The 60537-nt window shown below is 41.9% G+C and overlaps 1 pseudogene; it reads right to left on the bottom strand.

Moving 5' to 3' along the window:
* Positions 1 to 9610: 9610 nt before the first annotated feature.
* Positions 9611 to 11815, bottom strand: LOC150040957 (serine/threonine-protein kinase D3 pseudogene; annotated as a pseudogene).
* Between the last annotated feature and the right edge of the window lie 48722 nt (positions 11816 to 60537).

Raw genomic sequence — 60537 nt, 5'->3', positions numbered from 1 at the left:
AGTTAAGAGCTGGGTGTCTGGAAATTCTCGGCATAGCTTTCCCTGATTTGCTGCAAAGGCATGTGACTAAGCATAGACATGAAGATGAGAAGGGCAGGGCTTCAGGCATAGGAAATTTGTTTTGTGCCTCAGATAAGACTCAAACATGTGAGCATCTGTAGAATATCATGGGGCCACATCTTCACTTGCTGTTCCATGTATGACACCAAGACTGTGTTTATATTCTTTAGCAATAGGAAGCATGAAAACTTGACTCAATTATTGCGTAGATGATAGAAAATGAATTGATGACAGCATAATTGATGTGCAGTAGTATGGTCTTAAAAGTAATCATGAACCATTAAGTCTGTTTTGCCTCAAGTTGTTTATGGCTCGAGCTGATTTGATCTTTTTCAGTGGGACTTTTCTTTCATTGGGTAAGGCTATAGGCAGGAAACTGTTAAGCATCTCACTGTTGATCTATCCCTCTTTTATAAACACTGTCCCCTGAAGGCTAGCAAGCCTGTGCTTGGAGAGGTCATTGTGTTCTGAAATGTACATACTTGCTGTATGTGAACTGCCTATTAATTCCTGGAGATGAAAGTGAAAATCTGCCACCTGAAGTTCTTGAGTAATATCAACTCATTAGAATTTATCAAATGCTTATGATTGAATAAGACCCATTTGCATGCAGCTATTTTAGTCTAGTTTATAGCACTGAAATTGTGATTCTTAAACCTGACTGTTAGTTTCTGAGACTTTGGGAAGAAAATAAATATATGAATGTTAATCCAAATATGTAAATTAGAAACACTTTTCTAGATTCCCTGGGCTTTTATGAAAAATAAAGAATTTTTAGGGATTCACTTAGGCTATAGAATTACCAAAATAATAATGATAATATTACTATGAATAATAGTTAACATTTATTGGGCACGTACTGTGTGCCAGGCACTATTCTATTTTTTTAAGAATTTTTATAACAGCTTTATTGAGGTATACTTTACCATGAAAGTCACCATTATTCAATTGTACTAGTGGTTTAAAGTAGAGTCACAAAGTCACACTGTTGTCATCACTAATTTGAGAACATGTCCACCACTGCAAAGAAACCTGGTACCCATTAGCAGTCAAGCTCTTTGTCTGCTTTCTGTCTCTGTTCATCTGACCAAGAGGCTGCTTTTCCATGCTTGGAGTGTCACTGCATTCCTTTACAGAAGATGCTATAATTCTCATTTTATAAAGTAGAAAATTAGCTAGGCACCAGTGGCTCACGCTTGTAATCCTAGCTACTCAGGAGGCTGAAATCTGAGGATCGCGATTTGAAGCCAGCCCAGGTTGAAGAGTCTGTGAGACCCTTATCTGCAATTAACCACCAGAAAACCAGAAGTGGTATTGTTGCTCAAAGTGGTAGAAAGCCAGCCTTGTGCAAAAGTGCTCAAGGACGGTCCCCTGGCTCCAATTTCAAGCTCCATGACTGACCAAGAAAAAAATGGGGGGGGGGATTGAAATACAGATAGGTTAAACAGGTAGCACTCAGTAATGAATTGCACAGTTGTGCACATGAAAGAAATAGACTGTTTTCTGGGCTGCTTCCTGGTTACTTGCCTCTGCCTCCACATCTGACTGCATGTCCATGATTGGTTCTTTTCTCTGCTAAGTGGCATCTGACAACACAGAAGCAGCTTTACACGGGGAGAATTCTGGGCCCAAACCCTCCAGCCCCATTTGTTCTTTCTTCCATCACCACCATCCACATACATCCCTAGTTCTCAAAGTCTTCAGAGTCAAATTCTGCTAGAGGCATGATTAATGCCTAAAAAATGTTCTTGTATCTTCCAGTGTTCCAAGACAGGGCATTGGGTAACTCACAATAGCAGTTATGTTCCTAAGACCTGAGCACAGTGCTGGCAATAGCATGTTTTTGTATTTGAGCTAAACTAGGCCAGAGCAAGGAATGACAATGAAGGCAGCCTCACTGGTATCTGTGTCCTGCTAGGCGGTGGCCCCATGCTTTTGGCATGGTTGTCCTGTGTGTAGCCTTTGTACTCCATCAGCAATGCTGCCAACCCTGGGTTTTTCCATATGCCATTTTCATCCTTATCTTTGCTACAAATGGAAACTTGTGCAAAGAAGAGACCTAGAAAATGGTTTGTGAATGTCAAGTGTGTAAATAAAAACACTGGAAAAAGAATGTGTATGCCTGTCCTTGTGCTAAAAGTACTATTTGCAGATCTGTGTGTACTCATGAGACAGTTTGGCTGAGAACTGAATAGTGTTGCAGAGAGCACAGTATGAGGGGAAATCCTATTTGGTGAGCAAATACTATATGTCAGGATCTTTTCTAGGACTTTATAAGCAGTCTCTCTCTCAATCAGTCTTTTTGGAACAGAAATGCAATATATAACCAGGAGATTGAAGAGTAGACAAAGGTTTCTTCTTTCCAAAGTAGTGTCTGTCTTGGCAAAAAAAAGCAAGAGGCTTTTGTTGGGGAAACCCATACATATTAAAAAAGGAAATGAACATGCTCAGCTCTCAGACATGTTTCCATGTATAGCAAATGGCAGATGAGAGTACCTCTGAGTGGAGAATTCATATTATAAGCAAAATTTACTTCATGTCACCTAAAAGGAGTAGGTTAGAGTGAACTATTATGGCATTCTTAATCATCTTCTCCCTCCCTCTGGTTGTTTGGTGCTGGAATTTGAACTCAGCCTCAATTTCTAGGCAGGAACTCTACCAGTTCAGCCATGCTCCTAGCCCTTTCTTCTTGAGATATTTTTAGTAGAATCTTGAGTTTTGCTGAGGGCTGACATTTATAGTGATCCTCCTATCTATAACTCACATGTAGCTTATAGATGGATACAACTATGGTCAGTTTGTTGAGATGGGATGGGTCCTGCCAACTTTTTGACTGGATTGGTTTGGAACCACAGTTCTCCCTCTCTCAATCTTCCTGGATAGCTGGAATAAGAATACTGTCATACTGGCCAGATGCGGTGGCTCACACCTGTAATCCTATTCAGGAGGCTGAGATCTGAGGATCAAGGTTCAAAGCCAGCCTGGGCTCAAAAGGACCTGAGACTAGTCTTCAATTAACTTCTAGAAAACAGGAAGTGGGGCTTGACTCAAGCTTAGGGTGATAGCCTTGAGCTGAAGAGCTCAGGGACAATGCCCAGGCCTAGGAGTAGGGCAATAGCCTTGAGCTGTGAAGAGCTCAGAGACAGTGCCCAGGCCAAGTTCAAGCCCTATGACCCCCCCCACAGTCTCATGTTCTTTAATGTCTTGGTTGGCTTTGAACCTCGATCCTCAGATTTTGTCTCCTGAGTAGCCAGGATTACAGGTGTGAGCCACTGTGCCCGGCTGCATTTGGTTTTTAACAAAAAAAAACAAACAAACAAAAAAACAAACCTATTAAAACCACATACCTATAGTCAACTTGTATTTGACAAAAGAGCCAGAGATATACAGTGGAACAAACACAGCCTATTCAATTATTGGTCCTGGCAGAACTGGGCAGCCACATGCAGAAAACTAAAAATTGAACCTAGCCTTTCGCCACGCACAAGCATTAACTCAAAATGGATCAAAGATCTCAATGTCAGTCCGGAAACGGTGAAACTGCTACACGATAGAGTTGGAGAGACACTGGAACTCATAGGCACAGGCAAAAGATTCCTGAACACAATCCCAGGGTTTCAACAGATTGGACAGAGACTTGACAAATGGGACTACCTAAAAATAAAGTTTCTTCACAGATAAAAGCATAGCTACAAAAGTAGAAAGACAACCAACCAACTGAGAAAAGATATTTACCAATAATATATCAGACAAATGCCTAATATTCAGTATCTACAGGGAACTCAAGAAACTAATCCCCCCCAAGCCCAGCAAACCAATCACTAAATAGGTAAAGGAACTAAAGAGAGTCTTATCAAAAGAAGAGGTTAAAATGGTAGAAAAGCATATGAGAAAATGCTCATCATCCATGGTCATAAAGGAAATGCAAATAAAAACAACCTTAAGATACCACCTTACCCCAATTAGAATGGCCAAGATTTTTAACTCAGACAATGACAGATGCTGGTGGGGTTGTGGAGAAAAAGGAACCCTACTGCACAGCTGGTGGGATTGTAAACTAGTTCAGCCACTCTGGAAAGCAGTGTGGAGGTTTCTTAAGGAACTGAAAATAGACCTTCCCTATGATCCCGCCATACCACTTCTGGGCATCTACCCTGAACATCATAACCCAAGATATGATAAGGACACCTGTTCTGCTATGTTCATCTCTGCACTATTCACAATAGCCAGGCGATGGAAACAATCCTATTGCAGATGAATGGACACAAAAAATGTAAATATATGCAATGGAATTCTACATAGCCAACAGACAAGATAAAATAATGGCATTTGCAGGGAAGTGGATGAATCTAGAGCGAATCATGTTGAGTGAGACAAGTCTAGACCAAAGGAACAAAAGGCGCATGGTATCCTTACTATGTGCCTATTAGATCCAAACAGTACAAGAGCAATGACTCAATATTTGGGTACCCAATGTTATTGACATGGTATTGGAGATATAAAAATCTATGATGGGCTATATACTCTATAGACATAATGTTTTATTACATAGATTAATATGTATCTATGACATACAAATCCTCAGCTTAATTTTAATTATATTCTAAAATCGAAGTGCCAATGATTGTATATAGAGATTCCCTTCTTGAATACTGGTTTGTTAAACATGGCCTTTGAAATATGATGTAAAAATCAATGTTAATAAATTCTTTAATAAAAATGAAAAAGGTAGAAAAAAAACCTCTTGTTTCCATTTCCTGGAGTTCATTTCAAGACAGTTTCATTCATAGATAGATTGAACGATCGATCTTTGATGTTTGTGTTGGTGGTTGTGGGACTTGATCTCAGGGCCTGGACACTGTCCCTGAGCCTCTTTGTACTCAAGTCTAGCACTCTGCCACTTGAGCCACAGTGCCACTTCTGGTTTTGGGCCGGTTAGAGTCTCATGGATGGGCCAGGAGTTTGGCCTAGTGGTAGAATGCTTGCCTACCATGCACAAAGTCCTGGGTTTGATTCCTGCCTGGGCTGGCTTCATACTGTGATCCTCAGATCTCAGCCTCCTGAGTAAGTATGATTACAAGTGTGAGCCACTGGCACCTGGCTATGATATATATATTTATATGATCTGATATACATAGGTATTGTGCCTTTGTGTTGAGTATAGTGCATCTTGGTCAGTGTCACCCCTTCCATCATTCTCACCCAAACCTCCCAACCCTACCCATGCCCTCAATTTCCTGGTTCCATTTCACATATGTACATTGAGTATTATGACTAATTACCAACCTTTCTTTGCATTTGTCTGTCTCTATCCCTTTAGTCTTCACTTACCTCAGACAACATTTCAGCTTCGGCATTTCAACATTACACATAGCAACCACCCATGTATATGACATACTTTGGTCAGTTTGATTGGGAATATATGTACAGTGCCAATGCACTTGTCATTTGTCTGGGAGCGTGGTTGCTTCTGGGAAGAGCTGGAAGGGTCCTGGCAATTGCCAGCATATTGGACCACTAAAGTAATAGTCTAGGGTAATGGAAGTGATAGCTCACTGAACATGGTATCCTGGCAGCCTCCATGACAACAATTGTGATCTAGACAGTGGAACCCAGGGCCCTGTACATGCTGAGCATGATCTTTGTCCTCAGCAATTGGTTTCTTGAAACATCCCAGGCTGGCCTCTGACTACCAATCTTCCTGGCTTACTCTCCAGTGCTAGGATTACAGATGTGTGCCACCATGCTTGCCTCTGTTATTGTCATTTTACTTTTCAGAGGAGGAAGTTTGGATTCAATTCCATGGTTCACAGTAAGTACCAGAGCACACAAAGGCCTTTGTTCCTGTAGGATTACTTGAGAAGTCCAGCAGAGTGCTTCTGTTTGTGTCTCATAGCTAGGGAGTGAGCTCACATGAGTGTTTCCAGCTACAGCAAGGGCCTGAGAAATGGGCTCTTGGTGATTGTCATTGCTGCCTTGAGTATTAAAGATGAAGGGGAACTGGATGTTGAGGGCAGAGGGCATTTTCCTCAGTATCTGTTTTTTTTTTTTGTCAATCCTGGGGCTTGAACTAAGGGCCTGGGCACTATTGTAGAGCTTTCTGAAGATTACTGTTCTACAACTTGAGCCACAGCATCCACTTCCAGCCTTTTCTGTGTATGTAGTACTGAGGAATCGAACCCAGGGTTTTATGCATGCTGGGCAATCACTTTACCACTAGGCAACACTCCCAGCCCTCCATTTCTGGCTTTTTGCTAGTTAATTGGTTAATGTACTTTCCTGCCTGGCTAGCTTGAAACTGCAATACTAACATCTCAAACTCCTGAGTAGCTAGGATTATAGGTATGTGCCACTAGCAGCTAGCTGGTGCTCTACAACTTGAGCCACAGCTCCACTGTGGCTTTTGTTGTTGTTGTTATTTGGAGATAAGAGTTCAGTATTTCCCTGGGTTGGTTTTGAGCTGTGACCCTCAGATCTCAGCCTCCTGAGTAGCAAAGATTACAGGTGTGAACAAACAGCTCCTGGCAGAGCTGTTTTAGTTTCTGTTTTCAACACCTCTATCAGCACAAGGTACATCTAATTAGGTTTTTGTCCCTTGTAAATTGAAGGTCTCCTGGTTCTTCATATGCTCAGTAACCCCAGCTAGTTTAAATGATGAAAGTTAATATCATTCTTTTTTTTTGGTGATACAGAAATATATTTTATTACCAAGCTTCTTTGAGAGTATTTACAAAAAGTAGGATGTAACAAAAAATATAAAAAGATACTCAACAGGGTCATTAGAGACTATATTAGGTATCTGTTTCTAGAAACAGTTATCTCTTACACAAACACAACTTGACTTCAAGACAAAAGGTTATGCAGGGTATACAGTATATCTAGAGTAATTAATTGTTCAACTCCAAATTATTTGACAGTGCCTTTACAAAATTTTTTTAGAAAACTTCTTAGGCATATAATAAAAACAAAGTGCAATTAACTTCATGGCTTATAGAATTGATTATATAAGTGTAGCAAATGGATAATCATTTCCAGTTAATCTTCACCTTATGCAGTAAAACCACAGTAGGTTGCCTAGTAACTCAAAAAATTATTCCATCTTGCCCATACTGATATAAAATGACTTATTTTAGAGAAATGTAGGAGACTCAGTCTCTATCAGAGAAAGAAGGGATTCATAATGTCCTCACTGGGTACCTGTGTTCTGAACAGAAAACTAAAATACATAAAACTACAAACACAGAAATGCTGCAACATGTTTGTCATCATTTTCAGTCCTAGATTCTTTAGGCCTCCAAGCCTTGTTTGTATACCTCAAATTTAGTAGACAACAATATTATTTTTTTTGTTTTTTTGTTTTTTTTTTTTTGGTGCCAGTCCTGGGCTTGAGCTCTGGGCCTGAGCACTGTCCTTGGACTTTCTCAAGGCTAGAGCTCTACCACTTGAGCCTCAGCACCACTTCTGGCTTTTTTCGATGTATGTGGTACTGAGGAATCGAACCTGGGTCTTCGTGCATGCTAGGCAAGCACTCTACCACTAGGCCAAACTCCCAGCCGACAACAATATTATTATACTTTTCACATTTCTGAATTACACTAATTCACATCTGATCTTCTGAGTCACTGTGCGAGGAAGATACATGCAAAAATTACGATCTTCATTTTGTAGACTAAGCAATTAGAGACATGTATGTGCCCAGGCTGCCAAAGCTAATCTATTGAACCCAAGACAAATTCCAAATTTCTTGCCTTTAAGAATAGAAAAGGGCCAGGCACGGTGGCTCATTCATATAATCCTAGCTACTCAGGAGGCTGAAATCTGAGGATTGAGGTTCAAAGCCAGCCCAGGCACTAGAGTCCATGACATTCTTATCTCCAATTAACCACTAGAAAACCCGAAGTGGTGCTGTGGCTCCAGGGGTAGGGTGGTAGTATTGAACTGAAGAGCTCAGGGACAACACCCAGGCCCACAGTTCGAGCCCTATGACTCACCGAGGAACAAACAACAACAACAACAACAAAAAACCAAGTTAATAACAAATCAGGTTCATGGTTATAATTGCTGAATGAAAGAACAGAGCCACTAAGACTCCTATGGATGTTCTTAGATGTTAATTTTCCTTCAGACAGTGCCTGTAATCTGAAAATCTGTGAACACAGATGCTTTCCTAGCACGTACGAAGACCCAGGTTTGATTCCTAGGTAGTTTACATACATAGAAAAAGCTGGAAGTAGTGCTGTGGCTCACATGATAGAACGCTAACCTTGAGAAAAGCCCAAGGACAGTGTGCTTAGGCCCTGAGCTCAAGCCCAGGACTGGCAAAAAAAAATTGGATTTCAGAGGCCCATTGAGTGATCTCTACACAAATTTCAAAATCTGAGCTTGGAAATCCGAATTAACATTTTAGATGAGAGACATTCCACCATGTCAATAATTATGTTGAAAACATCTGGCTCCGGGGGGCTGAAAATAAAAGTAAAAATGTCCTTCTTTAATTTCTGTACTGTTAATATAGTCTCCCCCTCCTTTGCAAATTGAGGGCTTTATAACTGCATAAGACAAAATGGTGATTTAAAAACACTCCAGACATTAGCAAACCCCTCCAATTGGATATGGGGAAATGCTACTTCTTTCTACATAAATATAGTGATGGTAGTATTAACTGACTTCATCATACAATGCTCCTTTTAGTACATATTTAATCTTTGACTTCAAATTATTCAACGTTGGATAAAGATGACTCACACAAATTTTAGATCTGCTGAATTTAGAATGCTGTAGCATGATGCTGTCAGTTGGAAACATGAATGTTCCATAGTAAGGAACAGGCACACATAACCACTCAGCATTTATGTCAGACATTTCTCCTTCCTTCCTTCCTTCCTTCCTTCCTTCCTTCCTTCCTTCCTTCCTTTCTTCCTTCCTTTTTTTAACCATCAATTGTCTAATAAGAAAGGCAAAACAGTTCAGTGACATGTATGAAAACCTTTCCATCCTTAATGGATGATTGGTCGTATGTTTAACGTCCTACAGTAAGTCACATATTACAGTTACTGCTTAAATACAAACCTGTTTTAATAACCAGTCTTGTAAGTCTTGTATAATTTGGCTAAGCTATGCAAAAACTGGAAAAACCCCAGGCTTAAAAAAAAAAGACCAAGATCAAGCAGGAAAGTCTGTGAGACTTATTTACCTCCAATAAACTACCAAAAAGCCTGAAATGGAGCTGTGTGTCAACTGGTAGAGCATTACACAGTGCCTAGGCTCTGAAGTTAATCCCTGGGACTGGCAAAAAAACAAGCAAAAAAAGTTGGACCAAGAAAGGGGAAGGTAAAGTACTATTAATGATTGTAAAGTGAAGATATAGGAAAAAATACAAAACCACTTTATTGCTTATGCTATAAAAATTTATAAAAATTTCAATTTTGAGTCCATTATACATGAATTTCCCTCTCTGTACCTACTCATGAACTATAGTATTGGTGTCACCATTCCTGTATATTCTCATGACTTTGCATCCTGAGAATGACAATCCAGAGGATGTCAGTTAACACATAAAAATATCAATACATAAAATGAAATCCTTATTAATGTTAGTTTACTGATAAAAACTAAGGATCTTCCTCCATATCATCTGGATTGGGCGTCATAATGAAATGCTTTGGGTATGCAAGATTATGTGTGTATGCATGTATTTCCCAACGAGCATCATCACTTTCATGTGTAATGTAAAGTTCTCCAATACAAGTTTCAAATTCTCTAAGGTCAAGCCATGTCTGATAATCCTGTAGCCAAGGATGACTAAGAGATTTGTCAACACTAACGTTTTCTCATCTTCACTTGAAGCAGGTTGTTTATCAAGTCAATTGCTTCACTAGAAATTTCTACCAAATCGGTAGGTACATGAATGCTGCATTTTGGATCTGGTCATTTATATCTTCATCCTCATTGAATGGAAACGTGCCACTGAGGCTTACATAGACAATGACACCCACTGACCACATAGCTAGAGATCTGTTGTAAACTTTGCTCCTGAGAACCTCAGGGGCTAAGTAAGCTGGCATTCCCACTACAGATCGCTGGAATGACTTCTCCCCAATGATGCGTGTGAATCCAAAGTCACACAACTTCACCTGAGGAAATGGCTCTGCTGATACAAGCAGCACGTTTTCTGGCTTTAAGTCACAGTGCACAATATTCTTAAAATGTAGATTCCTCAAAGCAACAAGTATCTTTGTGACCATGAATTTAGTAATGCATTCTGGAAGTCGACTTTTCTCACTGGACAGAATCATTTCCAGCATATCTCCATGCAGCTTTTCCATGAGTACAAAGACTCGTTCTGGGATTTCAAACATACATTCCAGGTTTACAATCCCAGGGTGGTGCAAATTCTGTAAAATAGCTACTTCATTATGAAGCTGACTTTCTTGCTTTGTGGAGAATCTCATTTTATTAATTACTTTAATAGCTACATCCCTTCCAGTCTTTCTGTTCTTTCCTCCATAAACAATGCCAAATTGACCTGAGCCAAGCACCTCATCTGCAAAGATCGGGTAAACAGTGCTGATGTCCACATTCTCCTGGAGCTGACAGTTAGATACAGAGATACTGGTAGCCAAATCTTTGTCATCTTTCTCTTACCCAGGAGAAGTGCAAACACTTGCTTGAGGAGTGACAGGCATGAAGGCTTGGCGAATTGCTTTCTCCCAGCTCTGTGCTATATCAAGTCCAACTCCAGTGGTAGCAAGAACAGGATTGTGAGAGCTGTCCCCATTGTTCTCACCAAGAAAGTATACCATAGTATCGGTGATGATTTCAAAACAGTGTGGGTTGCTGCCTTGTGAAATGTTTATGAAATCTCGTGGTAAAGATACTCGGAGAATTTCTGAAAGTGGGATTTCCTTATAATATTTTGACCCAGATTCATTTTGAAATAATGTTAGACACTTGTGGTCTAGTCTCCAGTATGCCTCTTTCTCAGATTGTCCTTGCTGGTATAATGGACCATCCACCCTTCCTTCACCATTGTGCTGCTCTTCCTCTTTGTGTGCTTTATGGATTGCACAACCCTCATTAGTGGAATATTATTGCTTGTTGATGGACTGATTGTTTTAACAGGTTCTTCATCTCGATCCACATCAAGATCAGATGGAACGATGAAGAACATTTTATCTTCTGGAGGAGATGGCTCTTCAGTGTCATCCGAGCCCCGACTACAATCACTATTCAAGTCATTATTATCAATGTCCATCGGTATATCCGTATCTCTTCCTAGACTGGAAGGTTCTCCATTGAATGTAACCTCTCCTAGGCAGTCTCTTGGTACTTTTGATGCACAACGTTTATGGTAGTTGAATTTGCAATCTTTTACACTGCATGCCTTGTCGAAACAGGCCTTTCAGTAATCGCTTGTAGGATGACCGTAAGAGTGAACAGCAAATGTATGAGGAACTTTTACTCTGCACATTACCATCTTTTCCATCCAGATTGGGCGACCACTCCAAGATGGAATCCTCTTACTTTGCTCTTGGTGAACATGCGACTTCTCACTGAGAAGGGGTACACATTCAGGGTGTAAGGATCTTGGAACTGACAGGCCAGGTCCCGGCAGAGATACATTAGACAGACGTCTCTTTCTTACTCCACTACAGTTATTTGGAATCTTGAAGGCACATCGTTTATGATAATTTAATCCACATCCTTCACATTTTAGTTCCTGACGTACCAATCCCCAAAGCATCTCTCCAAAATAATCACAAATCATTCTTCTTTTTGACAAGCAATTGTCAGGTGGCTTGTGACCAACCCAGCCTTTATTGCAGTGGTAGTGATTGAATCTATGGCCTTCTACATGCAAGCACTCTTCCACCAAGCTATATCCTCAACAACAGCCTTTTGTGATTTGCAGCTTTCCTGTGCATTGTTCTCAGTTTTTGCAATCTGTTTTTCAGATCTGGTTTGTTGTTTTATTTTTTAATCAGTTTTTCAGATCTGTGCATGTGTGTGCCACCCAGTGGCCAACCTGGGGCATGGCAGTGTTGTCTCCTTATACTCTGAAGCAATACACAGAAAGATGTACTTTTTCCTTTTTTGAAAACTAAAAAGAGAATAAGCCAGCACCGGTGGTCAACTAGGCACTGTGGCTCACACCGGTAATCCTAGATACTCGGGAGCCTGATATTTGAGGATCACAGTTTGAAACCAGCAAAAATGCTGGAAGTGGAGCTGTGTATCAAGTGGTAGAGTGCTAGGAGCTAAAAGAGTTCAGTGCCCCTGGGCATTGAGTTTAAGTGCCAGGACTGGCACCCAAAATTTAAAAATTAAATTAAATTTTCAAAATCAGAGAAAGTAGAATACTGATTACTATGAGTTGGAAAGGGTGTAGGGTCAGAAAAAATATGAGGAAAAATAGATTCAATTTCTTTTTTTTTTTTTGGTCGATTGTGGGACTTGAACTCTGGGACTGGGCATTGTTCCTGAGCTCTTCAGTGCAAGGCTACCACCCTACCCCTTGAGCCACAATATCACTTCCATTTTTCTGATGGTTAATTGGTAATAAGAGTCTCATGCACTTTTAAGTGCCCAGGCTGGCTTTGAACCACAATCCTGAGATCTCAGCTTCCTGAGTAGCTAGGATTACAGGCATGAGCCACTGGCGCCTGGCCCAATATGTTTGTTTTTTGTTTGTTTATTTTTTGCCAGTCCTGGGCTTGAGCTCAGGGCCTGAGCACTGTCCTTGCACTTTCTCAAAGCTACTGCTCTACCATTTGAGCCTCAGCACCACTTCTGGCTTTTTTCTATGTATGTGGTACTGAGGAATCAAACCCGGGTGTTAGTGCATGCTAGGCAAGCACTCTACCACTAAGCCAAACTCCTTGCCCCTTGTTTTTTTTTTAATTATATATGTGTGTGTTTGTTTGCCAATACTGGTGAGTGAACTGAAGGCTTTGGTGCTATCCCCTGAGCGCTCTACTACTTGAGCCACAGCTCCACTTTCCTGCTTTTTTGGTAGTTTATTAGAGGTAAGGATCCCACTGACTTTCCTATACAGGCTGGACTTGAACCTTAATCCTCAGATCTCAGCCTCCTGAGTAGCTAGGTTTACATGTGTGAGCCACCAGAACCCAGCTTGCATTTGTTTTTCAAACACACTGTGAGTTAAGGAAGGGAGGGCGGTCATTTGTTATACAGTGTTATATAACTAATACAGGGACTGAGCTGAGAAGCAGGAAGTGAATGGGGAACCTTCCGCACAGCCTCACATGACTTGCAGAACCACAGTTACAATACCTGATAAAGATGGCATTAAGGGAAGATTCTGCTACCCTGCTAGGCTTCTATTTGCAAATCATGCCCCACACACACACCTGGAACACATATACTCCCTGCAATACTCTGCTCTTGCTGTTCTGCCTATAAATGGCTTGAGGTGATGCAGGTTTCCTCATCCAGTTGTAAAGTTTCAGAGACAGTAGGCCTCACAATCCCTCTGAGAAGACTGACAAAAGCAATATCTCAATAAGAGAAACTTCCCCGTTAAAAGAGGCAGGCTGGCCACGTGTTCTGAAATGAATCTGTGCTTCTGGCAGCTCTGTGTGTGTGGTGATTAGATCTGGGACATAGTGACTGGACATCTGCTGCCCTGAGCATAGGCTCCAATATCCCTCCCTCCCTTCCCCCCCCTCTCTCCCTGTCTCTGCCCCTTCTCTTTTTCTCTCCCCCTCCCTCCGTTCTTCGCATTCTTTTTCAGGGTTGAGATGGAACTTAAGGACTTGTGCATGCTAGCCAAGTGTTCTACCTTTGAGCTACATCTCAATTCCTCTAAACACCTCTCTTTGTGGGGATGGTGGGGAGAAACAGATTCTTGCCCTGCAGGCCAGGCAGACATGGAATTCTGCATCCTCCTGACTGCTGGGATTAGAGGAGTGTGTCACTCAGCCTGGAAGCATTTCCCACCAGTTTGAACTAAGCCTTGTTGCAAGAGATTCATCTAGGTAAATTTGAGACCACAGCAAGTCTGATTGGGGAGCTGAGCGGATATCTGCTGCTGTAAAGAGACAGGAAAATCCTGCCTGCATTTGCAGGTCCAGACAGAGACCATACAGAGGTATGGGTGCTGTATTTCAGTAGGTACCTATGACACTGTACATCATCTGACATAGAAGAGCCTTCACCTGCAGCAACCTGTGAGTCCTACCTGTGTGTGTCATGTTGCACACTAGTAAGTAAGCATCAAAAGAATTGGTAAGGGAGTGAAGAGGAGCTGTAATCACAAGCACACCATGAATCTCACATGAGCCCTTGTAAAAGAACCCAATGTCCAATAGCATGTGCAGACATTCAGTCTTTACTGATACCCTGGGTGAAAATCCCCCCTACTAAATCGGCTTTCAAATTAATATAGATTACATGTATAATCCACTGGCACCCTGCTTCTAATTATTTTCAGTCCTGTATCTTGAACTCAGGCCCCAAGTGCTTTCCCTCATCTTTTTTTGCTCAAGACTAGAGTTCTATCACTTGAGCCACAGCACCACTTTCAGCTTTTTGATGCTGAATTAAAGATAATAGTTACATGGACTTTCCTGCCTAGGTTGCCTTTGAACTACGATCCTCAGATTGACTTCATAGGCCTGAGCCACTGGTGCCCAACAACTTGGTGAGTTTTTTTTTTTGTTTTGTTTTGTTTACCAGTCCTGGGGCTTGAACTTAGGGCCTGGGCACTGTCTCTGAGCCTCTTTGTGCTCAAGGCTATATCACTTTACCACTTGAGCCACAGTGCCACTTCCAGTTTTTTTGAGTAGTTTAAGAGTCTCATGGACTTTTCCTGTCTAGGCTAGCTTTGAACCACAATCCTCAGATCTCAGTTTCCTGAGTAGCAAGGGTTACAGTTGTAAGCAATTGTTGCATGGCCTTGTGAAGGTTTGATCAGATTGATTCAATATTCCAAAGGACACAAAAATCAAGTTGGACCCAGGATACCGACTACTACTCTGACAGTAATCTGATGTGTCTTCACCTCTATTCCTCCCCTCCTAATAGGCTACATTTACTGGGAGGCAATCACCTGATGAAGATAGTCTACTTCCTGTCCCAGGATAGGATTATCTGTTGCCCTGTTGTTCACTGCCTGAGACTGATGTTCCAGTTATTTGAGTCACACAACCACACTGCTCTATTAAAATGCCCCAACTTGGGCTTTCCCAATTCTTCCTGTTCCATTCCTCAGAAGACTGTGGATGCAGATTTTCAAATAATAGTCCTGGCATTTGGCCTATCAGGATGGCAGGCCTCTCCAGCCCTCTGGCTTCCCATGGAGCCTAGGTATTTTTTAAATTAATTGTTACTATAAAGACCATATACTGAGGAGTTACACTTATATAAGTCAAGTAATGAGTACCTTTCTTTGTGGACAATATCACCCCTTCCCTGACTCTCTCAGCTCTAACAATACCATGTTTACTGTGTCCTACATTTTACCCAGAAGCTTGCATGTTTCTGTCACATATGACACTGTCTGCTACCTATCCATATTGCCCAATATTCTAGGTTGATGCCTTTGAGAGTTTCAGGCTGCAGGATACTCTGTAGGATTCACACCCTACCAACAGATACTGGCCTCTGGCACGAAGAGGGGGCTACTGTCCCCATGGGAATCAGACCTGGCTTCCTATCAGTCTGACTTCTACCCCACCTGCCTCACAGCAATCCTAATCCAACCTGAGAATGTGTTCCTGTCCCCACCATTCCAGGTCTCCGAAATCCTGCATTCTGGCACCCTGCTGGAGCTCCTCCAGTGTCCAGTAAGAACCTGGATATTTTTTGTCACAGGGCCACCAAAACCTGCCAAGAGACCTCCGCACAGAAGAGAGCTTAGTAAGAAGTGTCCACTCAACAAATGTGTATTAGACAACATCAATGTGGCAGATGGTGTGCTACATAATGCAGTCATTGTAGGTAAAATACTCATAATCAAACCATACTGCATAGCTCTGCATGTGGGAATCTAGTAAGCATATCAAATTATGTTATTGTTGTTTTAAGCAGCCCTACCCATGTACTGGTGACTTATGTTTGTAATTTTAGCTACTCAGGAGGCTGAGATTGGAGTATCACAATTCAAAGACAGCCCGGGCAGAAAAGCCTATGAAAATCTTATCTTCAATGAACCAGCAAATATCAGAAGTGGAGCTATAGCTCAAGTGGTAGAACACCAGTCTTGAGGGGGAAAAAAACCTAAGAACAATGCACCGGCCCAGAGTTCAAGCCCTAGTACTTCCACAATCAGAAGAAAAGACAGGGGCCGGGAGTTTGGCGTAGTGGTTAAAGTGCTTGCCTAGCATGCATGAAGACCTGGGTTCCATTCCTTGGTACCACATACCTAGAAAAAAGCCGGAAGTGGTGCTGAGGCTCAAGTGGCAGAGCTCTAGCCTTGAGAAAGACCAAGGATAATGCTCAGGCCCTGAGTTCAAGCCCAGGACTGGCAAAAGAAGAAGAAGAAGAAGAGGAAGAAGAAGAAGAAGAGGAAAAGACAGTTATCCTGGAATTAAACCGTGGTCATGATTGTACAACTATGGGTGAATGTTAGAGTATATGAATTATACCTCATTAATAAAAATGTTTTTGGAAACGAACGGTAGCTGGATGCCTGTGGCTCACACCTATAATCCTAGCTACTCAGGTAGTAGAGATCTGAGGATTGTGGTTTGAAGTCAGCCCCAGAAGGAAAGATTGTGAGACTCTTATCTCCAATTAACTATTCACAAAAAGCTGGAAGTGACAATTTGACTCAAGTGGTAGAGCATTATACTTGAGCAAAAGGAGGCTCAAGGATAGCGCACAGGCCTTGAGTTCAAGACAGAGGAGCCAAAAAAAAAAGCAGTGGCTTGAGTAGCTCTATAAAACAGAAATGGTGACTACAGATGGTAGATTTGGAAAGCTGGTTAGAAGGCCAGACTCCTATCCAGGTAAAAGAGAATGGTTGCCTAAGTGAGGATTGCAAAATAGGGATGCCTTGAAGACTTTTTAAGAAGTAGCATCAACAGGATATGATGACATATGCTTCAGGCAAATGTTACAACACAAGAACCATCTGGCACTGTGCATTACTCACATCACGTGTATTTCAATAAAGGCTTTTTCCCCATCTCCTCCCTTACTCCCTCTTTTTTCCTGATACATTCGTGAACCAGGTGTCTATGGTAGCTCTCTACCACCCTCTACTGGCCAACATGTATTGACAGAAGGGATGAACACAAGCAGGCTTGCCTGAGCTTTCTATTCCCAGCCAATACTTCAGAAAAATGATATCATTGGATTTGCTATTAAAATTCAGCTTGATAGACTTCTGCTTTCAGAAAAAATGTAATTAAATGTTTTCATCCATATTACTTCCATTAGAGTATGACCCAAACCTCGGACACAGTATATAAGAAAAATCCAGGATTAGCATTATTGGGCTAGTGAGGATACTGGAAGATAACAAATTCATTTTGAGTACATATTGCATGGCTGTAAAAGAGAGAAGTGAAAGTGTCTCTTCCTTGTGGGGGCCTTCTTTGTTAAACAGTTAACTCTCAAGAGAACAGACCTGCTGGACCATTGACACAGTAGAAATCAATGTGCATGCATGGGGGGGGGCGGTGTGTACACACGAGCATTCAAGCATTTACGCACATGTATTGTACTGGGGCTTGAACTTGGGGCCTAGGCACTGTCCTTCGGCTTTTTCATTCCAGGCTGATGCTCCACGGCTTGAGCCACATCTTCATTTCAGCTTTTTCCTGGTTTATTGGAGATAAGAGTCATATGGTCTTTTCTGCTTGGGCTGGCTTTGAACCAAAATCCTCAGATCTCAGCCTCCTGTGTAGCTAGGATTACAGGTGTGAGCCAGTGACTCTAGTCACAGTTATTTGCTTTTTGAAAAAAATTGTTATTGTTGGGGTAATGTATAGAGGGGTTACTGTTACATTCATCAGGTAGTGGTGCATTACTTCTCGAACATTGATATTCCTTCTCCTGTCTTTTCCCCCCTTTCCTTCCCCTACCTCCTGTTGTTTTAAATTTATTGTTATTATAGAGGTGATATACAGAGGGATCACAATTACATGTGTCAATGAGTACATTTCCTTTCAGGCAATGTCTTCTGTTTCTTCATTATCTCCAGGCCCTCCCTCCCATCTCCACCCATAAGTTGTATAGTTCACTTCCATCAATGTCAAATGAGCTTCATTACTGTACTTTTTCACCCTTTTTCTCTCAAGTTCTGTGCCTTTCCCCCTCCCAATGGTTTTGATTTGCTTTTACAGTGTGTGTGATGAACCCAGGGCCTGTAGCTAGACCAGCACTCTACCACCCAGCTATATCCCCAACCCTGAACCACTCCCAGTTGTTACTCTATTGACGTCAATAGCCACAGAAGGCCGGAAGTAAAAATCCTAGCATCACTGATGTCCTGGGTCAACAGTTCTCTACCAAGGGTACCATTGCCCACCTCCCCCCACTACTTACACCAGACAGTGTCTGAGGACATTTTTTTTAGTTCTCCTAATCAAAGAGATTCCTTAGGTGTACAGAGGCTAAGGATGCTGTGGAATACCCCACAATCATACCCCCCAACAAAGAAATATCTACTCCAAGATGTCACCCATATGAAATTTTTTTCCTTAAGATCAAGATGTTCAACGTGTTGCCTGCATCCACAGTTAATTCAGGCAAACATATATAATGGTGACTTCACATTTTCTTTTTTAAAAATATTGAATACACACATAGATACTGAAATGAAATCTAAAATACAGAAAGAAAAGACTTCTTTTTTTTCTTTTAGCTTTTAGGTTTTGATAATTCAGTCTTCTTTACCGTAGGTATGGTGTATTCACATACTTACATACATACATACATACACACACACATACACATGTGTAATATCTTGTGTGGGGAGTATGAACTCAGGGCCTGGGAACTGTCCCTGAGCCTCTTTTTTTTGCCAGTCCTGGAGACTGAACTCAGGGTATGGGTACTGTCCTTGGACTTTCTCAAGGCTAAAGCTCTACCACTTGTGCCATGGCAGGCTTTTCTATGCATGTGGTACTAAGGAATCGACCCCAGGTCCTCGTGCATACTAGCCCAGCACTCTACCACTAGGCCACACTCCTAGGACCTGAGCCTCTTTATGCTCAAGGCTAGTGCTCTACCACCTGAGCCACAGCTCTAGTTCCAGCTTCTTCTGAGCAGTTTCTTTAAAAAAAATATTTTTGCTAGTCCTGGGGCTTGAACTCATTGCCTAGATACTGTTTTTGGGCTTTCTCAAGTATAGAGCTCTACCAGTTGAGCCACAGCACAACTTCTGGCTTTTTCTTTCTTTATTTTTGTGGGTAATAAGGCTTGAACTATGGGCCTGGGCACTGTCCCTGAGCCTCTTTGTGCTCAAGGCTACTGCTCAACCCCTGAACCACAGCCTCATTTCCCATTTTCTAGTGATTAATTGGAGATATGAGTCTCACATTCTTTAGTACCCAAGCTGACTTTGAACCACAATCCTTAGATCTCAGCTTCCCGATTAGCTAGAATTACAGGTGTGAGCCACCATGCCTGGCTACTTCTGTCTTTTTCTATATAGGTGATACTGAGGAATTGAACCCATGTCTTGATGGATGCTAGGCAAGCAATCTACCACTAGGCCAAACTCGCAGCCCTTCAGAGTAGTTTTTAGTGGAGATGAGTTTCACAGACTTTCCTGCCCAGGCTGGCTTTGAACTCTGATTCTCAGATTTCAATTTTCTGAGTAGTTAGGATTATAGGCATGACAAACTGGCACCAGCTCAATATTGAATATTTTTTTAGAAATCAAAAACTAAGGCTGGGCGCTATCGTTAAATTGTATATATATTTTTAATTCTAACTGGTTTTGCTTCAAACATTTTATGACTCAGTTAAGCATATAAATGTTTATATTAATTATTTTTCATGATGGAATGAGCATTCTGTTATTATAACATGCCCTTCTTTATCTTGGGTAGTATGCTGCCCTATCATCTGTTTTATTTGGCATTAATATAGTTATTTGAGCAAACTTTATTTTTGTCAATCATAGGACTTGAACTCAGGGCCTAGGCTCTGTCCCTGAGCTCTTTTGCTCAAAGCTAGTGCTCTACCACTTTGAGCAAGAGCTCTGCTTTTGGTTTTCCGGTGGTGCACTGTAGACAAGAATCTCATGGACTTTTCAGCCTGGGCTACCTTTGAACCAGGATCCTCAGATCTCAGCCTCCTGAGAAACTAGGATTACAGTTGTGAACCACTAGCTCCTGCTTCAGCAAGCTTTTTTTAAAGGCAGAATCTTGCTATGAATCAACCCAGTCTGGACTTCAAGGTACACTCCTGGCCCAGCTCCCTGATTGCTGGGATTCATTGATGTACCACCCTTCTCAGGTTTCCAGTAATCTCTTGATTAATGTTTGGCTGGTGTATAGTTTTTTTTAATATTATTTTCTTTTTGACCTATTTCTGTCTTAGGAACTACTATGCCTCTGGTAAAACAGAACATAATTACATCATGTTTTTCTTTAGACAAGAAAAGTGGGAAAATGACTTTCTCATAAGGGTCTTTGAAGAGCTCTGACATATTCACAAGCTTCTAGGCTGTAATGTATTTGGATAGGGTGATGGACATCACAAGGGCTAGAGCATACTCAGGAAAGCCCTGAGATTAGCCTATTGTTTTCTCTGCTTGTTATTTATTACCTCAGACAAACTTTGATTGCCTCAGATTCTTTTCAAACAATATGCCTGGGGTAAAAGGATTCTGGCTGTGCGTACAAAGCTCTAAGGAGATGAAATAAAGATAGCCCTAAGAGAGCAATCTTCCAGGAAGTGTCAGGCAGGTCAGATAATAGCAATAGTTTGGAAATGGGTCTTTAAAAGAATTCCAACTTTGATATATTTTCATCAATTTCCTGGTCATGGTTATTCTGTTTTTTGTACTCTTGTCAATGCTATTGTGGAGTTAGGAAAGGGGAATGTCAAAAATCAATGTTACTGTGCTATAGCGCCCCCCCTCTTTCTCTCTCTCTTTCTCTCCTCACCACTCTCTCTGTGGTGCATGTACTTAGGATTGAATCCATGTCTCACACATGCTAGGCTAGTGTTTTCCCACTGAGCTACATCCCCAGGCCAAAACTGAAAAGCTTTTTCTTCCTTACATAGTTTCTTAATTCCTGAAAGACTATCATTAATTAACAAAGTTCTGCAATTAGTAATTGTGATAACTTTTACGAATATTGTTGTTGATTTTCTGAGGGGAAACCTTCCTTCCATTCCCTACTTTGCCATGTTGGATGAAATGACCCTCAATATTGTTACTTAAAACAGGTAGCCCTGCTGGGCAAGGTGGCTCACGTCTGTAATCTTAGCTACTTAGGACATTGAGATCTGAAGTTCAAGGTTCAAAGCCATCCCAGGAACTAAAGAACAAGAGACTCTTATCTCTAATCACTAGAAAACCGGAAGTGGTGCTGAGGCATAAAGGGGTAGGGCAGTAGCCTTGAGCTACAGAGCTCAGGGATGGCACCCAAGCCCAGAGTCCAAGCCTCTCAACCTACTAAACAAGCAAAAAAACCTTATAGCCCTGCTTAGCACTGGCAACTCCCCGCCCTCCTTGCTCCTATAATCTTAGCTACTCAGGAAACTAAGAGCTAAGGATCACGGTTCAAAGCCAGCCTGGGCACTAAAGTTCATGAGACTCTTATCTCCAATTAGCCAGCAGAAAACCAGAAGTGGTGCTGTGGCTCAAGGGTTAGAGCACTAGCCTTGACCTGAAGAGCTCAAGAACAGTGTCCACACTCAGAGTACAAGCCTAATGATGAAGACTAAAACAAAAACAAAAAACAAACAAAAAAAATAAAAACAACAACCCTTGTAGCTCTGTTCTTTCTACTATGCTAAGAGATAAAAAGGAAAGAAAAGAAAAAAAACTCCAATATCACTGGGTTGACCTCACAGTCCACTAAGTTATATCTCCTTTGTTTTTTTTCCAACTGGCTTTCTCCCCTTTGCCCTCCCTTATCAAGCTGGAAGTTGGATGTTGGAGAAAAGAGCTGGCTTACTCTAGATATCTTAATAAGTCCTCTCTCCAGGACTGGATTAGATTATCTGTCTCTGCACTACCCTAGCACTTAAGATATATTGTAATGGTTTTTGCCTATAAATCCCAAATGCTTAGGAGGCAGAGATCAAGAGGATCACGGTTTGAGGTCAAACTAGGCAAAAAGTTATTGAGCACTCTTCTGTACACACAAAATGGGCATGATGGTCTGCACCTGTAATCCTAGCTACTCAAAAGGAATAAACAGGAGGATTACAATCTGGGGCCAGCCCTAACCAGACAAGTAAGGGACTACCTAAGAAAAATAAAGCCAGGGGGGCTGGGAGTTTGGCCTAGTGGTAGAGTGCTTGCCTAGCATGCATGAAGACCCGGGTTTGATTCCTTGGTACCACATACATACAAAAAAGCTGGAAGTGGTGCTGAGGCTCAAGTGGTAGAACTCTAGCCTTGAGAAAATCCGAGGACAGTGCTCAGGCCCTGCATTCAAGCCCCAGGACTGGCAAAAAAAAAACAATAAAGCCAAAAAAGACTGGTTATGTGGTTCAAGTGGTAGAGCTTCTGCCTAGCAAGTAGGATGATTTGAGTTCAAACGGTGCCACCAAAAATAATATATTATGAATATATTGGCAGTATCTGCAGGCGTGAGCTACTGGGCCGGCTTGACCAATAACTATTTTAAAGAGTTACTTATCTCACAGTGGGTCTGATTGTAGATGCTGCAGAAGATCAAATCTGTAAAGCAAACCTGTCTACTACTGAGTTTTGAAACAGCAACTGATTAAAAAGGATTTTCCTAATTTTTAACTCAATAGAGCACATAAGGACACTAATTAAAACTGTTACCAGGTCAAATCTTTGTGATTACAATGAAGAATGTAGGAAGATGGTTCTGTATCCAGAGCAACTGAAGTTCTCGGGAAATAGTTATTAGATAGTAAAAATAGCATTCAAATCTGGGCGAGGTGGCTCACTCCTGTAATCTTAGATACATAGGACGATGAGATCTGAGCATCTAGGTTCAAAGCCAGCCTGGGCACAAAAGGACCTGAGACTCTTATCTCCACTTAACCTTTAGAAAACAGGAAGTGGAGCTTGGCTCAAGGGTAGGGTGGTAGCCTTGAACTGAAGAGCTCAGAGACCATGTCCAGGCCCAGGGGTAAGGTGGTAGCCTTGAGCTGAACAGCTTAGGAACAGTGCCCAAGCCGAGTTCAAGCCCCATGATCCCCCCCACAAATAGCAATCAAGTCTTTCAAATGAACACCATTTAACTTGAATACTATTTTTTGCTATCTAATGTCTGTTTCCCAAGGATATGAACTTTGGTAGTCTTAATTTCCCCCTATCTCCACTTTGAAACATTTAGGACAATTCTTACTTCCCAAATTCTTTTTATCCAAAGCAAGCCATTCTTAACTCCCTTTTCAATGCCACTCCACTAACTTCCCCTTTTTGCTTTATACTCCATTTGCTTTTATTTACATTTGAAATAACACTTAGAAAACTTCTTAAGAGCTGGGAATATGGCTTAGCAGTAGAATGCTTGCCTGCCATGCATGAAGCCCTGGGTTCCATTCCTAAGTACCACATAAACAGAAAAACCTGGAAGTGGCAATGTGGCTCAAGTGGTAGAGCGCTAGCCTTGACCAAAGAGAGGCTGAGGGACAGAGACCAGATCCTGAGTTCAAGCCCTAGGATGGACAAGACAGAGGGGGGACCTCTTAATTTCCTCTTGAATGCAATGTAATAATCCTTTGAAACATTTGTAAATGTCCAAATCTAATAACCTTCTTTGTAGTTCATGTTTAACTCTGCACATTTTTTAACCTTGCCTGCTGGTCACAAGCAGCATACATATTAGTTACAATTAAAAAGTACATAATTTGGGCAGGGAGTTTGGCCTAATGATAGAGTGTTTGCCTAGCTTGCACAAAGACCTGGGTTCGATTCCTCAGTACCACATACGGAGGAAAAAGCTGGAAGTGGTTGGTGTTGAGGCTCAAGTGACAGAGTGCTAGCCTTGAGAAAAAGCCAAAGGTCAGTGCTCAGGCCTTGAGTTCAAGCCCCACGACTAGCAAAAAAAAAAAAAAAGTAATTTGCCCGGCATAGTGGCTTGCACCTGTGATTCTAGCTACTCTGGAGACTGAGATCTGAGGATCTCAGTTCAAAGCCAGCCCCAGGCACTGGTCTGTGAGTAGTTGGATTTCAGGTGGGAGCAACAAGGGCCCAGTACAAAAGACGTTTTTGCCCCTTGCATGAGAATATCATGTGGTTATTGCTAGTAAAACAGACAACACCAAGTAAAATTCAAGGGAAAAGTCAACACAAAATATTTTTTGCCAACAAACAAATGGAATCTCTCACAGAAAACCAAGACCTAGATACCCAAGAACAGAATATATTTAGACATTTTTGCTAACAAAGCACATTAGATGGGTAGGCCTCAGTTTCCAGGGCCTGTGAAGAGAAATGGCAACTTTGTTAGCAAGGCACATTAGCACATACTTATTTTTTGGCCAGTCCTGGGGCTTGAACTCAGGGCCAGAGCTTTGAGAACTCAGGCTTGAGTTTTCTCAAGGCTAGAGCTCCACCACTGAGCCATAGCACCACTTCCAGCTTTTTCTATGTATGTGGTTCCAAGGAATCAAACCCAGGGCTTCGAGCATGCTAGGCAAGCACTCTACCACTAGGCCAAACTCGCGGCCCTAGAATACACATTTATCTTTGGATATTTCCTGAGGGGATGGAGGAGTAAGCTTGGTGGAAACAAGGGGGTCATTTGAGGCTGAACCCTTAGCCCACCATGTGGCCAAGATGGTGAATTTATGGACAATCACAACGGTAAGAAGACTTGGAGCAAGCATACAAGCAGAGTAAAAGCAGAAAAACAGACAAGCATTAAGAAAGTAGCATACTAATAGGCTGTGGATGCTCTCAAAAGAATGGAGGAAGAGCCAGGCACAGTGGCTCAAGCCTATAATCCTAGCTACTCAGAGGGATGAGATCTGAGGATCACGGTTCAAAGCCAGCCCAGCCACTAAAGTCCATGAGACTCTAATCTCCAGTTAACCACCAGAAAACCAGAAGAGGCCCTGTGGCAAAGTGGTAGGGTGGTAACCTTGAGCTAAAGAGCTCAGAGACAACTCTCAGGCCCAGAGTTCAAGTCCCATGACTGACCAAAAAAAAAAGGAATGGAGGAGAGACACAGAAAGATTCTACTATATGTACAAGACAAGGTAAGTCATATTGGTAGAGGAGTGGCTGGGAAGTTTGCTTAGAAAGACAGACTGAGAAGGATGAGCAAGGTAAACAAAGAAAACCTGAATGTATGAAACCTCTGATCATTTGCCATGGTGCTCACAGAAATTGTCCAAATCTTGCAATATTATGGGGCCAAAAGTGTTGTATTCAGGTCAGTGATTGCAATTATATAATTGGTGCTGAGGCCAAATTTCTTTCTATTTTTGCCAGTCACAGGGCTTGAACTCAGGACCTGAGCACTGTCCTTGGGCATTCTCAAGGCTAGAGCTCTACTACTTGAGCCACAGCAATTGTCTGATTGATACTGGGACCAAATTTCTACATTAGTAAGTTTCTTTTCATTTTAGATCGGGTTTCAAGCCCAGAACTGCTAGACTTCAATCAGAAACCTAGAAGGAAGAGGGGTCCCTGGGCACCAGCCTATGTCTCACTCTCAAGGGTACAAGCCAAAGGGTTGGGTCATTGGGAAGGGTGGCTAGCTTATCCTTATAGTCTTTGGCTTTATGGAGTAATCTAGTGAGGAAATAGGAGTCTGATAAGGATGTAGAGAGGGTCCCCATGAAGGAAGAGGGGGAGCTGCAAGGATGTAGTAAAGGTCCACAAAGACATGGAGTTCTACAGGATGTAGAGGAAAGTTTTAGATTCAGGGGTCAGGAGTTTGGCCTAGTGGTACAGTGCTTGCCTAACATGCACAAAGACCCGGGTTCAATTACTTGGTACTACATACATAGAAAAAGCCAGAAGTTGTATGGCAAAGGACATAGCTAGCAAACTAACTAGAAAGCCTACAGAGTGGGAGAAGATCTTCACTAACCATATGACAAAGGCCTCATATCTAAAATATATCAACAACTCAAAAAATTGAATCACTCCAAAACTAATCTCCAAAGAAACAACCATCCCATTAAAAGATGGGCCAAAGGCTTATATAGAGTCTTCTCTGAAGAAGAACTAAGAATGGCCTATGGACATATGAAGAAATGCTTGATATCTCTGGCCATAAAAGAAATGCAAATCAAAACAACTCTAAGATTCCACCTCACTCCAGTTAGAATGGCCAGGATCAGGAAAACGAATAATAACAGATGCTGGAGGGGATGTGGCCAGGAGGGATCCCTACTACACTGTTGGTGGGAGTGCAAACTCATTCAACCACTATGGAAAGCAGTGTGGCAGTGCCTCAAAAGACTAAACATAGAGCTCCCCTATGACCCAGCAATTCCACTACTTGGCATTTACCCAATCGTCCAGAAACAAGGACATACTAAATCCACTAGCACAGTGATGTTCATTGCAGCACTATTCACTATAGCAAAGATATGGAACCAACCCAGATGGCCCTCAGTTGATGAGTGGATTAACAAGTTGTGGTATTTGTACACAATGGAATTCTATGCTGCTGTCAGAAAGAACGACATCGACTCATTTGTTAGGAAATGGAAAGACTTAGAAAAAATCATATTAAGTGAAGTAAGCCAGACTCAAAGGAACATAGGCTCAATGGTTTCCCTCATTCATCATAATCAGTAGAAACCTTGGGCTCTACTAGCAGAGATTTACAATAGAGCAAAACCAAGGTACATAAGGCCATATAGGATGATGCTAAATGAATAGAAACAAAAGCCATATAATGCGTGATTGTTGTCATTAATGTACTATGTTATCTCTAATCTCTTTTGCTGTCCCTTGGTTATCTCATATTGTTAGAGTGTTTTACCTTGTTATCTGATATAGTGTATATATGCTTATTCATTATTTGAAATAGGATAGGGAAGGGGGGGAAATAAGATGAGGGGTGGGGCTGGGGGGAGGGAAATGGGGACCAAGACATGAGAAAAGGTATCAATGTGAAGTAATGGACCTTCTATCTGGTGAATATAATGTAACCCTTCTATTAATTATAATAAAAATATATGAAAAAAAAAGAAAAAGCCAGAAGTGACGCTGAGTCTCAAGTGGAAGAGTGCTAGCCTTGAGGAAGCAAAAGACAGTACTCAGGCCCTGAGTTCAAGACTCAGACTGGCAAAAAAATTAGATTCAGGTGTCCCTGGAAGGAAAACAGATTAGTCAAAGAGGTATAGGGATTCCCTCTGCTGTCATGCCACATCAAAAAGGACAGACAAGACAGGTGTGGTGGCTCACACCTGTAATCTTACCTATTCAGGAGGCTGAGATCTGAGAATAGAGGGTCAAAGCCAGCTCGGGCCCTAAAGACCGTGAGACTCTTATCTCCAATTAACCATCAGAAAACCAGAAGTGGCTCTGTGACTCAAGGGGTAGGGCTGTAGCCTTGAGCTGAAGAGCTCAGGGACAGTGCCCATGCCCATAGTTTAAGTCCAAAAAAAAAAAAAAAGACAGACAGATGAACAGGGGGCCCATAGATTGAAGTCATTCATCAGATGGAGAGGATATGGTGTGGTATATGTGTAACCAGCAATAGTACAATTGAGAAGTCCAAGGTGTGTGGGGGGGTTCTTTCAGCTTTCAGCAGTTTGTGTCTGAGGAAGGGTGGTCAGGAGGTAAACTGACCTTCAGAGAGAGAAGAGGAGGGAATCCAGGAGATCCTGACACTATCCCCTTTTTGGTCTAATCACCAGATGTAAAGTTTGCTAAAAATGAGATAGCCATGTGGTTCAGAGCAGAAAAGCGTTTATGCGGGGGCCGGGGGCAGGAATCCAACTGCTGGCCGGACAAGATGAAGTTGTACAGAGAGAGAAGAGAAGAGGAGAGGAAATTTCTGCATTTATGATTGAGAGGGATTATATAGGAAAAGACAGGGAGGAGGTGTGACTACAGGGAATGTAGAAGTGATTTCAGAACCTGGGGAATCTCTCACTGTGCAAAGTAGGCATGACCAGCGTGGTTCAGGAAGTGACCTTTGGAGCCTTGGGTCTTTTGATGACTATCGGTCATGTGATTGATAGTTATAAGTAATTACTGATTTGGGGCAGGTGATTTCTGGTAAGGCTATTTACTGTCCTTCATGAAGATGAGGGAGCTATTCTCCTGGGCAGAACTAACTGTAATCACTTCAAATACATAGCAAGTATTTGTGAATAAAGAAATTTAACTACCTTGCCCAATTCAAGTAGCAGAGGTGGGTTTCATTTATTTATGTATTTAGTTATTCGCCAGTCCTGGGGCTTGAACTCAGAGCCCAGGCACTTTCCTTGAGCTTTCTCAAGGCTAGCACTTTGCCACTTGAACCACAGCATGACTTCTGCCTTTTTCTATGTATGTGGTGCCAAGGAATTGAACCCAAGGCTTCGTGCTTGCTAGGGAAGCACTCTACCCCTAGGCCACACTCCTGACTGCAGAATTGTGTTTTAGACCCACATTTGCATTCATATAATCAGTGTGCCTTCCTCCCCGTCCAGTTTCTTCCACACGGCCTCCAGAAAGTGGCTGTTCACTTGATCCTTGGTAATTGGAGCTACAGTGAGCTTTGCTAGGTGCAGGGAAGGAATGGGGATGGTGCTGGGGAAGGTCCTAGAAAGAAAGAAGAGGAGGGAAGTGTTCAGTCCCCTCCAGCCTCCTGGGATAAGTTTCATCCATGCACCATTTACACTAGTTCCAGCCCCCAGTGTAGCCCACTACTGGCTGCCATGTACTCCATGCAGCCACCTCAGCTCTGGAGGAGCAGAGGAGCTGCAGGCCCTGAGGACGAAGCCTCTCCAATTTGAAATGTCAGTATCACAAATCCATTTAGACTCAATACTGTGTGTGTGTGTGTGTGTGTTTGTGTGTGTGTGTGTGTGTGTGTGTGCTAGTCCTACAACTTGATCTCAGGGCCTGGGCACTGTCCAAAGCTGGTACTCCACCACTTGAGCCATAGCTTCACTTCCAGCTTTTTGCTAGTTAATGGACAATAAGAATTTTATGGACTTTCCTGCCTGGGCTGGCTTTGAACCTAGGTCTTCAGATCTCAGCTTCCTGAGTACCTAGGATTACAGGCATGAGCCACTGGTACTCAGTCTATATTTTAATTTTAATTTTAAGAGAATAAAGATGTATTTTTCCCCCAGTATCTCATTTGTTAGTTGGTTCAGAACTCAGACAGCAAAAGAGAAAGTGTCAGAATTTGGGGTTTCTCAAAACTATCTGGCCTTTCTACTTAGCTGCCAGCTCTGTTTTCAACCAAACTTTTTGAAATAAGTTTGCCTGTAAAGACCTGGTAATGCTGCTTTGGCTCAAAGTGGTAGAGCACTAGCCTTGAATAAAAGAACTCAGAGAGAGCAACCAGGCCCTGAGAGCCCCACTATGAACAAAAGATAGATAGATAGATAGATAGATAGATAGATAGATAGATAGATAGATAGATAAATTCTATACTCTGACATTTCAATTTCATTGTCTATTGTCCAATTCACCATTCAGTAATTGTAAATTTAATCTGTTATTTTCAGGTACAATTTCGCATGGAAGCTGAGAAACCCTCATAACAATTTACTAAGACCCTCTTACCTACTGACAAATAGGTTGATTTGTTTTTTTTTTGTTGTTGTGGCAGTACTCAGGTTTGAAGTAAGGGTTTCCACTTGGTAGGTGCTCTACCACCAAAACCATGCTCCCAATCCTTTTAGATTTAGGGGTTTTTTGTTCTTGTTGTGGTTTATGGGGCTTGAACTCTGGGACTGGGCACTGTCCCTGAGCTCTTCAGCTCAAGGCTACCTCCCTACCTCTTGGCCTGGGCATTATCTCTGAGCTCTTTAACTAAAGGCTATCAACTTATCCCTTGAGCCCAGCCCCACCTCCCCTTTTCTAATAATTAATTGGCAGTAAGAGTCTCACAGACTTTAGTGCCCGGGCTGCCTTTGAACCTTGATCCTCAGATCTCAGCCTCCTGAGTAACTAGGATTACGGGTGTGAGCCACAGTGCCCAGCTAGATTTAGTTATTTTTTGAATAGCGTCTCAAATTTTTGCCCAAGTCCAGCCTTGGACTCTGATCCTTTGACCTAGGCCTCTCATATAACTGGAATTACAGATACACTCCACTCTTTGTTGACTCTGAGTCTTAATATTGTTTTTGCCAAGGCTGGCCTTGACTCAGTTTTACCTATCTCTGTCTCCTGAATAGTTGGGGGGCCGGGGGACAGGAGGCAGATTGACCCTACCGAGACATGGAGGGGATCCAGTGACTCTTGACCCTCTCCTCATCCAAGTTACTGCACCAAATGTAAGGTCTGTGGAAAGGAAACTCCATGCAATTCAGGAGCAGAGGGTTTACTGTGCAAGGACAGTGCAGACCTGCTGCTGCCCAAGATGGAGTTGGGCGGAGCAAAAGAGCTTATTTCAGGAAGTGAGAGATTAAATAGGGGGAGGGGTGTGGCTACAGTGGAAGCGAATGTGATCTCAGAGGATGGGGAAATACCTCAGATCATGGGACCTCCCACTGTCCCCAGGCCTGCCAGTTGCCAGGATTGCAAGCGCTGGGCCGGATTTCCAGGGTGCAGGGGGAGAGAGCCAAGGGAAGAAGTCATTTCTTCCAGGCGGATCTAACAATAAACATGCACTATCACTCTTGATCCTAACTAGGCTTTTACATCGTTTATTTGTAAATTTGTTTTATAGAGTTTTCAACAATAGTGCCCTTTACCCGGATTCCCCAAATTGCTAACATCCTATCAAAATTGCCTTTTCTCACTTATGACATCCCTCGATCATCTATATAATTAGCTAACACTTTCTCTCTATTTGTAGTATATGTAATATATAATACATAATACATATTACAATAGGCAATATATGATTATGCAGAATAATATGTATATTACACATATAAAATATATAATACTTTATTTATTCTAATGTATAATTTAGCATAATTATATATTTCATTGTGTACAAAATATAATTATATAATGTATAATAATACATAACAATATATAATAATATAATATATAATGCATAATTTATTACAGAATATATTAAAATATATTGTATATTATTATATATTCATTTTATATTGATGTGTTCCATATTGTATATAGTTATATATTTTGTGGCACATAGCAGCATAAACAGCTTAGGTATGTGTTGCCAATATATTTTTAACAGATTGAGAGTTGGCTGTCTTTATGGCAAGAGCAACAGCCTTAGCCTGTGGGGTTGGAATGCTTACTGATATTGCCTGGGAGGAATTCCTATACTCTATATTCCATCTGTAGGGCTGAGATCGCCTATGAGTTAGCCAGAACTGAGCACTTGAGATCTTATCCTCCATTTTAGGTTCCCTTTGCATTTTCTCATTGCTCATATCTAGCTGTTACCTATTATGGGGACATGGAGACAGGAAGATCAAGTGCAACCTCAGTTACACAGTGAAATCCTGGCTCAATAGACAAACCAAAACACAAAAAGAATCTGTATCTATTTGTACATATAGTAATATAGCATTAATATATAATACAATATATAATATACCATTAATAAAAACCCAACAGTGGCTGCAACAATTGTTGTACCTAAATTTTTAACCAAGTTTTTTTTTCCCCCCTGTGGCAGGGACACAATTTTAAATTGCTGGCATGTGGCAGTAGTAAAGTGCAGACTGATTGGATTTTTTAAAATATATTTTTATTGTAATTAATAGAAGGGTTACATGATATTTGCCAGATAAATGGTGCCTTAATTCCCACACATTGATACCCTTTCACATGTCATGGTCCCCATTTCCCTTCCTCCCTCCCCAACCCCTCATTGGATTTTTTTTTGAGACAAAGTCTCACTATGCAGCTGAGGCTAGTTTTAAATTTATGATATATCTGCTTTATGCTCTGGAGTACTGGGATTACACCACCATACCTGGCTCAAACTGATTTTAATTTTGTGGGTCATGGGGCTTGAACTTGGCCTGAGCGCTGTCCCTAAGCTCTTCAGCTCAAGGCTACCACCCTACCCTTGAGCCAAGCCCCACTTCCCGTTTTCTAGAGGTTAATTGGAGATAAGAGTCTCAGGTTCTTTTGTGCTCGGACTGGCTTTGAACCTAGATCCTCAGATCTCAGCCTCCTGTGTAGCTAGTATTACAGATGTAAGCTACTGCACCCAGCTTTCACTCTGATTTTTGTCAGTATTAATTTTTTTTCTGCCAGTCCTGGGGCTTGAACTCATGGCCTGAGCACTGTCCTTAGGCTTTCTCAAGGCTAGCACTCTACCACTTGAGCCACATCACCACTTCCGGCCCTTTCTATGTATGTGTTAGCAAGGAATTGAACGCGGGTGTTTGTATATGCTAGGCAAGCACTCTACCAGTAGGTCAAACTCCTAGCCCTGACAGAATTAATCATCTCTTCCTGTGTTTGTGGTACTGAGGATCAAGTACAAGACTTTTGGCAAGATAGACATGTGCTCTACTGTTAAAACTAATTTTTTTTTACCTTTTTCTTTTTTCCTTTTTGCAGTGATGGAGTTCGGATATAAGACTCTAGCTTGCTAAGGATCTTGATTTCATTTTTTGCCAGTCCTGGGCTTGAGCTCAGGGCTTGAGCACTGTCCTTGGGATTTCTCAAGGTTAGAGCTCTACCACTTGAGCCTCATCACCACTTCCAGCTTTTTTCTATGTATGGTAAAGAGGAATTGAACCCGGGTCTTCATGCATGCTAGGCAAGCACTCTACTACCATGCCAAATTCCCGGCCAGGATCTTGATTTTTGTGGAGAGCATCTGGACCTCCATCTTTCCATTTATATGTCTCATGTAGCTGGGATGACAAAAGCTTTTTTATTTTTATTTTTCCATTCCTGAGGCTTGAACTCAGGGCCTAGGTACTGTTCTTAAGCTTTTTGTGGTCGAGGCTAGTGCTCTACCATTTGAGCCACAGCACCACTTCTGGCTTTTTTTTGGTGTACGTGGTACCAAGGACTCAAACCCAGGGCTTCATGCATGCTAGGCAAACACACTACTGCTAGGCCACACTCCAGGTCCAGGTTTTTTTTCTTTTTCTTTTTCTTTTTGTGAGTCATGGGGCTTGAGCTTGGGTTGGGCTCTGTCTCTGTACTCTTCAGCTCAAGGCTACTGCCCTAACCCTGAGCCAAGCCCTACTTCCAGTTTTCTAGAGGTTAATTGGAGATAAGAGTCTCAGGTTCTGGGGCCGGGAGTTTGGCCTAGAGGTTAAAGTGCTTGCCTAGCATGCAGACAGACCCGGGTTCGATTCCTCGGTACCACATACGTAGAAAAAAGCGGGAAGTGGTGCTGAGGCTCAAGTGGTAGAGCTCTAGTCTTGAGAAAGTCCAAGGCCAGTGCTCAGGCCCTGAGCTCAAGCCCAGGACTGGCAAAAAAAAAAAGAGTCTCAGGTTCTTTTGGTCCCAGGCTGGCTTTGAAACTTGATCCTCAGATCTCAGCCTCCTGAGTAGCTAGGATTACAGGTAAGAGCCACTATAGCTGACCAGTCTGTTTTTCTATTTAAATTTTTGTTATTTAATGAAAACTATAAAAACCAAATGAAAGAAATTAAAGAGGATACCAAGAAGTGGAAAGACATCCCATGCGCATGGGTAGGGAGAACAATATAGTGAAAATGGCCATAGTGCCAAAATTGATATAAAAATTAAATGCAATTCCCATCAAAATCCCAAAGACATACTTTACTGAAATAGAAGGTATAATTGAAAGGTTTAAATGGAACAAGAAAAGACCCATAACAGCCAAAACAATTCTAGGCAGAAAGAGCAATGCAGGTGGTATTACAATACCAGACTTCAAACTTTACTATAGAGACATAATAACTAAAACAGCATGGTATTGGCACAAAAATAGACCAGAACATCAATGGAACAGAATAGAAGATCCAGAAATACAACCACATACCTATAGTCAACTTGTATTTGACAAAGGAGCCAAAGACATACAGTCTATTCAAAGACAAACACAGCCTATTCAATTATTGGTGCTGGCAAAACTGGGCAGCCACATGCAGAAAACTAAAAATTGACCCTAGCCTTTCTCCATGCACAAGCATTAATTCAATAAAAAAAAAGTTTCTGCACAGATAAAAGCATAGCTACTGAAGTAGAAAGACATCCAAATAACTGGGAAAAGATATTTACCAATAATACATCAGACACATGCTTAATATCCAGTATCTACAGGGAACTCAAGAAACTAATCCCCCCAAACCCAACAAACCAATCACTAAATGGGCAATGGAACTAAAGAGAGACTTATCAAAAGAACAGGTTAAAATGGCAGAAAAGCATATGAGAAAATGCTCATTATCCATGGTCTTAAAGGAAATGCAAATAAAAACAACCCTAAGATACCACCTTACCCCAATTAGAATGGCCAAGATTTTGAACTCAGACAATGACAGATGCTGGTGGGGTTGTGGAGAAAAAGGAACCCTACTGCATTGCTGGTGGGATTGTAAGCAAGTTCAGCCACACTGGAAAGCAGTGTGGAGGTTTCTTAAGGAACTGAAAATAGACCTTCCCTATGATCCCACCATACCATCTGGGCATCTATCCTGAACATCATAACCCAAGATATGATAAGGACACCTGCTCAGCTATGTTCATCTCTGCAGTATTCACAATAGGCAAGCGATGGAAACAATCCAGATGCCCTACTGCAGATGAATGGATACAAAAAAATGTGACACACACACACACACACACACATATATATATATATATATATATGAATTCTACATAGCCAACTGACAAAATAATGGCATTCACAGGGAAGTGAATGAATCTAGAGCGAATAATGTTGAGTGAGACAAGTCAAGATAGGTCAAAGACAAAAGGCGCATGGTATCCTTAATATGTGGCTATTAGATCCAAATAGTACAAGAGTGAGGACTCAATATTTGGGTACCCAATGCTATGGACATAGCATTGGAAATATAAATACAACTACATAAACACAAAAATTTATGACTCTATAGACATAATATTTTATTACATGGATTAGTATGTATCTATGACATACAAACCCTCAGCCTAATTTTAATTAAGTTCTAAAATCTAAGTGCCAGTGATTGTATATAGAGATTCCCTTCTTGAGTACTTGTTTGTTAAACACGTCATATGAAATATGATGCAAAAATCAATGTTAATAAATTAATTAAAAAAATAAGCAAATAATAAAAAATTTGGTCAGTCATGGGGCTTGAACTCTGGACCTGGGTTCTGTTCCTGAGTTCTTCAGCCCAAGGCTAGTGTTCTACCACAGCACCACTTCCAGACAAAACCTTTTATTGATTAGGAAAGGCTCCTGAGAACCTCTCTTCTTATTGTTACCTTAAAGCACAATCTTGCCACCTAGGATTACAGGCCTGAGACCTGGGCAAGGTACACTTAAGCCCAATTTTTTTCTGCTAGTTCTGGGACTTGGACTCAGTACCTTGACACTGTCCCTGAGCTTCTTCTGCTCAAGGCTACGCTCTAACACTTGAGCCACAGTTCTACTTCTGACTTTTTCTGTATATATGGTATTGAGGAATGAAACCTAGAGCTTCATGCATGCTAGGCAAGTACTCTACCGCTAGGCCACATTTCCAGCCCCAGCCCTAATCTTTTTCAATTCTTTTTTAAAAAGTTCAAAACTGGGAGCTGGGAGTGTGGCTTAGTGGTAAGAGTGCTTGCCTAGCATGCATGAAGAACCGGGTTTGGTTCCTCAGCACCCCACATACATAGAAAAAGTCAGAAGTGGTGCTGTGGGTCAAGTGGTAAAGTGCTAGCCTTGAGAAAGCCCAAGGACAACGTTCAGGCCCTGAGCTCAAGCCACAGGACTGGCAAAAAAAAAAGTTCAAAACTGGGCTGAACTCAGTACCTTGTTGATAGTCACTCTATCAACTGGCCAAGCATCCAACCCTCCACTCTGCCCCCCTCCCCCGCCATTTTCAATTCTGTAAAACAGTTGATACCCTTGCTGCCTTTAGCAGGAGCAGCCTATACTTCTAATCTTACCCCTGATTCTCCAGGTGAGAATTATGGTCTTGAGACATGGGTTTGTATGTATGTAAGCAAGATATGAACTCAATGGAGTCTGGAGCAGTTCTGAGTAAATTACATTGCTGTTGATTCTCAGACAAGGATCAGAAGGTGAGGGAAGGAAGGCAAAGCCTTGAAGGCTGCTCTCATTCACCCGAGAGCAATTCCTAAAACAAGGAAACGTCTGTGAGTGTTCAAGGCCATCTGGCAGCATACCCATTCTGAAGATGGGCAAGTCCTCAAAAGCTGGTCAGGGGAAACAGAGGTAGGGAAAGGTGTAAACACAGGAGATTGATACCTGTCATTATAGGAAGAATACTGAGAATCATTATCACAGTTGACAATATAAACAATGAAGAAACACCTTGAAAAGATATGATATGCAAATATGGGAATGCTCAGTTCTGGTTTGAAGAAGGGGATCAAAGACTTTTAACGTTTATTATAAACTAACTTTCTCCCTCCCTCCCTCCTTTCTTTCTTTCTTTTTTGATAATGGAGCTTCAACTCTATGTTTGGGCATTGTCCCAGAGCTCTTCAGCTCAAGGCCAGTACTCTACCAATTGAGCCACAGTGCTATTTCTGGTTTTCTAGTAGTTAATTGGAGATAAGAGTCTCATGGTGTTTAGTGACTGGGCGGGCTTTGAACCACAATCCTCAGATCTGAGCCTCCTGATTGTAGGATTACAGGGGTAAGTCACTGGCGCCTGGTTCTCTAAACAATATATTTATTTATTTAATGCCAGTCCAGGGCTTGCACTCAGGGCCTTAGCACTGTTTTGGGGCCTTCTCAAGGCTAGAGGTCTACCACTTGAGCTACAGCCCCACTTCCGGCTTTTTATGTATGTAGTATGGTGAAATCAAAGCCAGGGCTTTTTGCATGGTAGACAAGCACTCTACCACTAGGCCACACTCCTGGTCCCCTACAATGTTCTTGATTATATGTAAGCACAACACCACAGGGAGACTAAGAGGACCACTTCATTCCAAGTGTTTCCTTATGGTAGGCAGGAAACATTTTTTGAGTCCCTTTCCCATGTCCCAAGGGAGGATAGGAAGGCAAACTATGGCATTTTAGCTTTGATTAAAGGAGATTCTATCATAAAGGAAGAGCTGGTAGAAAAAGTAATAAAGAAATCAAGATATACTCAAAATTGGAAATGTTATTGTGGCTCAAACTGGTAGAGCACTATCCCTGAGCAAAAGAGCTCACAGACATTGGCCGCATCTTGAGTTCAAGCCCCATGACCCAAAACAACAACAACAACAACAACAACAACAACAACAACAGAACATCAGGTTAATAAGAAAACCAGAATTGGTGCTGTGGCTCAAGGGGTAGGGCAGTAGCATTGAACTGAAGAGCTCATTGACAGCGCCCAGGCCCATAGTTCAAGTACCACGACCCACAAAAACAACAACAACAAAAACCAAGTCATGTTATGAAGGTGTGCAGGCATACCGGATTTGTGATCATTTTTTTTCTTTCTTATTTATTTATTACTGAAATAGCTTATTTTATTTAAAACTCTCTTTAGCTTTAACAAAATAATTACTATAAAGATGATATACAAAGGGGTTACAGTTGCATAAATCAGGTAATGAGGCTGGAATTTGGCCTAGTGGTAGAGTGCTTACCTAGCATGCACAAAGACCTGGGTTCGATTCCTTGGTACCATATACATAGAAAAGCTAGAAGTGGTGCTGTGGCTCAAGTGGTAAAGCACTTGCCTTGAGGAAAGCCCAAGGACAGTGCTCAGGCCTGGAGTTATGTCCCTAGAACTGACAGAAACAGGTAATGAGAACATTTCTTTTTAGACATTGTCATCCCATCCACACCCACAAGTTACATAGTTCATTTTTCCACATAATGTTACAATCATTTCTAAGGAGATGAGGGGGGCTTGCAGAGGGGGAGGAAACCATGCTTTTCTTCCTCATTCTTCATTCTTCATAGGAAAAGTATTCTCTTCCTCCCGCTCAACCCAGGAGCTTTTGCCAAGATCTCCAGATGTTTTCCCAATTGCCACAACTGGAAGAATGCTAGTGGAATCTAGTAGGTGGAGGACAAGGATGTTGCTAAACACCCCATAAGATATGCAAGAGCTCCCACCTATCCCCAAAGGTCAATAGCGTTGAAGCCGAAAGGTTCTACTCTATAGATCTATTAATTGTCCCCATTGTTGGCCACAAAACACCCACTCATTGAAGGATATCTATTGAATGTTTAATAGCAGAATTGCATAAGCTGCAATATTGAATGGTGTGTTGGAAAGCAGACCGCAGGAGTGAAGCTGGCGTCAGAGTGAACAGTTACAAAGCCATTGCAATATTTAATTGGTGGTTGTCAGGTTTCTTTTTCCTTCCTTCTTCCTTTTTCCCTCCTCCCGGATGCCTCTCTCTTTCCTTCCTTCCTTCCTTCCTTCCTTCCTTCCTTCCTTCCTTTCTTCCTTCCTTCTTTTCTTCCTTCCTTCTCTTCCTCTCCCCGTCCTTTCTTCCTCCATCCCTTTCTTCTGCCCATTTTACATGGACTTGCATATATAGGTCAATTTATTCCCCTGCCAGTGTTTCTGTGGTTAAAGCCAGGGTTGGGCCTGGTCTCTTGCCATACCCACATCCACCTCCACTGTGTGCAGTTGGAATATCCCCAGGTACCAGGAGAGGCTTGGCCCAAGGCAACCATATTAGGGATCAGGGGATAAGAAGATTCAAAAGTTGGTGTGGTGTGTGTGTGTGTGTGTGTGTGTGTGTGTGTGTGTGTATGTATGTACAGTTCTTTATAAACTACTTGTTACAATTCTGTAAAAAGAGAACATTTCCAAGGTATTCTAAAATTTCACTATAACGTCAGGAAGATGGAAGGGACATGGAGATGGAGGAATGAAGAAGGCCCTCTGGACACACCACACCCCCAGGCTCTACCACACTGTGATTATACTCCAACCAATCCACAACTGACCATCAATTCTTACTGTCTGCCTTTCTAGCCTAAACTTTTCCCTCTTCTCTATAAGCAATGAAGGATCAGTGTGAACAACTTACTATGTCCCTTTTCAAATATTCCTAAGCAAAATGATTTTAGCTCAGGTGCAGTGAGCATTTTCAGCTGCTTTCTAGCCCTGCTGGTAGAAATGGTAAGAGCTTATTCCAGGACCTGGTTCTTTCTTGCCTACCATCTTTTATTTTTTTTCATATATTTTTATTGTAATTAATAGGAGGGTTACATGATATTTGCCAGATAGAGGGTGCATTAATTCCCATACATTGATACCCTTTCACATGTCTTGGTCCCCATTTCCCTCCTCCCACCCCCACCCCTCATCTTGTTTTCCCCTGTTCCCTATCCAATTTCAAATAACCAAATACAAATATATCCCATATATCAGGTAACAAAGTGAGATACTGTAACAATATGAGATAACCTTACCATCTTTAATAGCTCACTAATGCTTTTATTTCAGAGATTTCTTCAGTCTCAAAAGTTGTTTTACCATCACTAAGAACAGACATTTTTGTGATACATAGGCTGAAGAGGCAACAGCATACATGGATCTTGGCTCAGGAAGATGCCGGGGTTAACAACAAAGGTGAGGCCAGGTGCTAGTGGCTCACACCTGTAATCCTAGCTACTCAGAAGGCTGCCATCTGAGAACTGCTGTTTGAAATCAACTTGGGCAGAAAGTTCAGGAGCCTCTTACTGCAAGTAAGCACCAAAAAGCCAGAAGTGGAAATGTGGCCCAAGTAGGTAGAGCACCAAGCTTTGAGTGAAAAAGCACAGAGACGATACCCAGGCCCCGAATTCAAGCCCCAGGACCAGAACAAAAACAGCAAAGATTCGCCATCAGCAGTACATAGGGGTTGAAGACTTGAAAAGAGATAGAATCAGATTTGAGCTTGCCTGTCATCCCAGCACTTGGGAAGGAGACATAGCGGATCACCAGTGTGAGGCAACCTGGGCAACACAATGAGACCTCTTAAAGATATATTTTTTTAAAAAGGGCTGGGGGTTTGGCCTAGTGGTAGGTTGCTTGCTTAGCATGCATGAAGACCCATATTCGATTTCTACATACCACATACACAGAAAAAGCCGGAAGTGATGCTATGGCTCAAGTGGTAGAACTCTAGTCTTGAGAAAGCCCAAGAATAGTGACCAGGATCTGAGTTCAAGCCCCAGGACTGACAAAAAATAGAAAAAAAAAACAAATAAACAATCAGATCAGCCAGCCTGGGAAAGAACTATAGAGGGGAAAAAGAATGTTAGAGGCAGAAGCAAGTAAGGAGACAAGAGCTATCAAAGCAAGAGAAGTATATCAAAGAAAGGGAAGTCATCAGCAGTCAAAGTTACCTGGGATGTCAAATTTAAAAAATTAACTAGCCGGGAGTTGGCCTAGTGGCAGAGTGGTTGCCTAGCATGCACGAAGACCTGGGTTCGATTCCTCGGTACCACATACACAGAAGAAAGCCAGAAGTGGTGCTGTGGCTCAAGTGGTAGAGCTCTAGCCTTGACAAAACAAAACAAAACAAAAAAACAAACAAATAAAGGACAGTGTCCAGGCCCTGGGTTCAAGGCCCAAGACCAGCAAGAATAAAAAATAAAAATAAAAAATTGGCTAAAGGCCGTAGCCTAGTGGTAGAGTGCTCACCTAGCATGAACGGAGCCCTGGGTTCGATTCCTCAGTACCACATACACAGAAAAAGCTGGAAGAAGTGCTCTGGCTCAAGTGGCATGGTGCTAGCCTTGAGCAAAAAAAATGTGTCCAAGAACACAAGCTTCTGTCCAGGAGTGTACCCTACCCCTGGGCCTGGGTGTTGTCCCTGAGCTCTTCAGCTACAGGTTACTGCCGTACCCTTGGGCCAAGCCCCACTTTTTTTTCCAGAGGTTAATGTGTTTCAGGTCCTTTTGTGCCTGGGCTGGCTTTGAACCTTGATCCTCATTTCTCAGCCTCCTGAGTAGCTAGGATTACAAGTGTGAGCCACAGAGCCCAGCCCAAAAGCTTTAAAAAAATAGGGGTCTGGACTTTGGCCTAGTGGTATAGTGCTTGCCTAACATGCTTGAAGGCCTGGGTTCAATTCCTCAGTACCACATCTATAGAAAAAGCTGGAAGTGGTGCTGTGGCTCAAGCGGTAGAGCTCTCTCTTTGAAAAAAAAAACCCAAAGACAGTGCTCAGGCCCTGAGTCCAAGCCCCCGAATTGGAAAAAATAAAGGTAAAAGGTTTTGTTTTATTTTTTTGTGTGTCTTGGGGCTTGAACTCAGCCCGGGCACTGTCCCTGAGTTCTTCAGCTCAAAGGCTGTCACACTACCCTTGAGCCAAGCCCCACTTCCCATTTTCTAGAGGTTAATTGGAGATAAGAGTCTCAGGTCCTTCTGTGCCCAGCCTGGCTTTGAACCTTGATCCTCAGATTTCAGCCTCCTGAGTAGCTAGGATTACAGGTGTGAGCCACCTCACCGGGCAAGGTAAAAGTTTTTGATAACCCTTTTTCAGGTAACAGATGAACAGATTACTGAGGAATCCTTGAATCTTTTAAACATCTAAGCTGTCAAATATCTCTTTCTATGAAAAATGTTTCATTCTTTTCCCACTTAAGTCAAGTGGGGTATTGGTCATGTTACTTGAGCAGCAGAAGAGAGAAACTTCAGGAAGCTTCCCTGTTTCTACACAAATCACAGGAAGTTCCAATCATTAATAAAAAAAAAAACATTTCAAAGGGCCTTCACCAAAGAGGAAATGTCACAAAGCCCAAGTTTTAACAAGGATTTATTTGAGTGTAACAGGATCAAATAGAAAATCATTAGAGACAGTGGTACTAGGTGGCCAAATTGTGATAATACTCCAAAGAAGATGCTGTTTATTATTCTAAAACAAAAAGGTGGATCTAGGCCTAAACAAAACATGGGACATTAGGTGAATTTCACCAACTTTCTCTCTACCAGTTGGTGAAGTTGACATTTTACCATTTCAGAGAACAAAGCAGATTTACACTGCCTTTCTGTCTTTATTGTTGTAACTTACATCTGAATGGGAGTGATAGGGAGGAAGCTTGCTGCTCTGCTTTCCATTTTGACTTCCTGACTCTGTTACTTTTAACATTTTCTTTACCAAAAGACTGGTACCACCAATCTTGGGACTTGAACTCAGGGCTTGGTCACTGTCCTTGAGCTTTTGTGCTCGAGGCTAGCACTCTACCACTTAAGCCACAGTACGAACTCCAACTTTTTGGTGATTTATTGGAGACAAGTCTCACAGAACTTTCCTGCCCATGATGGCTTTCTACCACAATCTTCAGATCTCAGTCTCCTGACCAATTGGATTACAGACATGATCTAACAGGTTGCATTTTTTTAAAATTTCCTTTGTCACTTCATCTATTTATTCTGTCTCACTTCTGTTCTTTCTCCTGTACCCTTTAAACAAGAGGTTACAGAAACACTCTGACCCTCCATTTTGGGGGTTGAAGAGGGTGAGTACTAAAGTCTGATTTTATTGATACTGCAAGATCAAATCTCTGTCATTTTGAGGGCCTGTCAGTGCATGGAAAAGTATCATATCCCCTTCCCACTACTGGATCTTCATCCTGGCGCAGTTTGACTTACTCTGTTAGAACTCAGGTGAATCTAAGGGCCCCATCTACCTCGGTACTAACTTACATTCATCTTACAGGTCAAATGACCTCTCCTTCTAGACAATCAGGCCCCACCAGAATATATAAATACAAAGTAGGGTATTCTAAGAGGAATCCCCTACATTAAGCTCTACCTTTGGTGTGAATAATTGATTTTCATGGATTTTTCCATTTGCAAAAAAAAAAAAAAACTTATTTCAAAAAACTGGGACTAGGGAGTTTGGCCTAGTGGTAGAGTGCTTGCCTAGCATGCACGGAGACCCAAGTTCGATTCCTTGGTACCACATTCATAGAAAAAGCCAGAAGTAGTGCTGTGGCTCAAGTGGTAGAGCTCTAGCCTTGAGAAAGTCTAAGGACAGTGCTCAACCCCCAAGTTCAAGCCCCAGGACTGGAAAATAAAACTTGGGACTACTTGGGTGTACTGGCTCACGCCTGTAATCCTAGCTACTCAGGAGGCTGAGATCTGAGGATTGCACTTCAAAGCCAGCCAGGGCACTAAAATCCGTGAGACTCTTATTTTCAGTTATCCACCAGAAAATTGGAAATGGTGCTATGGCTCAAGGGGTTAGGGCAATAAGCCCCTCAGTGGATCAAAAAATAGCCCAAAACTGGGACTAGTGGTAGTACATGCCTATAATTCCAGCACTAGGGAGGGAGAAGCAAAAGAATCTGGAGTTCTAGGCCAGTCTAGGCTACATAGTAAAACCTTTCTTATAAACAAATAGCCAGGCACTGGAAGCTTACATTTGTAATCCTAGCTACTCAAGAAGCTGGAATCTGAGGATAATGGTTTGAAAGTGACTAGCTCAGCCAGAAAGTTAGTGAGAATCTTATCTCCAGTTAATCACCAAAAAAGAATTGGGGATGTGGCTCAAGAGGCAAAATGCTAGCCTTGTGCTAAAAAGGTAAGGAACAACATTTCAGGACCTGAGTTTGATTCCCTATACCAACACAAAAAGTGAAACAAAGAAGTTTCACATACACTAAGTTGTATAATCTAAGATCAGCTAAAAATTAAGGAGATGCTTAGTTGTACACATGTGATTGAATATTCTAAAATCATGTGTGCGTTTGATTTAAATGTTTAGCATAATAGAGGTGAATGCATGGGCCAAGTTGTGGGGCTCAAGGCAAGCATTTGTGTCCTACTTCATTGAGCCCTGCACTTAGTCTTGAATGTAAACAGAATGGAGAGTTGTCTCCAATTGTTTTTTATTCCGTGTGTGTGTGTGTGTGTGTGTGTGTGTGTGTGTGTGTGTGTGTGTGTGTGTTCAGAACCTGGGACTTGAACTCAGGGCCTGGGCACTGTTGATTAGTATTTTGGGCTCAAGGCTAGCATTCTACCACTTGAACCACATCTCTGCTTCAGGCTTTTGCTGGTTAATTGGAGATAGGATTGTCAAGGACTTTCCTACCTTGGTTGGCTTCAAAGTGCGATCTCCATACCTCTGCCTCCTGAATAGCTAGGAAGCATAAGCCACTGGTATCTAGCTATATACAGATCTTTCTTGTCTTCTCTTCTTTTTGCTTTTCACTTATCCTGGGGCTTGAACTCCGGGCTTGGACATTGTCCTTGAGCTTCTTTTGCTCACATAGCACACTACCACTTGAGCCACAACTCCATTTGAGGCTTTTTCTGTGATTAATTGGAGATAAGAATGTCATGGAGGGGCCTGGAGTTTGGCCTAGTGGTTAAAGTGCTTGCCTAGCATGCACGAAGACCCGGGTTCGATTCCACGGTACCACATACATAGAAAAAAGCCAGAAGTGGTGCTGAGGCTCAAGTGGTAGAGCTCTAGCCTTGAGAAAGTCCAAGGACAGTGCTCAGGCCCTGAGCTCAAGCCCAGGACTGGCAAAAAAAAAAAAGAATCTCATGGACTTTCCTGTCCAGGCTGACTTTAAACAGTGATTCTCAGATCTCAGCCTCCTGAGTAGCAAGGCCACTGGCATCCTGTTGTATCCAGATTTTTTTTACAAGGAAAAATTGATGCATGGATTAATACAAAGGTATCACCCAGCTATCAGAGGTTGGAGCTAGGACTACAGGCTGACTCTCAGCAGGAATGCTTCCTTTACAATCAGTCCTGAGACTAGACTGAAAGTTCTCTGAGGGCAAGACTGTATGCTTGTTCATCTTGGATAAAAGACAGCAGCTGATGATCAACAAAAACTGCTTGACTTTGTGAATGAGGCTCCATTCAACACAGTGTGAAAGATGGGAAAACTTAACTCCTGCTGAGTTTGGGAAACTTTTAAGAACTCAAGCCTTTAGCTGGGCATGGGAGGTTCATACCTGTAATCCTAGCTACTCCAGAGGCTGACATCTGAGGATCCCAGTTTGAAGCCAGCCTAGGCAGGAAAGTCCATAAAGCTCATTTTCAATTAACCACCAAAAAACTGGAAGTGGTTCTGCGGCTCAAAGTGGTAGAATGCTAGCCTTGAGCGCAAAAGCTAACCTTGAATCAAATCCCACAATCGACTGCCTCCCCTCCCCCACCAAATCCCAAATCAAACAACAAAAACAAATCCCAATACAAACAAACAAAAAACCCCTCAAGCCTCTCAGCCTCTCAGCTCATTTCTTGGCTTTGCCACTAGGGGTCAGTGTGAGGGAGGAGAGAAAAGACAATGTGGAGCTGGTATTTGCTGAAGCTGGTCTCAAGATTGCCATTGGTTCTGATAGTACCCCTCCATCACATAACTTGTACCTTGTGCCTGGTAGGAAATTCCAGAACCCAGAGTTTTTAGTGGGGATGGAGAGTGAGGAAAGAAAAGAATACCCTGAATGGAAGCCTGAGCTGGAAGAGGACTCTGGCTCTGCTTTCCATTCTGGTGCTTTGATGTACTGTGAGACTTCCCACAGATAATTACTACCTCAGTTTCCCTTTCTATTACACAGGAGATTAAGTCAGAGCAGTTAGTCATAATCAGAACTGCTATCAACATAGTGTGAGGGGCTTCTTTCAAATACAAAGCCCCCTCCGAAGTCCCCTGAAGCACAACCCCCGAGGTGGGATATGTGGGTGAGTATTTGGAAACAATGTCCCAGAGATTCTGTGGCACACTCTTGCTTTAAGAGCTTCTGGGGTGGGTTGTTGCTAGGGACACTTTGAGCCATGTGGCCCTGGTCTCTTCCCAGGCACTATTAAACAAGGCAGCTCTCGAGTACCCTTAACTGCTTCCAATCATTTCTCTTCCTTTCCTGGCACTGGCTATGTGCAACACAATCCTCCCTGCTCACACCTTGACCTTCCTGAATGGAAGAAATGCCAGTTCCTATGCCCATGATCAACACACCCTAGCTTCTTCAGGAAGCTTTGTATGAGAAACATAGCCAGGAGCCAGTGGTTACATGCCTGTAATCCTAGCTGCTCAGGAGGCTGGAATGTGAGGATCAGGGTTCAAAGCTAGACTGGGAAGGAAAGTCTGTGAGATTCTCAGCACTAATTAACCACCAGAAAAGTGTAAATGGAGCTGTGGTTCAGGGTGATAGAGTATTAGCCTTGAGCATAAAATCTTAGGGACAGCACTCAGGCCCTAGGACCAGTGCGTGCGCACGTGCGCGCGCGCGCACACACCACACACACACACACACACACACACACACACACACACACACACACAAACACAAAAGGGAATGAACCACAGAAGTATCTGGGAAGCATTCCTCACAGGCCTGGGGGCTGGGGGATATTTCTGAGTCAGGGGGAGCTGTGAGAAAGGTGTCTCTCTGTGGAGATAAAGAGCAAAAGGCAAACCTACCCCGGCACTAAGGAGAATACAAGGAAACCCCATTCCCATCTCATAAGTTTATAACTTTACATTCACCACTTGACCTTCTAGCCTTAATACCCCTTTGAGGTAGAGGCCATTGTCCCAAGACTTCCAGATTCTTTTTTCCTTTCTTCTCTTTCTTTCTTCGCCCTTTCTTTCTTTCTTTCTTTCTTTCTTTCTTTCTTTCTTTCTTTCTTTCTTTCTTTCTTTCTTTCTTTCTTTCTTTCGTATGTCTTGGGGTTTGAAATCAATCTTGGCACTCTCCCTGAGCTCTTCAGCTCAAGGCACCCTACCCCTGGGCCTGGGCCTTGTCCCTGAGCTCTTCAGCTCAAGGTTATCACCCTACCCTTGAGCCAAGCCCCACTTCCCATTTTATAGAAGTTAATTGGAGATAGGAGTCTCAGGTCCTTTTGGGCCTGGGCTGGCTTTGAGCCTTGATCCTCAGATCTCAACCTCCTGAGTAGCTAGGATTAGAGGCGTGAGCCATGATGCCTGGCCCAGATTCTGTTTTCTTGTCTGCCATCATAAAATGGCCCCTTCTGCATCATCTTCTTTTTCTGATATGTGTGCGAGTGAGTGTGTGTGCGTGCATGCATGTGTCTGTGTGTGCCCTTTTGTTCGTATGTGTGCTGGTTTTATGGCTTGAACTCAGGGACTAGACACCTGTCCCTGAACGGTCTGTGTTCAAGGCTAATGAGCTACCACTTGAGTCACAGCACCACTTCCAGCTTTTTCTGAATAGTTTGTTGAGATAAAAGTCTAACAGACTTTTACTCCTGAGCTGGCTTTGAACTAGATCCTCAGGATCCTACAATCCTATGATCCTCCTGAATAACTAGGATTGCACACATAAAACTTTACTAGGTGTTTTGTTTTCTGTTAATCACATATTTTCTTATTTTGTCCATTGTTGATCTTCTCAATTTGAATGGACACTACAGGAGGGCAGAGCCTGTGCCTGCCTCATTTATTATTGTATCCTGAAGTTAGAATATTTGATGTATGATGAGAAGTACATGCTCCTAAATCCCATGTGCATTCACTGCATCAAATAGGATTGGAAAAGAAGAAAAAAACCAAAACCAAAATAAAACAAAACAAAATTGGATTCTATGTTCCTCATTCCCCTGACTTCAAGAATAGCAGTTAGGATTTATCTCTAAAACTGCTGCCACTGGGTGCTGGTAGCTCATGCCTGTATTCCTACCTACTCAGTAGGCTAAAATCTGAGGATCTGTCTTTGAAGCCAGTGCAGGCAGACAAATTTTTGAGATTCTTATTTCCAATGAACCAAGCAAAAAGCTGGAAGTAGAGGCCTGGCTCAAGTAGTTGAGAACCAGTCATAAGGGGGAAAGCCATGTAAAAGGCAGAGACCCTGAGTTGAAGCCTCAGTGTTAGCACTGGATAAACAGACAGACAGACAGACAGACAGACAGACAGACAGACAGACAAAATGAGATGAAGCAAAACCATTCTTGACAAGATACTAAGAGAGGCACTGGGCATACAGATGAGGAATTGGAACTTAAAGGAGCATGAAACCTACTAGAATCATGGAGAAAAGTGGTAGAGGGAAATTTTAGCCTTAGTCAAAGCTGAGTCCCTTTGGCCTGGCCAGCCAAAGCTACCCAGTCTGAGAGACTGAGGGACGTATGGATAATGACCCGTCCTTCCTCAATGATGGAGATGCTTCTATTAACTATCAGTGAGCTAGCAATCAACTTTAGTTATCATGTATTAAACATACCTTCCAATGGAGGTTTAGTGTGATATTTCCCTAATTTCATGGGAGGCACATTAATCAAATCTAATCTCTTTTTATACATCCTCCCAGTTCCTAACCTCCCTAATCATTATTCTACTTTCTAGTCAATTTATTTGTGTGTGTGCGTATGTGTGTGTGACAGTCACTTCTTAAAGGATGAAATACAATGGCTATAGATATAGCTCCTGTGGTATAGTGCCTTTCTGTCAAACGTGGGTCTCAGAGTTCATATCCCAATATGACCAGAAAAAGTCGAACAAAATAAGAAATACAAATTGGGACTGTATTTTTCCCCATTTTCCACAACTTTCCTGGCTTACCTCTTACCTGCTCTGTAACCTCAGGCAAATGTCTCTGAGTCTCTTTTGTTCCTCCTGTCTACACAGCTCACATGGTTTCTTTGAGGGTTAAATGAGGTAGTTGCTAAACAAGTTTACAGTGGTTTCTGGCCCACAATAAGTGTTCAATGTATGCGAGCCATAATCAAGTTTATCTAGACAGAATTCATCCTTAGATATTTCTTCTTACTGTTTATTTTCATCAACTTCTTCAGTTATTTTTTATTTGACTTTTTTCTCTTTCTACATATTCCCATTATTTTATATCTCCAGTTCTACAGGTTGATGATAAATAAGAAAATGAAGATGCAGGAAGTGGTGTTGTAGCTCAATGGTATAATGGTAACTTTAAGCTGAAGAGCTCAGTGATAGCACCAAGGCCCAGAGTTCAAGCCCCACGACCGTCCGACCCCCCCACACACAAAAGAATAACGAAAATGAAGATGCAGAGACCAGCCAACATTTGTCATCCAACCTCATGTTTACCAAATCACCAAAGAAACCACACTTTGCTGGATAGGATGCAGGAGATAGGAGATGGAAGGAACCCTATACACCTGTGGTGGGATTTATTGTAAATTGGTACAACCATACAGAAACAAATATAGAAGTTCCTCAAAACTAAACAAGAGAGCACCAGGAGTTTAGCCTAGTGGTAGAGTGCTTGCGTAGCATGCACAAAGACCTGGGTTTGATTCCTCGGTACCATATACATAGAAAAAAGGTGGAAATGGTGCTGTGACTCAAGTGGTAGAGTTCTAGCCTTGAGAAAGTCCAAGGACGGTGCTCAGGCCCTGAGCTCAAGCCCAGGAACAGCAAAATAAAAATAAAAATAAAAAATAAACAAGAGGTTGGACACTGGTGACTCTCACCTATAATCCTAACTTCTCAGGAGGCTGAGACCTAAGGATCATGGTCCAAAGCTACACCAGGCAGGAAAGGGTCTTACCTTCAGCTGACCACCCCAAATACTGAAAAAAGTGTAGCTGTGGCTCCAGTGGTAGAGTGCTAGCCCTGACTGAAAAAGCTCAAGGACAGTGCATATACTCTCAGTTCCCAGGGCTGGCATATGTACGTGGTACTCAAGTGCTAGACCACTAATGCCTGCCACTCTCCTAATAAACAGGTGTTTATAACTCTCAGTGTCCAGTTGTCACTACTTCTTTTGGTGGTGGTCCTGGGGCTTGAACTCAGGGCCTGAGCATTACCCCTGAGCATTTTTTTTTGTTCAAGGCTAGTACTCTACCACTTGAGCCACAGCTTCCCTTCTGGCTTTTTGTTGGTTAATTGGAAATAAGAGTCTCACAGACTTTCCTGCCTAGGCTGACTTTGAATCACAACACTCCAATTTCAACCTCCTGGGTAGCTAAGATTACAGGCATGAGCCATTTATCCCCACTCTTTTGTGAAGCCCAGCAGAGCTGACTTGTGGACAAGTGGAGGCCCCACCAAGAAAGCTGTGGCCACAAGGAGCCCTCACACATAGGAAAGGAGCACACTAACTCCTGGAGGGGATTGGGTTGGTCCTGGCTAGTGGTTCCTAGTAAACACAGCAGAACATGCCTTTTGCAGCTCTCGTATCCTCTCCCTTGCCTCTAACTTGAAACATACCAGGATGGCTGAGGTAGCCACTCCAAGAGCTAGGAGGGACTGAGGTGACCTACTTATGGGCAGTGGCCACTGTGGCAATGGGCATGAATCCTGCGTTCCTGACTGGCGGGTCAGTATTTCTGGATCAAAGCCTTGACAACTGTAAAAGCCAGACTTTCCAATAGCAGGAATTTCCCTTTTCCAAGGGGCATCTATTTCATCATCCACTTTCTAAAGATCACGCTCAGGTCTGCTTCATTGTATGGCTATTTGCCTTGATGCGCGCTTCTGTGACATACAGAACTCCAACTTCCATGGCATCTCTTATCTTCATCTCCCATGTTGAGAGGGAAGAAGTATCTGTGACAGCAAGACATCTTTTACAGCAAGGAAATAATTAGATTTTTTTCCCCACCTGCTTGAACTCCTCACAGTGGGGACATTAAACTTGGTGGAGTAGGAGTTCCTTACTGATGACTGCACTTGGGACAGATATGTCTTAAGGATTTCGTGGCATAAAGGTACTCTAATTCTCTCATATAAGCAGTTATTAGATTTGTCACAAAAACATAACAACTCCGAGCTTCTATATAGACACTTGGAATCAGAATCAGGTTCTACCTCTTAAAGTTCTCATTCAGGATATCTTTGAGGGGACTAGATATCAGTATTTTTAAATAGATATGACCAGCTATGTACCAAATCACTCTTGTCTAGAATTCTGGCTATTCAGGAGGCTGAGATCTGAGGATCAGGGTGTGAAGCCAATCCAGGCAGACAAATCTGAGGGACATATATTTTGCCAATCCTAGATCTTTAATTCAGAGCCTGGGCACTGTCCACAAATTTCATTTGCTCAAGCCTAGCATTTTACCACTTGAGCCACAGCACCACTTCTAGCTTTTTCTGTGTATGTGGTACTGAGGAATCAAACCCAGGGCTTCATGCATACTAGACAAGCACTCTACCACTCAGTCACATTCCCAGCCCTGAGAGACCTTTATCTCTAATTAACCTCCCCAAATCCAAAAGTAGAGGTATGTTTCAACTGGTAGAGTGCAAGCTTTTAATGAAAAAGCTAAGGGTAAGTGATAAACCTTGAGTTCAAGCCCCAGTACACAAAAAAGGGAGAGAGAGAGAGAGAGAGAGAGAGAGAGAGAGAGAGAGAGAGAGAGAGAGAGAGAGAGAGGGAGAGGGAGAGGGAGAGGGAGAGGGAGAGGGAGAGGGAGAGGGAGAGGGAGAGGGAGAGGGAGAGAGGGAGAGAGGGAGAGAGGGAGAGAGGGAGAGAGGGAGAGAGGGAGAGAGGGAGAGAGGGAGAGAGGGAGAGAGGGAGAGAGGGAGAGAGGGAGAGAGAGAGAGAGGGAGAGAGAGAGGGAGAGAGAGGGCGCACACTAGCTAGGTTGGGGCTAGTCCACTGCTCTCACATTACAGATAGAGAGTACTAAGGATCACAGAGACAGATTCTCAAGGTCAGTTGGAAACTAACATGAAATTGAAGGCCTTTATTTGGGCCTAGTTCTGATCTAATCTATTCTTTCTCCTTGTGACAGCCCATTTCTGCTCCATTAGAGTTATCATATAAAATATAGGACCCTAGTTAAGTTGGAATGCTTTCATACATACTAAAAATATTCATTTTTTTATTAAAGAATTTATTAACATTGATTTTTACATCATATTTCAAATGACATGTTTAAAAAACAAGTGTGTTCAAGAAGGGAATCTCTATATACAGTCACTGGCACTTAGTTTTAGAACATAATCAAAATTAGGCTAAGGGTTTGTATATCATAGATACATATTCATTTATGAAATAAAACATTATATCTATAGAGTCATAGGTTTTTATGTCTATGTAGTTGTGTTTATATATCCAATATCATGTCCATAGCATTGGGTATGCAAATTATTCATTGTTTTTTATAAATTTCACATTTGACTAGGGATCATGGTCTTTCACTTGTTTAATCTAGCAAGTCTATGTCCCCTACACTGCAGACCAATTGAATGAACTTTCTCGTGTAACTTCTGAATTCATACTTCCAGATGTCTGCAAATGTTGTTCCAACTATCTGAAATATTCACCACCATTCCTTCATATCCTGTCTACCTTTCATCAAGTCTTTCCTTAGCTGTCTCATCCCTGAACCTTCATGTAGCCTCCAAGAAGATACTTCCTTGAGGCCGGGAGTGTGGCCAAGTGGTAGAGTGCTTTCCTAGCATGCACAAAGCCCAAGGATCTAATCCTGGGTAACATACACAGAGAAAAAGCCAAAGTGGCCCTGTGGCTCAAGTGGTAGAGCGCTAGTGTTGAGAAAGCCTAACGACAGTGCCCAAGCCCGGAGTTAAAGCCCCAGGATTGGCAAGAAAGAAAGAAAGAGAGAAAGAAAGAGAAATAAAGAAAGAAAGGAAGAAAGGAAGAAGGAAGGAAAGCGGGAAAGCAAGCAAGCAAGCACTACCTCGGTCTCCCTTTCCACCAGCACTTGCTCTATTTTGGATCAGAGCTCTATGTCTACTTGGCTTAATTTTTTTGTTTGTTTGTTTGTTTTCTGGAATAGGAGCTAGCCCTGTGCCAGGATAGAGATTATATCTAAGAAGAGGATAAAATGTAAAAAGGGACTATGCAGTTAGTTGGCTTTCACTTAAACCCCAGCTGTATGAACTTGGCTAAAGAAAATTCTCCACAGCTGAAATTCAAATTTTCTTACCTACAAAGGGTGAATTGCAAGAATAGTTTCCATATAGCGTCTCTATAAAACTGAAATGAAGTAAAGCTTTGACTAGAGACAGTATATGTACAGTGCCAAATAAATGTTTGTTAGGATAATAGGTTGTCAGCACCATCTTTGTACCTTTCCAACAAAGCACAGAGTCGTGCTCAGTAAAGTTTACTGAATGACTTAATGGGCAAATACATGATTAAAAGTAGGACGCCTGGCTATAAGATCCTGCAATCCATTGGCAGGAACTGTTACATGTTAAGTTGAATGGCTTTGCTTTAAAAATATGTGTACATTGTAAAACACTGGAGAAAGTTTCTACCTTTGAGAAGCTGTGTGCAAGACCATATTCCTGTCCAGGGGAGCAAATTGCTATTTGGAAGTTGTGACACAAATGTTTGTTTCCTAGGAGCTCTTGTGAGTTTTTCTTCACAGTAATGATTGGAAATAGAAATCCAGACCTGTGTCTTTCAGAAGTCCCTGCCTTTCTGTGGAATGCTAGGAAACTTTATTTCCATTGGGTTCTGCTTACTCCCTTCACAACAATGGAATGTGTCCATTGAAAGACGGGTAAATACTCAGATCCAGGATACACAAATGCTGAATTCTGTCCAGGCTCACTTTTATAAATCCTCAGTATTACCTTCCTCCGCAATACATGCAGTAGTCAGGGGTTCAGTAGATTCATGGCACTCCCTAAAATGAGTGTGAATGAATAGGCTTGGGGAAAGGGGAATGAAGAGCAAAAGAAGGGGCCAACAGTGTGGCCTAGTGGTAGAGTGCTTGCCTAGCATGCACGAAGACCTGGGTTCGATTCTTTGCTACCACATACATAGAAAAAAACTCAAAGTGGTGCTGTGGCTCAAGTGGTAGAGGGCTAGCCTTGAGAAATCCCAAGGACAAGGCTCAGGCCCTGTGGAACAGAGGATATTAAGCCTGGATGGACATAGTACAGTGAAATTCTCACATTGTGCAATTCATATGCACTAATAAAATGTAGATCCATGAATAGAACTAAAATGAAAGGAGACAGACAGGAGATTTTCTAGTGCAACAAGATGTGTTATTCTCATCTGCTATCACTTCTGACTTTTGTTGAACCAAGATTCACAGCATATTCCTTGGTATATAGTAAATGTCAAATAGCTTGCTTAATGAGTGGATAGATATTATTGAAAATATAGAGAGTAAATAGGTACATAAATAAGGTTTTCTGGGGAGTGGTACTGGAGTTTGAAATCAGGGTAAGCAGATGCTCTGCCACTCGAAGCACATTGCCAACCCTTTCTAGGTTTAGTTTTCAGATAAGATCTCTATTTTTCCCTGGGCTGACCTTGGACCACAATTAACCTACCAATGCCTCCTTTGTAGGTGAATTACAACATGTACCACCATGCTTGGCCCTAACAAATTCTCTTTTAATTAAAATAACTTGAATATTTCTTTGGTAAACATGACATTTGAAATATGATGTAAAATCAATGTTAATAAAATCTTAAAAAATAAAATAAAATAACTATGAACTAATACTAATTATTTCTGTTTGCCAGAAAACAGAAAAACACTAGTTCAACCTGGAAAAATTGATTTGGCTGAAAAGCTGATTTGACTCTGTCTTAGGAATCATTTTTTTTGCCAGTCCTGGGGCTAAAACTCAGGGCCAGGGCCCTGTCCTTGAGCTTTCTCAAGACTAGCACTGTACCACTTGAGCCACAGCACAATTTCTGGCTATTTCTATGTATGTGGTACTGAGGAATTAACCGAGGACTTTGTGTATGCTAGGCAAGCACCCTACAAGTGGGCCACACTCTCAGCCTGGGAACCTTGTCTAGACTAACTTATAGCTATTTCCTTTGGACCAAGTTTTTCCTTATATGAATCCAGTGATGAGCTCACTACTTAAGGGAAGCCTAGAGAATCTAGAAAGTTCCTACTGGTGCATCAATGAGAGACCTGGTGCTACTGTCCAAGCCACTTTATTATCCAGACAAAGCATATGTCACCATACTATAGTTGCCTCCCTAAGAGCCAAAAAAACTATATTTCACTTAAAAATGAGTGAGAAAGTTTCCTAGAAAGCAAGAGACCTGAACTCAAGCCTCAGCCTGGCACTGACTTGTGCAAAATTGGGCAATTTTTTTTCAGTCCTGGGCTTGAACTCAGGGCCTGAGCACTGTCCTTGGGCTTTCTCGAGGCTAGAGCCCTACTGCTTGAGCCACAGCACCACTTCCAGCTCTTTCTATGTGTGTGGTACTGAGGAATAGAACCTGAGTCTTCGTGCATGCTACGCAAGCACTGTACCACTAGGCCAAACTCCCAGCCTGGGAACTTTTTCTTTCCCTATTTGTTTGCTTACGTGTACTGTGGCTGTTTGAACTCAGAGTCAGCTTCTGCTCTTCCACTTGAGCCATGCCTTCAGCCTGGCATTTGCTTAGTTATTTGGACATGGTTGTATCTCATGGCCCTTTTGACCTGGGTTGGCCTCAAATTGTAGTCCTTTGGATTTTGGCTTCCTAAGTAGCTAGAATTATAGATGTAAGGCACTTGGGCCCAGTAATACAACTTTTATTTATTTATTTTATTTATTTTTTTTGCCAGTCCTGGGGCTTAGACTCAGAGCTGAGCACTGTCCTTGGGCTTTCTCAAGGCTAGCATTCTACCACTTGAGCTACAGCACCACTTTGAACTTTTTTCTGTGTATGTGGTACAAAATATTCAAACCGAAGTCTTCATTCATGTTAGGCAAGCTCTAACACTAGGCCCAACTCCGAGGCCCAAATTCAGAGATTTTTTAAAATGTGGTCTCTGGGATTTCCTGAAAAACTTTCCTTTGCTTTTTGTCAGTAATGAAGCTTGAACTCAGGGCCTATGCACTGTCCTTGGACACTTTTTCCTCAAGGTTAATGCTCTGCCACTTGAGCCACAGCGCCACTTCTGGTTTTTCTGAGTATGTGGTATGGAGGATCCAAACCCAGGGCTTCATGCATGCTAAGCATGCACTCTACCACTAGGCTACACTCTCAGTCCCCAGAGAAACTTGCTAAGGGTCAATAAAGTCTTTTCTTCCCCCAAACTATATATCTGCAGGAGGCAAGATTTCCTTTATATCCTCCAACCAAACCACATTCATGGCTGAGTGGATGCAGAAACAAGTATGAAAATGCAACTGTCTTCTATTAAGCCAGATATTTGAGACATCACAATGTAAAATGATGTCTCCCTTCTCACTAGACTATTTTTGTGTTGGAGAATATTGTTATTCTTTATAAAATATATAAAATTATGTTCCAAAATGTTATTTAGGTTAATGTTTTAAATATTTCAACATGTTTCGAAAATCAGTATTCTTTCATTGTCTTAATTTTTAAAATGATAAATAGTCATGTATATAAGCCACATAAATAAAGGCCCTTTGGAGCCTTTATCTTTGAGGAGCATAATGTAATCCTGTTCTAATACATCTGTGATAGCCTGTCAAATTCTATACAACTCTCTGTATCCCCTAATCCTCAGCGATGTGGTCTGCTCAGTGTCACAGGCATAGATTGTGTCTGCTTGAGTCAGGCACAGACACAAAGATCTTAGGAGAGAGGCCATGCCTTTCTTTTCTTTTACCTGGCTGCATTCCTTGTATTCTAGCAATGTAGGTCTGAGACAAGACACCCTTTATGGACAGTGCCAGTGCATGGCTAGAAAAAAATAAGACAGTTGCTGAGGTGAGGGCTAAAATTGGACTCTCTGCTCATCTGTCCACAGCTAACCAATTCTACAAGGCCAGTTGCCCTCTTTCTGGACTGCTATACACTATAGACTTCCTATGTACTGTGCTGATTGATTGAGGCCGCCATTGGTGTGAAGTAGGGAAGACCCTGCTGGATTCAGAGCCCTCATTAGGTGAAGAGTAAAGGAGAGGACTCACTTCATATGAGGCCTCTGTGTAACAATCCTGGATGGTCATACAGCAAAAATGTAGCTAGACTTGGCTTAGAACCAAAATGTGGATGATATAGAATGGATGCTGCCTTGTGTTCTCAGAATTAGGGGTCAGGAGCATCCTGGACAGGAAGAAGGAGGAGGGGAGCTCACATTCACGGACTGCTTACTATGCACCAAGCACAGAAAGGGCATGTGAATGTTATCTCTGAACGACTAACAGCAGCACCCTTATGTAAGCATGAAGCCGCAGTTGGGCGTCAAGAAGGAATGTGACTTGTGTGTGTAAAGGCAGAAGCAGACCAGGAAGGTATAAACCACTTAAACAGGATCAAGACACTCAGTGAAATTGGGGAAGTAGTCAGCAGTGTTCTAACAAGGGAAAGCCCAGGTCCTGATGGATTCACAGCTGAATTCTGTAAGACTTTTAAAATTGAACAAACATTTATACTCCTCAAGTTTTTATAGAGACAGGAGGATTAATTCCGAACTCATTTTATGAAACTAGTATCACATTCATCCTCAAACCAGGGAGGGATCCAAAGGAAAAAAGAGAGAAGTATAGACTGATCTCTATAATGAACACTGATCCAAAACTCATAAATAAAATAGTAGCTAACAGAATTCAGCAAGTAACAAAAAAAATCATACATTATGATCAAGTAGGTTTTATCTCAGAGATGCAAGTCTGGTTTAATATATGTAAATCAATAAATAGACCCAAAGACAAGAATCAAATGATCATTACAATAAACACAGAAAAAGCCTTCAACAAATCCAACATTCATTCATCTTAAAAGTTCTGGATAGGGTTCAAGACTCTGGCCTAGTGGTAGAGTGCTTGCTTAGTATGCACGAAGCCCTGGGTTCCATTCCTCTGTGCCACATACACAAAAAAATACAGAAATCGTGCTGGGGCTCAAGTGATAGAGCTTTAGCCTTGAGAGAGAAAGCCCGAGGACAGTACTCAGGCCCTGAGCTCAAATCACGACTGGCAAAATAACAAGAAAAAAATAACTTTCCAGCCGAAAATTATCCACAAATTTAATGCAATCCTATAAAAATCACTATGAAATTCTTCACTGCAATAGAGAACATAATCCAAAATGGTCAACACATTTCTAAGCAAAAAAGAGTAATGCAGCCCAGGAGTTTGGCCTAGTGGTAGAGTGCTTTCCTAGCATGCACGAGGACCCGGCTTCGATTCCTCAGTATTACATACATAGAAAAAAAAGCCAGAAGTGGTTCTGTGGCTCAAGAGGTAGAGCTCTAGCCTTGAGAAAGCCCAAGGACAGTGCGGAGGCCCTGAGCTCAAGGCCCAGGACTGGCAAAAAAAATACAAAATAAAAAGAGTAATGCTAGTGGTGTCACAATCCCAGATCTCAATCTCTACTATAGAGCTATCATAACAAAAACAGCTTGGTATTCGTACAAAAATAGACCTGAAGATCAATGGAACAGACTGGAATACCAGAAAACAAAACCATATGCTTAAAATTACCTGATATTTGATAAGGGAGCCAAAGATATAAAGTGGAAAAAAGCCTCTCCAATAATTGATGTTGGGAAAACTGTGTATCCATATTCACAGAACTAAAAGTGGATCCCTGTTTGTCACCATGCACAAATATCAACTCAAAACGGATCAAAGACCTGGAACTTTGAAATTACTGTAGTAAGAGAGAGTAGGAGACACACTGAAATTCATGGGCATAGGAAACTTTGTGTCCTGGGGGCACAGTGGATAGGGGAGAGACTTGAAATCATATTACAATCAAAATTTTAAAAATTCTGCACAGAAAAGGACATAATTTCTAACCAGAAAGACAACCAACAGACTGGAAGATCTTTACCATCAATATGTCTGACAAAGACCTAATAAGAAGTTTACAAGGAACACAAGAAACTAAACCCTCCCAATGCTAATAAACCAATCATTAAATGGGCAAGCAAGCCAAGGAGAGACTTCTCAGAAAGAAAAAAAAGAGTAAAGAATGTCAAAAAAAATGAGGAAATGTTTATCCCTAGCCGTAAAGGAAATGCAAATCAAAACAACCCTGAGATTCCATCTTATACCAGTTAGACTTGTGAATTTGAACAACAAATGTTGGAGGAGATGTGGTGTTAAAGGAACCCTAATGCACTGTTTGTGGGAATGTGCAACCACTCTAGATAGCCACCTAGAGGTTCCTCAAAAAAGTAAACTTAGATCTGCCCTATGACCTAGCCATGCCACCCCTGGATATCTACCCAGAACATCACGAGCCAGGATATGATAAAGACACCTACACATCCATGTTCATTGCAGCACTATTCAAAATTGTCAAGCTATTGAAACAACCCAGATGCCCTACAACAGATGAGTCAATTCAAAATATGCGGAATAAAATTTTACATAGTTATTTGAAAAGAATATGTCTTGTTCGGGTAATGCATGGACCCAGAACAAATCATATTAAGTGAGGTAAGCCAAACTCAGAGAGACAAATAGCAAATGTTTTCTCTCATGTGTGGAAGCTAAATTTAAAATACATTAGAACATGATAAATTACACAGAACTCTAGGCATTCACACATAGTGAGACTGAAGGATACTCTTAGGAGAGGAATACAAAGGTGCAAGGCCTATCTATATCTGATCCTATAAAGTAAAATGTTTAGCTGGGCTCTGGTGGCTCACATCTGTAATCCTAGCTACTCAGGAGGCTGAGATCGGAGGATTTTGGTTCAAAGCCTGCCCTGGCACTAAAGACCATATCTCCAATTAACCACTAGAAAAGTGGAAGTGGGGCTGTGACTTAAGGGGTAAGGCAGTAGCCCTGAGCTGAAGAGCTGAGGGACAGCGCCCAGGCCCAGAATCCATGCCGCACGACCGACCAAAACAAAAAAAAAATTGAAATCAACTCCAAGAAGTAGAAAAAAGTTTGTTTTCTTTTCTTTCTGTCTTGTTTGTTTATTTTTGTCTTTGGAAGGGAAAGAGCAGCACAGAAATGGAGGAACAAAGGACGAACAAACATAGTGGTGGTAATCACTAGACACTGTGGAAAACAAACTATATAAGCTGTGAGTGGGACGGGAGGGAAAAAATGGGAGAGAATGAGGCAAGGGTGATATTGTCCAAAAAGAAATGTACTCATTACCTGACTTATGTAACTATAACCCATCTGTAGATTACCTTAAGAATAACAATTTTACAATTTCAAAAAAAAGAGATAGAACCAGGATTTTATTTATTCATTCATTTGTTTGTTGTTTGTTCGTTTGCTTATTGTCATTATTAGGGTTTCTACTCAGGGCCTTACACTCTAGTTCCCCATTTTTGCTCAAGGCTGGTGCTCTACTACTTGAAACGTAACTCCAGTTGTAGTTGGTTAATTTGACATAAGAGTCTCATGGATTTGTCAGCCAAGAATGGCTTTAAATCATGATCCTCAGATCTCA

Source organism: Megascapheus bottae, chromosome X (genome assembly GCF_031878675.1).
Source record: "Megascapheus bottae isolate mThoBot1 chromosome X, mThoBot2.hap1, whole genome shotgun sequence".
In the NCBI taxonomy this organism is placed as follows: Eukaryota; Metazoa; Chordata; class Mammalia; order Rodentia; family Geomyidae; genus Megascapheus; species Megascapheus bottae.
This window is presented reverse-complemented; position numbering and strand designations above follow the sequence as displayed.